Raw genomic sequence first — 54,576 nt, 5'->3', positions numbered from 1 at the left:
AGGCAAATGAAGTTAGAAGAGCATCAGATTTTAAATTATCAACCAAGCACTGTCACTGTGTAAGTGCCCATGTTTTCATAAACAGGAAATTGGAGCACAATCTCATCAGTCCTGGTGTTATCAACCGACATGAATTTCCCCTTGCAGTGCATCTTACCACTTCCTATAAACATAACAAAAATGGAACACACTTTTGAGTCTCTGTTTTCAGCAAAGCCAGCAAGAAATACTTTTTCCAATTCATGTTGACTGATGCATGTACAATGATGATTGTTTTTCCAAGGTGTTTGTGCCAGCTCTAGCAATTCCCCAACAGAATGGTTCAGACAAGGCTGCATATACAGAGGTTTCAGTGGTTTAGTTCTTAGAATAAACTGTACTGTCTTCTGTTGAAGTGAAAAAAATCCACTGTTTCCAAATCACTGTTGAAGTGAAAATCCAGTAAGTTTTAGTCCATGTTGAAGACCCACAATTTTTAAATTAAATTGGTGAGTGAATAAAGGAAAAAAAGTCAAAATCTCTGCCTGATAATTTCAAATAAATATGATAATTAGGTACCTGACTGTAGTCTGGATGGCTTTCTAAAAAAATACATAAATACAGGAATAGAAAGACTAAGAAATAAGCATTAATTTGTGACTGAAATCCTCCAATTTTTTCCATTTCTATGAGATATCCAGCCCCATCTCTTCTCAGAAGTCCAAAGGCCACAGTCCATTCCTCAGCAGGTAGCCCTGACCTTCTGCAAAAGGAAGTCTGGAGATGTTAAAGGAAGTCTGAAGATGTGCTTCATGACTCAGATGCTTGATGGAGTCCTTCACCCTCCAAACCTGAAGCTAGGCATTAATACAACTCCAGTGAGTTGAGAAGAAGAAAAGCTGTCAAGGAATAAAAAATGGTAAGTGGAGGGACTGTAAGGCCAACACAGAGGGAGCAAGCTGGTGGCATTGCTAATGTTCAGTGTTTGCTTTTGAACTTGAGTGTGTTTGTCTAGCAAATATGCAAGCCAGGCTGGCAGGTTTGCTGGCATATGTGAAAACATCTTAGCTGCAGAAAGCCAAAAACATCAATACTTCTCTCTAAACAAGGGCAAAGTGAAAAGATGTATAGGAAATAATTTCCACTTACTAAGTTTCACTTGCATTCCACCATCTGATGATAAAATCTTGAAATCCCAAGACTGAGAAAACCTCACTGAGAATGGAGGTCAGTGAGAGCTTTGACTGTGATTCTAGTAGCTGGGCTTTTATCTGCTACTAACATTGTTCAATCAGCATTCAAGAAGGCAAAGCAGAAATTAATAGAAAATCCTTGCTGTTCTCTCAGGCAGCCACTCACTTTTGATTTGTGGCTCCACAAAGTATAAACCACTGCTGCTACCAGGTGAACAGACGCATTACTGAGTTCAGGAAACAGAACTTGAGGTACCATAAAATGAAGCTGTCTTCTCCCAAGTGCTGCAGGGATCTGGGCCTAAGAGATCAGCAAAATGATTAAATGAAAACCACTGACCACAAGAAAAAAAATAGTGGATAAGACATTTCCCACTCCCACTACTGAATCACAAAGTATTTTATTAATTCTAACATCAGTTTCATCAGTCTAGCCCACAGAGACAAAATTTCAAAGGTGCTCACAGAAACCTTCTATCTACATGGGTAAGAAAGACCTTGGAAGAACATGTAAACATGTATCTCCTACCCTCCCCCCACATCCCAATCATATAAATAGGTATGCCAAAATGGCATGAGCTTGTGGGGATTCAAAGGAAAAGCTGTACATTTTTTTATAGAAAACATGAGCAAAAGCAAATCCCAAAACACAAACTAATCAAAACAGATGCCCAGAGTTCTGGGGGAAAAAAGGTTGACATTTTCATCCTTCTACACATAAGCAATCCTTCATCTGACAGGGAAAGAAACTCTTCTTATGAGCTTAAACCCTTCTAATCAACATGGCAATGCTGATGGTTGATGGCCAGACACATTGCTATACACACACTCCTTGTCTGATTGGGCAAGGCAGATCCCACACACCAGGGCACAAGCCATCCTGTACTGCTGCAGATTACACTCCCCGTTTTCAACAGGACCACATGAAAGGTCAACTCATCTAAAAGGACCTCCCGGACAAAATGCAAGTTATACCTCAAAGACAATAATTTTTGTATTAATATTAGCTGAATTTCACAGAAATCAGTTGCAAAACCATTTTAAAAATACAATTGTTTTTACATGAATCATTTAAAACTTAAATGTTAAGATTCATTTTCTCTAACTGTAATGTTGAAATTTTTAACAAAAGAATTATTGATAGGTCTTATCTTGAAAGTTTTATGCACACTGAAAATCCACATAACATTAAAGCTGGTTGTGGATTCCAGGACACAGCCACATAGCTGGGCCCATATGAATCTAAATAGCTTTTCCCAAAGCATCACCTTTAAATATTGTTGCCTTCTGCCTTTAAGAAAGATGAGAAAATCCCCATTTTACTTCCAAACCAATCTTAAGCTTGATTAGAAATTTGTCAAGTGCCATGAACATCTAAAATTGCCAGACTATTTAAGGTATAGTATTGTCAAGCATGTGCAATTTGTATGCAACTAGATTGTGCAAAAACATGCAGACATACTCTGCCTTTACATGTAAATCCACACTGTCTTCAGTGAGGGCTTTGTGGTAGTCACTTGGGGCAGAATATGGCCTACATTTACTTTCTTGGTATTTAAAAGACAAGAATAATTATTAACTACTATCTGTTAAAAGACCCAACTGCAGAATGTTTTAGTAGAAAAATAAACATTTTAAGTTATTGGCAGATTAACATTAGTGCAATTTTTTTTTGACTGCCTTGCTTCCACACAGTAGATTAAAAAAATGTCACTTGTGAAAAGAACCTAAGACACTTCAGAAGCAGTTATGTAGCTGCCAAATAAAAAGGAGCAGATTCTGTGGCACTTTATGAAGCTCTCAATACTTAGTGCCTTCTAAAGCTCCAGGAAACAAGATCCAAGGCTTGTCAACTAATTACAGTCCTTTCCATACAAAAATATATCACTTATGAGCTTTTCAAAAGGCTGACTAACTGCTGACTAGAAAGAGCACATTCTTTTAGCATTCAGCTATATCCTAGACAACATCTGGATCAACTTCTTTCTTTGAAGAACCATTTTTGGTAGTCCGAGTTGGTACAAGGTCGTAACAATGGTGCTGCGTTCCCATCGTAAGCGTTTGCCTCAGCTTGTACGCACTTCTGGGTTTGGGGGTGAAACAAAGTACCGTCCTACAAAAGAGAGAAATAAAGTTAGCTTTTCAGGTCTCAAAAATTGCAGACATATCACTGTGGTTTAAAGTAACAGAAAACATTTGCAACAAATAAATATCCCACATATCCTTCCAATGGGGTTGTGCAGTAAAGCCTAACTTGAGGATGTCTGAAACTTCATCATAAGATCCTGCTTTTAAACTTACATACACTGACATCAGTATTGCTTTAGAGTGACTCATGAAGTGGCATCTCAGCCTGTAAAGGATGGGCTAACATTTGCTTTCATTGTCTTTTGTTACTGGACCAGAATATGGCAGAAAATAACTAAGCCAAGCAGAAGCATTAGCCAAATGTATAAATTCATTGCACGTCTTGTAAATAAAAGGTAAATATTGTTCATTAAGCATAAATGTTGGAAATATTTTAGCAAGAAATTTTCCTGTCTCTTTGTAGGGTATATTTTTGGTGGAAAAGTAAAAATATCTAAGTGTGCCCCTTGCCTGCAGATGTGTGTGGAGTTCACTTGCTTTGCTGAAAGGCAGTACAGCTGCCTCAGAGGTGTAAGGTCTGACAGGCCTTCACAGTCAAATTCCCTAAAGAACACATTTTGAGACCTCAGGCCATTTTTTCTTGTTTATCTCCATTTCAAGTCTCTCATTCCAATCCAGGAGCACTGTCAGCTAGGATAGTGAGCTGCAAAAGGGCAGCATAGCCAGCTGTGGAGGACTGCCCTGCTCTGAGGCCATCCCCTTGGCCTGGGTGCCACTCCTACATGCAAGCATTCCCAAGGCCCTTGGCAGCTTTGAAAGAAAAATGCCAAGACCTTGTTTCTTTCCATAGCCCTGACTCCTGCGGAAGTCTGCTCCTTCCCTCATCAGGAATGTTGCACTTAACTGCATCCTGAGCCACAGCTCCTGATGCCCAGCAGCGTGTGCTTGCTCACAGACTTGCTGACAGATTCAGCTGCAGAATTACTTTCTTGCTTCCGTCACGATAATTCAAATTTTAGAGCGGGTTAATCAGTATCCATCTCACTCATTTTTGACTCAGTGTCCGCAAGAACTCGATTCTTGCCAAGCTGCTGGGAAGGCTGTTCAAATCTTTGATTATGCTCCATCCATAAGGACAAATGTCTGATACTACTATGCACAAAGCAAAAGAAATGTGGTGCTGACACCTCACCCATCACTCGCTTTGAAAGGTGGAGACCGGTGGTTTTGATTTAGTGCAGCAGCAGAAAAGGAATTGGAGCAGAGCAGTACACTCAAATCACACACAGGCACAGTGATCATGAAAAAGAAAATTTAAAGTAATTCCTAAAGTCTCAGATGATAAAATTAATGGTTAGGAATACAGTGGAAACAGATGCATTCCATAACTTTTTTCAATTTTTCCATTTTCTCAATTTGAAAATTTCAGTTCTCTTGATTACCTCTGGAAGTGACTGAAGATCCTTCAATATGTGTCATCTTAGGGATTTACGTCTATGACTGAGTAATTTTGTTAAAAGACGACATTAAAAATGAAACATCATTTATAAAGTCAACCTTTTAAATATTTTTATTTAGTAAAATCACTATGAGCTTCAGTGTGGACTAGATTTAGGGAACGGACAGTAACTTCCATCTTATTTTTTTAGAGTTTATCCTGCTACCTATCACTGCTGGTAATATCAAAGTGTGACATTTGTCAGCCATGGAGCCCGTAGGGATTAGATGCATTATGCAGACACATTATGTAAATATACCGTTTTGATATATTATGTGACCTTTTCCATTAGCCAAATAACAACACTCCAGAACCTGACCAAGGCCATCATTTTTCATCCAGCTTTTGTTCTCTCAGGCATCCAGGAGCTTCTTTACTGATTCAAAAATACTAAACACAAGCTTTTCTAATATTATGTAGAGGCAGCTGCTTAAAAGCAGGAAAGAGCACAAAGTAATGGTGATGAGTGAAGAACTGGGGATATATAGTAATATAAATATTGGGCAATATGTCAATGAAAAGAGAGCAGAAGTAGGTCAGCTATATGACTGGCTGGGGAAGGGTTATATTGAAGCACCTCAATCTCAGGACAAGACAGTAGGGGCGACGTGCAAGAGAGAATCTTCCTAACCTCCTTGATGTTAACAAGGGTGCTTTCCTTCCTCTAATCTCCCTGTTCTTTATGACTGGAATACTCTTTGCCTGCTACCCTGTTTCTGTGTTCAGATGTTAGAAGCCAAGATAGCCTATTTCTCCCAGAGACCTGTTGTGGCCTGCACGATATGTATGCAGTAAGATAAAAATTTTAAAAATTCAAAAAATCTCCTTCCACCCACTCCCCAAAAAAAAACCAAACCCAAACCCAAGCAGACACACTTACCTCTCTGAAAATAAACTTCTGGTTTTCAGGAACACTGTGGGCATTTTCTTGACACAAGTACATTGTCAAGTAGTCAGTCCCTGAATCGACCGCTGCGCAGACTTCCGGTTGTCGCGTGTTGTAACGTATTTCATTATGGGATGTGTACTCAAAAAACTACAAACCCAAGAGAAGAAACAAAGGACAGCAGTCATTTCATATGTAATCAGAGAGTGTTTATAAAGAAGTGTATACTAAGAGACTATAATTAGGTTCACAAGTAAAAGCTGCTGCTGTGAAGAGAAATTCTGCCAGAAATATTCAAGTGTCCTTAACTTCTACTGCTTACTATTTTACAGAAAATCAATCTCATCACAGCACTGCTTTACTCTTGTAGCACTTAAATGTCCTGGAAAACAGGCATTCCAGCATTAAAGAATTTCCAAAATTCAACTGCAATATTTAACTTTCACATTCTAGGCCCCCCTTAAAAATAGGATGGAAAACAGTTTCTGGCCTGACATTATGCCTTCTTAATTCAGTCATCACAAAGTAATATTACTTTTAACTAAGGAGTTGCTCACTGCATAGTTCAAATGCAGTTTTGTCCAGGTTAATTTCCAGTTATAATGGTCATTTCCAGTACTAAGGATGCATGGTGATAAGCATTTTGTTTTATAAAGTTGTAAGGTATTATTTGAAGCAAAACAGGTACAGCTGCTTTTAAATACGAAAAAAACTTCCTTAAAGACAATTTACTATCTTTGCTTGTTGCACGATATTCTGCAGAAATGTTATAAACATGCTCTGAAACTCCTGGCTTCTGTAGCAGCTATGGTTGAAGACTTCCTTAAAATTTTATTCTTATCATGGATACTTGCCAACTTTTGGACTTCATTAAAGAGTGGCAGAGTTGGAGAGTTGTTTGTATTTAGCAAGCTCATAAATAATTTAGATGACTATAGTGCACGGATGTGTGTTTAGATCTGATTTAGATTATACTCAGTAAAGTAGAGGATAGTTTTATAAACATCAGAAAATTGCTTATTACCCATAGTACAGCTGCATTAGCAGAGACCAATAAAAGGATGAAGGAGAGAAGGAATTCTCTTTTGTTTTGTTTCCCCCCCTGGAGACTGTAAGGCTTTGTGAAGGGGGCTGTACCAATTCAGAAATGTACATACTTGAACTTACCACAAAAACATCCTTAACAACCACCAGGGCTAATAACCTTGATGAGGAGTTGGAAATGGAGTTTCAGTGTAAACAGGACTCTGCTATTACAAAATCTTCAGCCATCCATTTCCAAGTGTAAGAGCTCTGATCTGGACTACACTGATAATTGTTTCATGAAATCTGCCCCTCCTATTATCACAATCAGGAATTTCTCTGTCAAGGTGGCTGTCACAGCCATACACCAACAAATGCTGCCCACTGCATCACCCTGGGGAGCCTCATGGCTTTTTTTTTCCAGCAATGATGCAAGTGACTGACCCCTGCCCCCTCACCCCAGAATTCACCTGTTTGCCACCATTCATTTGTGGTAAGCCACAAAGGGAAATGAGTGTTTTGTGAAAGCAACATCAAGTTTGAAGTCTCCCTGCTGACATAAGACCCCAGAGACCATGATTTTGCCTTGAAACCTATTGCTAAGATCTGTTCCTACAGTGTAGGTTGCACTACTTTTACATTTGCCTTACGCAAAAAAAATCTCAACAACAAAAGTAAATTGCGTGAATATATGGTCCTATTATTATTATTTACCCTAACAGGCAGCAGCTACTCCCTGGCCTTTTGGCTTTATTCCCAGGTTCAGTATCTGATTGACAGATGGAAAACCCACTACTTTGGGCACCACAGTGAGCTACAGGGACATGCATTTTAATCCTATGGCTTGTGAATAAAGAAAAAGCCTCAGTTCTGCTCAGCTGTGTGTGGATGGACACTTTTTACAGCTGCCACTTTCACAAAGCCATATTTAGAGCCTTGCTCGTTAGGGGATTTATTAGATATAATAACTCTTTAGCAATTTGTATTGTAAGTGAAAGCCTGCAAGCTGCTGACTGTACCAGATGCATCAAGAATAAATGGAGCAGCTACTAGATCAGAGCACTTCTTACTACTGATATCTTTCCTGAATGATCTCTCAAGGACTTGCACCAGATTCCAAAGAAGAGCAAGCAAAAGGATTAATTTCTGGATAGCTTTAAGGAATGGGGTTATAATACTAACAACCAAGCGCTCCTGCCTTGTTGCCCAATGAACATAACCAGTGCATTACCCTACACTGCTTCAAACTGAATAAATATTTCAGGCTTTGGGCTTTTCCAAGCTCTAGTAATGAAATAAAAATCTTCCTGCTCAAGAGATAAAGTGTTTTTTTGTTCTCTCTTCTTGCATTCTGTCAGCAGAAAGGAAGCGCTTTCAAACTAATCCATGGCCCAATAACTAGTAGCCTTACTGCATTTCTTTCCTTCTGAGAATCAGTGGATTCCCTTAAGTGCTATTGGCAAACTTGATGAGGCCTTTCTCCCAGTGTCTCTGGCTTCTGGACAATCTACAGGATATGCCTCAGCTGCATCAGTTTGTCTCTGGTACTGGGGCCAGCAGGAGATTTTGGCTACCTCACTGGACCCTGAAACACACTGTCATCCTTCTCTGTGCCTGGCTACTGCTGTTTTGCATGCAGGAAGAAGTTTTCACTTGATGGGTAGAACCAGCAGAGAGGTTAACAGGTCTGATATTCTTTTCTGCTGAAAACCCAATGGCTTTGCTAACTTCTTTGTTTCCCTCTCGCTATTTACGTCAAATGTATCAGCTCCAAATGGGAATTCTGGGAAAAACACTGTCAGGCAGTGTGTTCCCATCCTCTTATTACATCAGGTTGATTTCTTGCCATCACACATTGGTGCCTTCTGTACTGCTTCCCAGCCATACCCAGAAGGCAAAGGGCTTCATTGGTGCACAATTTCAAAGCCTTTAATTCTCCTCTGTGGGGCAGATACTCCCAAAAAACATAAGCAGCCTGAGGTACAATCAGTAGCCAGTGACTTACACTCACACAAAAGGAGTAAAAGAAACCCTCTCAATTAGACCATGGATTCAAGAAAGAACAGCAACAAACTACCAGTTTTCTGAGAGTGGTTTTATTCACTGAGATGTAAAAGAGGAGCAGCTGCTGGACCTTATAAATAACCAAAAGCACAGTGCTCTCTCCTCTCAGCACAGTGCACACAGATATTCAGAGGTCACCAAGTGGAGACTTGTTGCCAGTGAAAAGTTTTGAAGTTGTCCCCTACACAAACAGCCACCTGCCTGTGGTGTGAGACAGGCCGGGAACGGGAGCAAAGCTTGCTAAGGGCTTGCTGGTAAAACTCTATATAGGTAATGAGTGGAGTGATGAGAACAAACTCGCAGAAAAAAGGCAGGAGTAGTTTGGGATTAGGATGGTAGATTCCCTTCCAAGGGGCCAAAGAGAAGTTAAGGGCTGCCTGCTGTCAATAAACATCTCTGAGACTCTGTGGTTGTTGATACTAGAGGATGACCAAACCTTGCCAGTATCATTTCATCAGCAGATAGCGATGGACATAAATGTGGAAGACTTGACTTTTGATCCTGACATTGTCACCTGCCAAAGGATTCACAGCACAAGGAACAGCCTGCTACCTTTTCAGACTGACTGTCAAGAAGGCGGTAGGATGGGAAAGAAATGGAGAGAAATGTCCTGCTGATAGGTTTCACAGCTATTTGTGAGCCAGAAAAGGGAGCTGCAAGTCCAGTAACCCTAACTTCATTTCCCACCTCACTTGTGTTCCTCCATCTTGTCTTTTAGTCTTCCTCTGTTCCTCCACCCACAACTCTTCCTGCTGTCCACTTGTTCTCTTGCAACTACCCATCACCCCTACCCATGCCCCACTTTGCCAGCCGGTATCTCAGCTCCCACATTCAGTAACCTTTCCACTAAAATATTCTCCAATGACTCTTTTTAATTCACTCCCTGTCCTACTCTTTCCTCTATTACACATGCCCTGCTCATCACCTGTTGCTCAACCTGTCACAAAATACTTTGTCACCTTGGCCCTTTCTCCCTGGCTCCTGCCAGCCCTCCCATGCCTTTTTGCCCATTTCACTAATCTTGTTTTACCCATTTCCTGTGTTTGGCCTTCCCTCCTCAGGCTCTGCAGTTCTCTTGAGTCATCTCATGTTTTCCTTTATGGGTTTACATTGCAGTCAGGTGGTTTCTCCATTCCTCCTTCCTCCTCCTGCTTGGATGCCAGCAGAGGGAGTGGTTTGCACAGTTCCCAGAGTGTTGCTGCTTTCAGCCCAGCACCTGCTACCGCAGGTACTCGGATGCACCACACCATCAGCAGAGATGGAAGAGCATTAATACCCAGTGATGTGATATCTTGCAGTAAATTCAGTTAGTCTCTTAGTGCTAGCTAAACAAAGGATAACTATAAAAATGTCATCTCTTGACGATTCATCTCTGAATTGTACTTCTCTTTTGCTTTCACCTTTTATCTTATTTCTTTATTCTTTCTTGGGGAAAGGGATAAAATTTAAGCTAACTCTTTTTGCTCAGAGAAATGCAAAAAAAAAAAAAAAGGAAGCCCTTTCCTCTCTGTAAACTGCAATACAAGGAAAAATAAATCTATAAATACCTTTGTCATATTAGCATGTAATCCTATACATTAAATGCTTCTTAATCTACAAAAGCTGTCAATGTTACTTATAAGAAAGTGACTTGACTGGGCTATCTGATTATTAATTTCTCTATAGATCTATAGAAGTATTCCTAACTTCTGCAAGAATTTGAACTGAGGGAGTAAACAAGGTGAGGTGGGGTTTAGCATAACTGGCATACATCTGTCAGTATTGAGATCCTTTGGCTTTTATGGTACAAGATTCTCCTCCTGCCTTCCCCTGCATCTTGGCCTTAAGGACGGAAATATTATGAAACTTAAGACGTAAATCAGACATGAGCTAATAAATAATATCAAATAATAGTTATAATACTTTAGGCAATAAGCTTGCTATCAGCAACAAATCTATTTCCTTTTAAGATCTGAGGTACGTTGCTTTTTCTTTCCCCTTTCTCATGTAAAGTGCAATTCATATTAGACGCTTTCTCCCCAATACAAATTTGTTTTACACTCCTCAAGCTTTTATGTTTTGTTTTTTTTAAAAGCAGAGTTCAGAACGATAGCAGATACACTGCTTAACTGTCACATCTCTAGTTTCTTTCTTTTGTTTTCCCTTTTTTCCTTTTTCCAAACAATCCTAACTGAATGTTTGGATTAATTTCATTAAAAAAGGACCTAAACAGTCAAGCCACCCAAGATGTCACAGGGTTATGTACAAGAGGTCTCATAAGACCTTTGGTACTCAGCACTGATGAGACCGTATCTCAAGTACTGTGTTTACTCTAATCTGGGTTAGAAGCCAAAAATCAAGATAGACAGGCAAGTACGTACCCCACATCAAACATCAAGCTTCAATTCTGGAAGGTGGTCACTCAAAACTATGCAAATTCTAACTTGGCCAGCCATTCTAACTCGACACACAGTGCCCCACAACACTTTTACCATGGCATTATGCAGAGCGGCTTATAGGCATCAAAATTAATGACTGCTGCGCACAGATCAGTCAACATGGAGAAAGAAAACAGCATTTTCAGCTTCAGAAGTTAAAAACAAGGCACCAAGAACAACAGTGTTAAAGAGACCCCCTACTCTCCTGGATTGTGGAGGCCAAGCAAGGAGGACATTTCTGTAGAAGAACAGGAGAAAATGTGGTCTAAAACCTCTTGGGTAGTTAGACAAGCACCACGAGGAAGGACATGATGACAGACCCAGGTGGAACTAGGTGAGGTTTCCAATGTTACTAAGGGCTTTAGAGGCATGGACAGACAAAAGGTCAGAGGGGTTTTGGAGATGAGTGAGCACTGGCCTGTGAGCACTATAGCTGCACCAATGTGCTGTTAACCCCCGCTAATGAGCTCTGTGGAAAGGCATATTAAAGGTATGCATGAGTTCCCTGGGCTGGGTAGACAGCCTCAGAATGAAGAAAATCTGACCTGAAGATACATCAGAATAAAAAGCATTTAGTACAAGAATCAAAACTTGAACTAAGATCACCTTACTGTGGCAACACATTCTCTCAGCCCTATTGCAATGACTTTACCATACTTCCTTACATTACAACCATAAGTGTTAGTCAAAATGAAAATAAAACATCATTCTTACCTGATTTTGTCCCATGCCATGGCAGGGGTAGAGTATGACCCTCTGTCCAGTTACTTGATGTTCATTTGTAGGGTTATAATCAAAGCAGAAGTTTTCCATTCCTCTATTCTTCAGCTAATCAAAACAAAAGAATATTTTAAAATATTAGTCTAAAGTAAGGAACATATTCTCTTCATCCATCCTGATGGGCTCTGAGATTCATCCCAAAGCTAGTAGAATAAAAGCAAAGCAACTGGAATAGATCAAAGGGATGCAATGGTAACATCTCTCAGACTAATATGAAATAAAACTGGACCATCTTGACTCTGAGCACTGAAGCAGCCAGACACGATGGCTTCCCCTAGGAATGACACTGTGTTCCAACGTATTTGCAAAGGAAGTGGGTAGAAATTATGAAAAAGTGTGTTGAAACCCAACAAGCCAGCAACTCATGCAGAACAAAAGAGTCTGCCATGCCTTTTTCCCCCAGGATCTACTTGTTCAATTTTCTTATGAAAAGATGACTACATACTTTACTCAGTTTGTCAAATGGGAAATGTTAGGAGGATTTGTTCTCAAAAGGACTCCAGTACCCTCTTGAGGCAGAACAAGCAGACAGATTTTAGGATCAGAAATCTTGAATGTGGGCAAAAATGTACCTTTGGAAAGAGACACTAGGTGTGATATTAAATGCTCTTTACTCATGTTGCTGATCTCTGATAGAAGAGGTGCATGACTTCCAGACAAAATTTTAAAATATTAAGTTAGCTAATTTTAAAAACAGGCTAGTTAACAAGAATTTGCATTTAAGTATTCAGGAGGCAAAAGTAACTGAAAATAAGTTAAACAATCACATTGATTCGTGGTATTAGCCACATAACCAAATTTGAAAACACACAGAGCAGAATAGGCTTGGTAAACAAGAAGCTGAATGCCCCTGTTACTGAGTGTAATTATATCACAGATGAAAAGCATAGGCAGAGTAAATCTCAGAAGAGTTAATTCAGCAAGGTGTAATTTCACTGCTCTTCCCTAGTTATGATAATCGTATCCTGAGTTCTTAATGTGGAAAATGAGCAGACACATAGGGATTGCAGGCGGCTAGAACTAAACAAACAAGACAAACCCTGCGGGGCCTAAACCCACCACAGAGCAAACCACACAAGCTGGAAAATTAAATACTGGTGTTCTGTATATGTTTGCTTTGCCAACTTCTACTTTTAGTGCTCCCCAACATCTTCTTTCCACTGCCTTGTGCTCACTCCCATATTAGACCACTGCAACCCTCCTTGGACAGTCAAAAGAAAACATTTTGTTTACTTTCCTAATGGGAGACAAGAATTACACTTAGAAAAACAGGAAAGAGAAATGTCTTACATAGACTATTTTTAACATTGCCATGGAACTACATAAACCAAACAATAAGCTTCTCATATTTCTACATTCTCCATCAGGAAACATCAACCTAAAAGTCATAACCACTTAAAATGGTAATTTTATCTCTACAGTTGTTGTTGTCAGCAGCTGTCTTCAGGACTAGAGGGTCTCCCATTAATAGTTTTAATAACATATGACTCTGCCTGACTGTCTACTGGCTCCAATGGCAGCAAAGCCCTTATCCAGGCAACCCAATGACTTCACTAGTGCTCTTTGCCATTGGCCCCCGGCACATGCTCAAGCATGAGCTCCCTTTTGGGAAATTTTAAATAATCTGCTTGAAAATGCCCTGCACCACCAGAACTACAGTAACTCTCGTATGAATGTTACTCAATGCCCAAATACACACAGCAAAAAGATAAATAAAAGCTTACTAAACTTAAGCTTCACTTCATATGATTTGAAAATGAGGTTGTGCTCCAGGATACTACCATGTATGTTCTCTCCTTTTTCTCTTTCATGCACAAATGCTTGTGATACATGCCAACATCTTCCTACATGTACAGAGTCTATGTGGTTCACCTGGTTCTCTTTTGTCAGACATTGATAGATATGCCCACACTTCATCAGGAAGCCCAACAGGTATTCAAGACCTAATTAGTGGGAATAGTATATTCTAAGCTTTTAAATTATCTGACCTGAAATGACACAAAAATTTGAAAATCTGACTGCAGCACCATTTATTAAAAAAACTCAAAAAAAAAAAAAAAAAAAAAAAAAAATTTAAAAAAAAACAAAAAAAAAAAAAAAAAAAAAAAAAAAAAAAAACCAAAAAACCAAAAAAAACACCATACACATCTGCCCTCTGTTCCAAGGAATTAAAAAAAAGTATGAGAGAATTTGTGAAATATTTTTCTCTTGTTAAATGAAAATATACAGTTTAAGTATCTTTTATGTGCAAGAGCTCTATCAAAACAGTGATCATCCACTCATTTCTGAAGTTATGTTTATTCCCACATCCACCATAAACAAGTCATGCAACAAGAACAAAATTTTCTCTGTGACTTACCTTAGTTCTTTTGCAGAATGCTGCATTAGAGAAACAGAAGCAAGAAAAAATGTTGATCACCTTGCCATTAAAACACATTGTTCAGATCCAAAACAATGTACCCATGCAGGACTATCGGCTGTCAGCATTTTTTACAGCTATTTTTACAGCATTTGCCTCCTATTGAAACATTGCTATTGAAACTAAAGGTGTCACTCTACATGCCATTTAGTTACCACTGTTTGGAGGTTGAGATAGGTAATAAACACCAGCTACCAAGATATTCAGCAGACCTTAACCTTTACTGCTAGGAGATATTTAAATCTATTGTTTCCTAATATCTGGACACTTGCATATAACTACACAATACAGATGGCATTCTATGAATAATTCTTAGTTTGATAAAGTCCATTGTAAACAAACTATCAACAACAGATTTTTGACATTAAAACTTCATTGCATTAGTTGATAAGTATGGCCAATGGAGTCCTGCTAACCTTTCTCTATATCCACAAAATAGATCAGAATCCTCTTTATTCTGCCAGTGACAGTGGTGCTGATCTGTTAGTGCTATGGACAGATGATACTGTGGGATGCAGTAAGATATGAATTTACAGCAAGATAAACAGCTTCACTAGTACTGATCAAACATCAGCTTTTACCTCAAAGGTAATCCAAGCAGTCACAGGGAATGATTCTACTGAGTGAATGCTATTTTTGTATCACTTGTTAACTTCTTAAGGGCAATGCTGAAAAGGGCATACAACACTGATGACTAAAACCCTCTGAAGGCAGGTGATACACTGCTGTTGGATTCATTGGCTCACCCCAACAGGCCCAAATCTCCCTGGGAAGCTCAAAAAAGTATAAGCATGTGGTTCAGGCAATGGTGTGTTCACTACCTGAATTTCTTCCAAAAATTTCTTTTACAAAGCCTCGGCCTAGCTTTCAGAGGCTGTACAGCCAACCAAGTGGTGCATATTTTCCTGTGATGGGCGTAAGGTCTCCAGGTCTAGTCAATCCTAATCTTGGCTACCAATCCAATCTCAAGTGGCAGCTCTACAAATTGGATTATAATGCAGTTTTAGAGGTATACCCTAGAGAAGGGACCCTGATACCTCTGAGTACTTGAAGCACCAGTCATGCAATATCTTTGATTACATAATTTAAACCACATAGCTTTCTTCTTCTGCAAGCCTGTCCATATATGTCATGTGTTCTTTAGATAATTTAAATAATGGTCCCTCTCACGTTGCAGCAAAACAAAATTCTTTGTAGTTTAAAATCTTCCTTCCCATTTTTTTTAATATTATACCTAGTCTAAATTGAAAGAAAATTATGACTGAGCACTTGAAAATGAAGACGAGATAATCTTGGAGGGAAACAGGGAAGGAAGCTGTCAAAAGAAAAATTCAGGTTTTTGATTTCTCAACTGACTCAGTCAGTGACAGATGCCTTTACCGATAGAAGGCAGAGAGACCAGACAGAAAGTCCCAGCACAAGACATCTATCAGCTTAGTGACTTTACATTCAGCTGAAAGAAATATCAGCTAGAAACTGAGAAAAACAAAGAAAAACTTATCATGTCAGAACATAGTATGGTCTCACTGCCAAGTGATCAAACTTAGAGAAAATTAGAGTAAATTCCTGATTTTTGTGTCACCATTGTTTTTTAAAAGCAATCTTGATGCCAAACTTAAAGCCAAATTCACTGACTGACCATAATCTTTATCCTTGGATATGCACCTCAATGTCAGCCATACTTAAGACATACCTCAGAAGAGAGAAGAGCCCTGACTGCTTCCTTGCTTTGCAGCCGTGCCCTTCCACAGTCACCGATAACGAGAAAAGACCACAGAGCTGCCTAGCTCCTCTATCTTCATCCAGCTGCACAATGCAGAGATTTCACCACACTAATACTGAACACACCAGCTGGCTCAGAGCTCTTCCTACAGATGCCCACACCATCCCTTCCCAGGGTAGTTAGGATTTGTAAGCTGAGTCTCTGCTGTCTAGGTGGGCAATCTGTGCAGAGCTGGGGCTAAAGTCTTGTTACAATTTCACACCTACCTACTGTAGGTAGGTACTCTGCCGTAAGTGCATGCTCAAGGATGGCCAAATCAGAGGCTGTGCCAGAAAAAGACACATCAGTGTGCTATGCCAGAGCCTAAAAGGTATTATCAGCCTTTCCAGAAGTGCTGACATCTTATTATTGAAACCTGCTGAGTGCCTACCAGCTTCACCTCCTCCTGCTCCCCCAAAGAAATTATTCAAGGCAGAAGGTTCATGTCCCACAAAGTTCCAAAGCTGCATGAAGCCCAAGGAGCAGCAAGAAAATATTTCTCTTTTTTATAGGTCTCAGGCAGTTTGCAGGAATGCAATCGTATCTCAGGCAAAAAGGTTCATAATTCAGTATGTTTAAGTAAAGTCTGAGGCAGCTAACTTTTTAGGTAACCAAGGGTAGTATGGATATTTTTATCTATGTATCAAGATAAAAAATGTAGCTTATTCAGTGATGTGCACTGACTGCTGCTCAATAATTCTTGACTCCATTTGAATAACACATGGCTGACTTAAAGGTAATCTTAGAAATATTTTCAACTTCAGTACAAAAGTAAAAAGATTTTTAAGGGAGGTAAAAATCTTCATATTCCCTTGTACTGTCTTTGAACAATTAAATAATCTCACACTAAACTGAGCTGTTATCAAAGCTGACACTTTTAAATACAGTATTTTTGTGAACCAGAAAAGCCCTACACAGCTAAGGCGGGAGTGAAGAACACCATCAGTGATTCATTGAAGCTAGCAGATGGGACTCAATATCCACAAATCAGCTGAATCAGTAGGTGTCGTTTCTGCACTCTCAATTTCTCAGAGTACAACCATATTTCCATCACATTTTAAATTCTTCCTCCCCCCCAAAAATGGTGTATTCTCATTATGCTCACAACTAGATGACAGCATTTATGAATTGTTTTTAGAGAAATATATAGAGCACACCTAAATTACACTGTAGATACCTCAAGCAGCGCTGAACAAGAGTTATTATTTCTGGGTACTGCCAACTCCTTGCCTGAAGATGACAATTAAATCATAAAAGAAACTGCACAAATCCCTTCTCTTTGCACCAGTCTAACCCTTTCTTTTGGAGGGAGAAGGATGGAGGTGGAGAGAAGGATAAAATTCCTGAAATGCTCCTGGAAGGTAAGTCTTATAATACCTTACTGCTTCAACTGTCTTAGAATTTACCAGTGGCAATCCAGCACAAAAGAGCAAAAACAGAACCAGTCTTGTACCAGAGTTTGTTCAAGGTACTGAATGATGTTGGGTAACACCTTTGACACCAGTGATCACACAGAGATACCACCCTCTCCTGCAAGCTCCAAGACAAATGGAGGAGGGTGGCAATTCTCCCAGAGGCTCCTAAGGGCTTTTCTGACAATTGCTGCCCTCCCCATGGGAACTCCCACAGCTCTCCAGGGGAAACCACAGCATTTCCACATTAGTATCTTTTTAATTCAACAAGTTATGAAGCTATTAGGGCAGACTGTGGGGAGACTTGGTTCCTGAATGTTTTGTATGTCCACAGAGATCAGATTTTTTTTCCCTTTCCTGAAGGAGATTCAGCAGAGGCTGAGTAACTTGGGGAAGGGTAGATGGCAGCAAGACAAGGGCTGGATGTGATGATGCACTGTGGGAATGCAGCTTAGCTAGATCTGCAGAGGAATTCAGTTACCAGCAAAAGTACTTTTCAATCAATGTGGCGTTTGGTAATTAGAAAGGTATTTGATACATCTTTGCCTGGTGGAAAGGTGCAGTTTTGTGTTCCTAACATGCAGCAGGTATCTGGTGATTTTTCAGAGGAAACAGCTATTTGCTGCATCATCTCTGCCTTCATCCCTTCCAGATGAGATTACAGTAATGTAATATACACAGAGCTATAGTTTATATTTATTTATAAGCTGCAAAAAGCATAAAGAGCTGTCAACTCTTAAAAGAGAAGAGGTTTCTGATACTGAACTCATTGCCTGTGCCTTTGCTGCTCTACAGTGACCTCCAGATTAAAAATTAATATGTTGGTTTAATATACAGAATCCCCTATGATCTGGAAGCACTTAGCACCAACTCTCTTTCCCATCACCAGAGCACCATAGTTTTCATCAGATAAAATGTATGAACATATGTTTCAGAGCACACTCCTTTTCAATTCAACAAGTAAAATAAAACACTTTACTGTTCTCTTTTTTTGTTACACAACATTTCAAGAAATAAAAATCACATCCTTTCCTGCCTTTAACAGTCCCAAGATGTCACTTATAAGGAGTAATTCATGACATTACCTGTTCTCCAACTCTGTCACAGAACTCCTTCATAAACAGCATTCCCTTAAATAAAGATTCTGATAGATACCACATTTTAAAACCCACCAGTTTTAACTGAATTCTACCAAAATCCCAAACCGATTTAGGCACAAAAATACCTTCACACTGACTTAGGTAGGAGAGCTCAGAGAATTGCAAGTAGGCTCCCTTCTCAGCAGCCACGTACCATTCCAAAGAAGCCTGGTCTGTCCTCGGGTACGTGAAGTTCTGGATACACATTCTCCAAAAACCATTTGAAGTCCTTACATTTCAGCTTCTCTCGTAGAAGTCTCCTTTCTGTCACATCTCCATATGGTTCCTGGGGAAAAAAAAAAAAAAAAAAAATCCAGAACAGATGCTCTCTTTTAAATTATCTGTATACATTATTAGGAACCGTATGCTACAGTGATGAGTAGGACTTGTAGCCAGGAAAAATCACCATGTTTGGGTGCTGGATTTGATTTCATTATCCTTACATTTGTTAAATGCTGACAAAAAAGAATTTGAACTGTGTAAGTAGTACTTTAAAATATTCTAGAAGACAGTTTGTCTAAGAAAACTCCCTGAATCTGCAAGTGAGGAAGCCCTTGAATACAGATTGCTGGAGACTGAGAAGGCGTATTGGAAAATGAGACTTCCTTTAGATAGATAATTGAAAATCTCCAAAGCAGTGAATGAATCTTTAGGATGTTAAATTATACCACTACCCATTTGCAAATTACCTGTACAGTTTTACACTTAAGTGATGAAATTTGTAAAATGTGCGAATGCATCCTTTGAACTTCACCATTTTGGGGGGTGGGGAATATGAAATCTTAAACTTCCAGAGAAAAGCTTTCATTGCAGACATTTCCCTGTCTATGGATTGGAGCAGAGTCCACATCTTTTTATGTCTGTCTTCAAAAACCTGTCTTCATATTGACTAGGGATTTCAGATAGTCAGGCATGAGAGAGTGTTTGCAGCCCCAGATTTTTTCAGGTCACTTGACGCAGTCTTTCATCAAACCACAAATGTATTTGCATTTCTCAAAGCTGTAGAAATACCACTGAAAACACAAAGCAGATGTAAAACAGAGATGCCTGTTTGAATAAACAAACAGCGTGACATATTAGCTCTGAGGTCTGAACATTAATCTTGAAGTGAAACTTCATGGAACCAATTTTTGCAGCCATAACATCAATCATTTTCCTATTATGCTACAGAACTGAATATTTGGGTTTGATGAAGTAAAAAGGTCTGAACTCAACTGCTGCAACAAGTGGTGCACAGAGCATTATGGAAACCAAAGTTCATTGGCAGCAGCTTTGATATGGGGAAAAATAACCTGCATGAGTTTCAGCTTATATCCACCGTGTTACAATAAGCCAATACATGAAACTTTCAGTACTAACACACAAGTATCCTTTGAAGTTAAAGCTCTGTCATTACAGACATAAGATGCCCAGCACTTTACAAGACAAATTGTCAGCATTTATTGCTCTTTTTGTGTATGACAAGCTGAAATCAGCCTGGCATTGCCTATGGGCGAATCCCATATTTCTCTCCAAGTCAAGACTCCGATAATAAAACCTAAATGGCTTTTATGACATTAAAGTAAACGAATTATTACAAATGTGTGGACTATAATGACCTAATTACCCAATTTCATCCAAACAAACACAAGAGGAAAGCTAACCAAATTCATCTTCTCCAGCATCCTCCAGTGTATCTTTTAAAAGCCTCATGTTTTCAAGGGCAGTTTTCCCCTGCTGCGTCTATTGGGGTTGGCCACTAAAAAAAGTGGGGGGCTCCCTGTGCCCCACACTGGTCCCTCAGGTCTGATCCAGTGCAGCTGGAGGCTGATGCCCAGCAGCCCATCCCAGGCACAAAACCAAAAAGGCAGTGTTTAGAAAACTTTTCATGCAAATAGATCATGCTGGGGAGATCAGGCACCTCCAGAAACAAGCAACAGCAGACAATGATTTCTTTGGGGCCTGAATTTCAGACCTTGTGACAGAGGTTCATTTAATTAATTTCTAGACACTGTGAGAATCTTTCAGTGTTACTGTTTTCCAGCCTTCAGGCCCCTAACAATAAATACATCCAAGTTATGAATTTGCACACTCCTTCACTGTAAAAACTAAGTTTTGACATACTTAGTTTTTACAGTAATAATCTCCTGAAAAATTCTGCGACCAATGATCTTGTATTTTCATTTTGAAGTGAAAATCAGTCCATCAGTCCAAAGTTTTACAAGTATCACAAGCTGGGTAATTTTGCTACATATTATTACCATGCTGTTTACCTGAAGGTCTACTGTCTACTGAAACTTGTTGATTTTCATTCATTAATTGTGTAATTCTTATTGAGACTCCTGTATCAGCCATCTCACAGAAGTGCACATTTTAGGCTAAACAACTCCTCCTTGCTTTGATGACCCCACTTCATATTATTCTTTAATTTATTCACTCATTATTGACATAGGTTGGGCCACCTTGTACTCTTACAGAATTTTAAATTTTTTCCAAAGAATTAAAAATTATACACTTATTCTATGTCTGGGAAAAAATTCAGAAGGAATAAGAAATAAACATAGAAAGCTTCATGTTAAATATTAGCTTAGTTGTACCCTTACAGAATTTTAATTTTTTTCCAAAGAATTAAAAATTATACACTTATTCTATGTCTGGGAAAAAATTCAGTTAGTAGTAGATATATACTACTAGTATAGTAGTATATATACAATAGTTAGTACAATATACAATATTATACAATATATATACAATAGTAGTAGTATACAATAGTTAGTAGGTTGAAAACAAATTCTGAAATTCCAGGAACAATGGAGTTGAACTCACCAGGCGAGCGTGTGGGTTTCGGTGGTAATAAAGTTGTTTATATTCATCCATCCACACTTCAGCTGCACGCACACTGTTTGCCAGAGCTTTGGCCCGTGAGTATGGAGCTTGTTTGGGGAAAACATGACCTACATGGGAGCAAGGATGGATCTCAAGACTTCCTCCACACTGCCATATCTGAGCAAAGAATTGACAGTGTATATCATTAATTTTGTCTTTTGCAAGCTCAAGGATATAGTAACAATAAGCCTGTGTAAGAATAACACCATCTCAAGAATACCACACCATACTACAAGTAACACATACAATAATTTTGTGTCTCATTTGATGACTAAACTGGATAAAATTACATTCTTGTTGCTCTTAGTAATTTGCTCTGAGTTCACAAGGAGATAATCACTCTCTGGTTTTATCTGGAGTGAAATATTCCTTTCTTAGTTTTATTTTCTCATGATAAGACGTGGTCTACCATATAAGTTATGCATATAAGTTATGCAGGCATTGTTTAAAAAAAAAAAAAAAAGCATGTTTATTTTCCAAATTAACCATGTAAATAACTGCCTCAGAAAGAAACCATTAACTAATTATTACCAGAAATCTATAGATCTATATACCATCTATATATTCTAATGGAAAGCTGACTTGACAACACAGGTAAGCTTCCCATTTGTACATTTACCAATCTAGAAGGGAGGCATAGGTGCCTGGTGACAAAATCCCACTAGCTTTTTCCATTGGAAAGCTGGGAAAGTACCCCAGACCCAACACATTAAAAGAAAAAACAAAGTAATTCTATAACTTATGGTGGTCCAACCAACAACAATGAAACAACCTCCCCTATCTAAACCAATATTCCTGCTTGGTGCCAAGGAAGTACTTGCACCTAATTGTGGAGTTGGCAGATCCCTGCAAACCATCACTCTGTCCTTGCGCTCATGCTCCTGCCTCTCTGGCTCCCCAGGTTGGGAAATGTATAGCCCATGAGATACAGTCCAGAAACAACCATCAAGTGGATCCATTAGCCTCAGCACTCAGTACACATGTTTGTAATTACATTCTTCTCCTCTGAAAACCAAGGACTTTTGGCAGTTCATCTACACAGCCACTTTCCCATCACTCATTCTGATCTCAAGTTTGATTACTTGAAAGGAAAGCACAGCTAGGCATTTCCTATCCAATATTGTGTGTGACCACACCATGGCAGATGCCCTGTTTCTGAAGGGTGTCTAAAACAAGGTTTCTGAAATTATGCCAGCTGAGAGGAAGGCCGGATATGTTCCTGTACTTGAGCTAACTTGAGGCTGTTATCAATGGCTCTGATAGACTTTCCATAAAAGATTTAGAATTCTCCTCATGTATTCAACCATGTATAAGTGGCAGCTCATCATTCCTTTGTAAATGGAAGACAAAGGAAATTAGCTGGGATAGGCTTAAGGGGTAGAGGTTTGCTCCCTGACAACCTTCTCGTATAAGACATACATTTTTAATTACATGCTATTCAAATGAATACAGCAGGACTGAAAGATATGAGGTAGCAAATAAAAGCTCTGCTTCTAACAGTGTCAAAAAGATCAGTGGTGGCACTTTTCCCACCTCTCTCTCTGGGAGTTTTAGGGATCTAAAAAGATAAAGGCTTTCAGCTCATACAAGTTAGGACTTGGGTTTAGACTGCTAACTTTTAGGGTTTTTTTTAAAGTTACTTAGAATTTCTCTAAAATTTCTAAATTTGGAAATCAATGAGTGTCATCTCCATTGATTTAGTTTTGGATAACAACATCAGACTTTCTGCATGGCACAATACTGTATTTAATTATCAAAGTGTAAGCACTGTAACACTTGTGTTTACTTTTAAAACAGAGAGTTTCTTTAAAGATATAGGTAATTCATTAATCAGCTATAGGGAGTACTGGATAATTATTACTTCCTGGATTTAAAATTGTAATTTCTTGTTTTCCATGTGAGGTTTATCTCCTCTTTTTTGCTGCTTTTCAGGGAAGGAGAATATTTGTCATTTGAACAAAGATGATTAAAGGAATTATACAAGAAATCTAGAATTCTGTACAAATCTTGTAAACGATTTGCATATTTTCTTAGGTAAATTACTTCACTGCCATTTTGAAAGCTGCTATGAAACCAACTATCCACTTTCACTTTACAACCTCCTTTTTTGAGATTTATTTCAAAACAACATTTTTCATAATTATTATTTCTATGTTCAAGATTATTTTTTTAAAGCTACAGTTTACCATTCAAGATTTGTCAGCAAATATTAAGAGCCATAAGTTTATTAGTTTAATAATTTCCAATTATATATTCCACATAAGAATTATTAATTATCTACTTTTAAAAAAGATATTAGGAACAGATGATAAAGACTACTGAAATAAAAATGTAGATAAGAAGGAAGCACATGCTTCAGCTCTTCCATGATAAAATTTGATTTCAAAGGAATGAAACAAACTGACCATATCGCTGTTAAATTGATGACAAAAAGAGAACTCCATAACAGCTGAATTTTTAATAATTAAAGCTCTCTAAAAAATAACTGTAGGTTGCTAAGCAATGCTCATTAAATTCTAAGTATTTCATAAAAACAGTACAAAAATTATCTTGTCATCCTTTTACAAAAGAAAATTGAATATACCTCAGCTAAACAATTCCTCAAAAGGTTTATTCACTTTCATTTTAATGGAAAAATTATGACCTCTATATAAAATCAGGTACAAATGAACAGCCATAAAATAAAGCGAGGAATTTAATAGAGAAACTAAAGTTGATTACTAAATGCTAAGTAAGTGGCTCTGCAGAAGATTTTCCATAAAACTAGTTCAATGTTCTGTAACAGAAAAGCACATAAGGTTTCATGCATATTTTGCAAGCTCACGTACATTTAGATCTGTTTCTTTACTAGGTCTGGGTAACTCAGAGCTCTCATTATAAAAGCACACATTTTTCCTCCACTTCAATAAGAAAACAAGGTGACATTCCTTTTTTCACTTTCACTTTCATCTCTATGCATGCAGACTATCGGCATATTTTCTTTTGTTATCAGAGACAGATGGTGGCATTATGAAAACTTACAGAAAATGTTCAAAATCTCACCTTGGGATTGCTGTCTCTGCCAGGGTCTCTGGACAATTGACCTTGTGCTGGGTCAATGAATACTAAAGAATAAAAGCTCTACCAGCTCATTCTAACGTTTTAAGACTATCTGGAAGAAATAAAAAGTATAGAAAGGACGCTACATCCTAAAAAAGGGCAAAATGTGGAAAACCCTACGTTTCTACTGCTCTCTCTCTGCTGCCATTTTTTCTTGACAACTTGTGGCTAAGCCCCCACCGTGGTGCTCATGCACAATCGGCCAGAAGCTGGGTGGGTGGAGAGGCACCCCAGACACACAGACTCACTCTGGCTGCTCTCAACACAAGACAGAGTTCCAGATCCAGACAAAAAGAAACCATACAAAAAATACTGAAAAAGAGAAGACCCCAGGTGTTCTGAGGCATATCACCCAGGCTCATGGGCAGTAACATTTCTGAGAAGAAAGGTCTTTTTGCACACGGTAGGCTCAAGGACAGCCCACAGACATATTAAGCCTTGGTCCAGAAACAAACTTACACTGCAGCACCACTTGCAGGACCAAGAGTAGAGAGGGGACAGAAGCTGCAACCAGGTTCCCTTTCCTCTGAGTACAAAAGGGAGAAGATGAAAGAGCATGTTTTGAATCCCTCAGAAAGAGGAGTTTCAATGCCCATTATGCCCATGAAGTGAAATTTTATCCAGCCAAATAGCATTAAGCAATCCAAAATCAAGGTACATTGACTCAATTCTGCATTCAGCACGCAGCCTCCATCTCTCTTAGTCATCATGCTTTTAGTGAAAGCATTGTCCTTGTTGCACCTCTCAAAACCACAGAGAATTTCTTCAGCTCAGAATAATCAAAGTGCAAGAAAGAGGAGGCTTAAGAACAAGTCTTTTCATGTCATTGGGAGAGAGTGGTGTTTTCGAGACGAGAGCAACAATAAATTAATTTACAGTGGTTTTGAGTAGTTCTGCTCCTAATTTTCAGGTCTGACAGGTTTAGAAAACATGAGGACAACAACACTAACAATGATTTATCCTTTTCGACCTCTTGGAACACTGCAGGCAGCCAAAAGAACAGTTAAACAACATCGTAGCACTCTGCTGTGTTCCACAAAAATCCTCTCCACACGGAGCACAAGTACAAGGGCTCCAAATCAAACAGAGCAAAACATGTTACGTACAAACACCCAGATGCTGCTGGCAATCTGCACTAGGAAAACTGGCATGGCCAGGCATATTTGTTGGCCACTGCACAGCCTGGCCTGTTAAATCATTTGTCTCTCAGGAGTTGCTTGAACCACCTGCTGGCTTTGACCCTTGCAGAGTGTTTGTGCACTCTCTTCTGGGGACTCTGCTGCTCCCTTTGTGCATCTCCTGTGTGCTAGGCCACCTCTGATGCTTCCTCTGTCCCATGAGGAGACCACAGTCCTGCATGCTGAAGGAGTAAAGGCACTGCTCACACATCCTGTTGCACCCCACCGAGTCCCGGCTCAGGGGAACCAGTGACGTGAAAAATGAGACTGGCTGCCAGAGCTTCATAGAGGTCGATGGCAATGGAAGGGGAGCAACAGCTGGTACTGGGGCACTCTGAGTCAGAAGGAACTGACTGTCAGGCTGTCTGCAAGCCTTGGTCTCCCCAGAAGCAAGACACAAAGAGCAGAAAGCCAAGAACAGCATGTCAAATGTGCCATATTGGAGGTTTTCTTCAAGGAGTTGAAGTTCTGGATACACCAGAACAGGAGACTCCTGCTTCAGAGGGTCACAGGGCTGATGGAGGTGGGTCAACTGCTTCCCACTTCAGGTGGAGGCCTGCTGAACTAGACCAAGACTACTGAGTAGGCTGTGTTTGGGTTTACATGCCAAAAACTGTTCCCTAGGTGAAAAAGGAGGTGGTCGTGAACTCAGATCAAACAGTTTCTGCTCCAGAAAGAAACCACACCAACTCTAGGCCTGTGCTTGTTATCATTTCTAATAATTTTTTTCCTTATACCTTCTTTTCTATGATTTCTGCACTGTGTGCAGCAGGAGATTGTAACAGCAGCCAGGAAGACTCCACGCTTCTCTGGTTAACACAGAGACATCCAGAGACACAGCCTGCTCATGTCTCCTTTCTCAAGAAAGTGGTTTTGTAACATTAAAATGCTATTTAACCTTGAAATCTGTTGTCACCTGGTAAAAAAATCCAAAACCCTCCTGTACCATGAGTCAATTACTCACAGAAATGCAAACATGACCAAAAATAACAGGTGATGGGCACAACAAACAAGGGTAATCCAGGATAATAAGCGTGAACCCCCTGAAAGCCAAAAGAGGTCCTACAACACCCATCTTACATCACCCCTGGATGGCTTCAATGAGCTAAGTGTGATTTGGGGTAAAGCACAGGCAGCCAGTGCTCAGTGGGAATCAGCACTGGTAACAGCAGAGCAGAGGAGAACACTGCTTTGCTGATCAGTCTGGACTGTCCTGTGTCTCCTCCTGTTTTCTTGCTGTAAATCCTTTCCATTACAGCTATCTGACTCACACCTGAGCACTTGGTCACGCCTCCTGTGGGCACAACTCTGCAGTTACTGGAGACCTTCCCTCCCACCCTTTATAACCTTTGTACAAACTTTTTCTGAGGTGAAACAGAATAAAGCCTTAAAATTAGTACAGGGCCTGCCTTCTCCTGCCCCACTGGGAACGGCTCGCTCCATCAGCCACAGCAAGAACTCTGAGTCACATCAAAGCACTACAAATCTTCTTCCCAATGACCTCCTTCAAGCTGCAGGATGTAAACTTCACCCACTAGTACCACACCCCTTTTTACATTTTATACTAGAGCTCAAAACAAAGACATGCATTTAAAAATTGCTTTAAAATGGCTATTTGGAAGAAAAGTACAGCTATCCTGAAGTGCAAGAACAAGATACTTCCTAAATACTCCCTTCTTAGCACTTGCTTACATTACAGCTACCTCATTAAGTAAAAGGGCATGAAGAAAGAAACAGGAACTTGTTGTATACTGAGGAAAAGAAACTGTCAATTAAGCCACCTACCCTAAATGAGAATTCAAGGTTTTCTCCTCCCCAGACTTCCATTCCTGTGTCATAGGAACCAAGGTAATCAAAATACTTCTTGCTCACAGAAAATAATCCACCTGCCATGGTTGGAGACCTATAAAAGAGAAGAGTAACTCTGAACTGAATAAAAAGTATTAAACCAATGCAACAGATTAAAAAAATATATTGTATTTTTATTTTCTATTTTCTCAGTCTTTTCTGGATACAAAGTAACAGTAAGAAATGTATCAATTATTATGAAGCCATTTGAATTTAATTTTGTAATTAAAAAATGCCTCTGAAACAACACTGGAATATAAATATATTGTGTTATAATAAATTTTTCCAATTGCAGTGTCTGTGAGTAAATGAAGAGCTTCTTCACATAACAGAACATTACCTTCTTTGTGGCAGAACTGTATTAGTTGGCTCTGAAATCCTAAGTGCTGTATCCTTATCTATTTCACTTAAGCAATAATTAAAGAAATACTTGTGCTTCAGTAATTAACACCAACATTCTTGATCCCACTAATATCAACTGAAAAAACTCTCAGACTTCAATTATTAAGTAAATATAGCCCCTAAAGAGATTTTTTTTCTTTCTAAGAAAATCTGCCTATCTGTATGTTCTTAAATTTTTTACTAAGTTTGGGAAAAAAAAAAAATCAGGAGTCATGGCTGGGTCCTCATTGAAGATCACAAGGCCCAGAATGACAGCACACTTAAGGGATGTACTTCCATTATGGTAGAATGTGCACATATACATAAATTAGTATTTGTTCAGTATCATTCCCTATTGTTTACAGTCTTAGGATTACTTTCTTTAAAGTGCCAAGTATATAATGCTGATTAGACCTAAGTTCAGTTGACATTATGTGAATTTTACTAAATTGTTGTTGAGGTAAATATCAACAAAAGTGAGATGCATGATCAACTACTCTTAATCTGTCAAAACTTATTTTACCAGCTATCTTTTTGAAGCAACACTGTCTCACACTGTCATATGTTGTTTCAAAGAATGGAATGAGATGAGACAAGACAGAAGGAAAAATAACAAACTCCATAACCAGTCAAGTCCTTCTGTTTCCCTCCAGATCTCTCCAAACCAAGCTGTTGGTGACACCACTTCCAGCACTGCTGCTTTCTCCAGACACTTGTTGAGCTCAGTCCTCAGGCTACCATGAAACTTTATCCCTCCTCATTTTCCTCTTGGCATGTCAAAGACAACTCTTTTTATTATGAAGAAAAAAATGCATCATATTTGAACTAAATGTTTTAAAAAACATTTACTCTATTTGGATTATTTTTTTAAGGAGGACATGGATAAATACATGCTGAGAAAGACTCAATTACTACCTCACTTTTCCCATTTTAAAAAAAGTTCATTCTGTTGAGGATAAGTACTTTAATATTTGTGAAATACTGGGTATTAATATCATGATAAGCAACTTACAAAAATCAAGAAAAAATAATAATTCCATTTTTTGGTGGTCTATACAATAACAGATAAAAGTACTGACAAAATGATGGTGTTAAAAATGCCAAACAGGTTAATTTACTTCAATAAACTGCTGAAATACAGAAACTTCAATAGCAGATGGGGCTAGGTTGAACACGGCAGATCCTATCTACCATTCCCATTTTCCAGATGCCTTGTTTGTTCTATTTTCTTACCTCTCCTAAAAATACCATGTTGAGTGACAAATTATACCAACTGATGGCATTTTGTTTTAAAATAAAACAAAATTAAAACCCATGATGAAGACATCAGCCTGAGCTCTGCAAGTTAGCCCTTCACAGAAACCACTGTGGACAGAGCCTTATTGTTTCACCCCAGCAAATAACTGGCAAAATGGTTCAACTTTGAAAATAGCACAGCGAACTACAACAATCATTACAGCACAGAAAAAAAATCTTCAAAACTACTTTTACCTTCTTACTGGTTGGTGATTTTTTTCCCCTTTTGATCATTGTCCATGATACATTTTTTTTACAACACAGAGCTCTTTGCTTTGCACAGAGGACATCCTCCAGTATTAATCAGTTACACTCTTTCCATGTGCTGGTAAGCATCTGTAAGAGTTTGTCTAGAGGAGTCAAGAGACTACTTTGCAATAAGCTTTCCATATGAAAGATGAAACAGGATTTTCAACTTTTAGAGCACTGTTTTTACCAGGAACACAGGAAACAGGAGCTATTTTGGAAAAAAATGGGGAACTAAACAAAATACATACTTTTTAGTAATATGTTAATTTCCCAAATATCTTTCAGCACCTGGCATTTTCAGGTGAAATCAAAAACACATTCACAGTTTCTAGGATGCATAAAAATTAACCTGATCACATCAGTCTTGGACTTCCTCCGTTTTTGTTCTCTTTCAGGGGTACTGTGCCAAGTGAAGACCAGGCGCCAATCAAATCCACCGATCTGTGGCTCACCAGCATTTCCCAAGTACTCAAATGTGTTCCAGTCAATAACATCAATAACAGGGCAGACAACAGCTGTTTCTTCTTCAGCAATCCTGATAAGGTTTTAAAACAAAAGGGTCACTTCCATTAGATACATCTCTAAAAATAAATTAAAAAAACACTACAACTGACAAGAACAAAGAATGCTTACAATATCAAACATGAAGTTTTGCTCCTTTTCAATTCATGCTGCAATAAGAAGGAAATGATGGTCCAATAAATACAAGAATAACCCCCATTTTCCTACATCAGGAGGATGTATCAGGATGGACTCCGCTGGCAAGCATCAACCTTCCTGGATGATGGAAGCAAGATATGCCAGATGGCTTGAGATAACACATTCAGCATCTGGCTTGGCTGCCATAGCCAGCACCACTTCATCAAGAAAAAAATGTTCATTTTCTTTCATACAGGTAGCTGTTTAAGAGAGCAGTCTGATTGCATACTTTTGCAGTGATGAATAATAAATCAGCCAGACTCTTGGCCCTTGTAGTCATGGCTGTTCTTGTAACCGGGATCATCTGCAAATGTTGTAGTGAGTACTGTAACAGGAACTCAAAAAGAAGCCCTGAGCTTAGAAGAAACGACACCTGCAACATGGGAATTAGACCTCCAACAATGAAATATAATTGAAGGAGGCCACAAGAAACCCTGGTAACACAGGAGATGAAAAGGACAAACAAGATAGCACTGCAGAATGACATTCCTAATACCAAGGGTGATCTAAAGATAGTCAAGATCTTTATCATACTAAGAATACATCAGAGCTGATGACATTTCTTCCAGGTCTACTTCTACATGGAGATAAACCACTTCCTCCCATTTCTCAATATCATGCAGGGTTTTTGGGATTCCTCTCCAAAAGAATTTGTCCTTACAGAAGGTAGTGGAATAATTAGCCTTCTCCTCACCTTCTAGAATGGCCTCCTTCAGTACTAAGAGCAATGTCAAGCACACATCAAGCCAAGGTCTTTCTCCTAAATCTTCCTGTTTAGCATCTTCCCTGTTCTAGTGTTAGATATTCCCTGATAGTTCAGTGAAATAAAGTAACTTGTTTGACTTAGAGATGCAGATATGCACTTTAGCCCTGCATCTTGTATTTACATATTTCAGAGGTGAAGGAAAACTGATCACATTGTATTGTCAAACAAGTAAGAGATGCAGTGAATGTGTCATTCAAAAGAAACTCATTCCTCATGGGATTGTTAGGTTAAAAATCTGTAGACTGACCAAGGGCTCATACTGTGAAATTAGAGTAGCTTGTGATGGTTAAATGCAGCAGAAAACAGCAGCAATTCCAAAGTAGTATTGTCTGAGCTGAGAAAGACTGCCCAAAGTGTGAAATGGCCTCTTGTTGCTGGAGGGGAATATGTGAAACAGCTGTTTTCTTCTTTATGATCTCCCGTTGAGACCTTGTTTGGCAGAGCATGCAAAAGGGCTTATACAAATATTGTTATCTTCTGTCTCACTTGCATAAAACTTTGTACAAATCCTCACTGTACAAAGCAATGAAAATGATACCCACACGTAGAGGAAAAGGAAAAAAAACCAATAAAAAGTAAAAATATTTTCCTCCTCCTCCTGTAACAAGTAGGAAAATAAGTAAAAAGTAGGTACCTAGCATATGATTTCAATTATGAAAGGAATGAAGTAATTGAAAAGCCATCACCTTTTCTGTAAGTTAAGAATTAACTAGATGGTATAATGCACAGGCAGCTTACAAACACAACTATGTTTGCACTGCAAAATGCTAACACTGTTGTATTGCTGCCATGCATTTGCATCAGATATGTTGCAGGAAAAACCCTTAGAGATGTATGTCTGCATCTGCAGCAAGAACGGCAGGAATTCCAAGAGAGGGATAACTTTCTAAGGTGGTGACTCCTGCGTTTAAAATAAATCCCAATCCTTCCTCAAGATTGCCATCTAGTGGTGCTAAATAAGCGAGAAAATTACAGACTTCCCCCCATCATATACTTTTTTAGGCAACAGTTGTAAACCTGTGCTCATGATTTGATGTTTATCCCTTTTCCTTTCTTCACACTATTATAGCTACCCCACAGTTATCTGGCATACACTCGGTGTGAAATTTAGAAACAAGGTAAGTATGACAATTTTAAGAAAACAAAAGACTGAAATTGTATTCTAAATACAATTTCAAAGGGACATGGGGAATTTGGGAACATAAGTCCCACTAGGAATCAGAAAGACTCGCATGCATCAAGACACTTTGTGCTTTTGGAAGTCTCTCTCCAGTTTGTATTTGGGCTGTATTTTCTGGTCATTTTCTGTACTCTACAGTAGCTGGTGGGAATCTTAACAGGATCCAAATCAAAACACTGGCCTTGAGGAAAGATTTTTTTTTTCTTATAATTATATTTTAAAGAAAGTTGGTTTTCTACATACAATATTTTGGAGGTCTGATTCAGGTCCTGTATCTATCAGTATCTGCCAATGGCATCCAAGGGGGTAATGCCATGAGCTGTTAGCAAAAGGGACAAAACCAACAGAGCCCTGTAATGTGATGCAGGAGCAGCAGGTGCTGTGGTGAGGTGCTGAACCCACAGCAGGAAAAGTGCATGTATGGCTGCTGGCTACACATGGGTGAGGCTTCAAGAATATAATAAATATTCTCAGCTGAAACAGAAGGCTAGTGTTCTGGTTTCTAGGGGTTTTTGTTAGAGTTTTGGGAAGGTTCCTTGGTTTTTTTGTTGTTTGTTTGCTTGCTTTTAATTAACAAAAGTTTTCTGAACAGCCTGACGATCTGCAGAATTAACAAGAGACCACACAGGCATAAAGTACAGTGTCCCAGGACAGATGGTTTCCAAGTAAGAGTCAGTGTTGACATAACATTTACTCCTCCCTATCCCACACCAGGATGCTTTATGTCAGAACCAGTCTGAAAAGGTGGATTTGCTCAGGACTAAGAAGATAGAGTCTATTGACTTGTACTATGCAAACATTGCCCTGCAGGGCACACATCTTTCCAGCAGACCTTCTGCTCACCTAGGCTGACCGAAATAGCCTCCTTTACCAATGTAGTTCCAAAGCTGGAGGTGAGGACTTGTCTTCTTGAAAACCAAAACTTTCCATTGCCTTAAGAGGCAGCTTGGTCTTCAGGCAAAAAAAAAATTAAAATAAACAAAAAACAAAAACAAACAAGCAAAAAAAGCGCCAAAGCACAATGTCATGATCTTTCAAACTTCCATTTGCATTTGCTCCCCCACAGCCAGGAGACAAACACCAAACACTAGCAGTGCCTCAGGGACCAGACTGCAGTAACCTTTGGTGAACCATGAGTCATTTTTCCACTGCACAAGTGGGCCAAACTGTCTCACCCCTTCTTCTCCAACGGGAGAGAAAACCAGCCCAGAGCATAAGCTCACCTTGCCAGCAGTGGCTCCAGCCAGCCCTCGTGGCATTCACAGTGGCAGTCCAAGAACGTTAGGATGTCTCCTTTCGCCACAGACGCCCCCAGCAGCCGGGCTCGAACCAGCCCCTCCCTCTTATTTGCACGGATAAGACGCACCTTGCGTAGGCCAGCCACGTAGTTTTCCAAAGTCTCCTTTAAATGTTCTGTAACAAGCCAAAAAAAGAGGGAATAATATAGTCTGAAATGATTTGTTTATGTCTTGCTATAAGAAGCTCTCTCCTCGCTAGCATATTACTTATAGTAGGGCTCTAAAGATTGTGGTACTTTGAACTCAGATTTGGCTACATATGTTTAGAAAGGACATGAAAAAACCACAAAACTTGGATTTGGACACAAATCACAGTTACTTTTAAGAAACTGAACGCTTCACATTTACCTCTGTAATACATTCCCAGATCGATAAGAGCTTCTCAAATGTTACTCAAGACTTTCTGTATAAAAGTGTTATTCTTAACACAGTTCATGTGTGGTGGAAAATGCCAGCATTGCCTTTATATCCTGTTGTTCAAACAAGACCAAAGAACTAGATCACTGTCATTATATGAGACACCAGGGGAGCATTGGTGCAATCGAAACTTGCTCAATTCAGGAAACCTAAAGTGCTCTGATCAGACTGTAGTCTTTCTATACACAAAAGCACTCATATTACAACACAACAAATGTGCTTCCCCATTCCAAACTAAATTTGGTATATAAGCCAAATTTTTGACTGGCACACTTCAAGAAAAACTATTTTTCAGGGAGAGGCCTTTGTTGTACAGTTTTCTGGTATGTGACCTGAACAGCGTAACTCTTTCTCCTATGAACTAGCTGACCAAAAAACCCCATCAACAATCAATACTATTTAGACTGATTCTTCCTACCTTTGTCACTGTAATCATCTACAAGGATAATTTCTTCCAAAAGTATATCCGGAGATGTCTCAAGAACACTGTGAACAGTTCGCAGAAGCGTTGACCAAGCCTCGTTATAAAAAGCTATCACAACAGAGGATTTTGGCAGGTTATAATAATCATATTTCTTCTCTCTGCATCTGTAAAGGGGGAATAGCATTCAGTAGAAGTGCAAAACCATTTATTAATTTTCAGGAAACAATTCTCAAAACCATTTGCATGCTAGTTACTAACTGCAAGCAAGAACACAGAATGGATCTTAAAAGAACTGCATGTGTGTGGAAAATTGTATGAGAAGACAATAGGAAGTTGCTCTTACAGAGGTTCCATTTCCACAGAAGCATTATGAAAAAAATTCTGCAAATTATCAAAATGTCTAAAAAGAAAAATAAAAGGAGGTGTTCTGGGCTGGTGTAGCTGTCTTCGCACAATTTCAAATAGAAGAACAAGCAATGGCCAAAATGTGCCTCAGATTAAAGGAAAAACAAAAAGAAATGTAAAACCTAAGAGCGGTAAAAACAGTAACATAAACTAGCGATAACTGTTGCTTGGGAAAATAGAACAAGTGCTAGACAGTAAAAATATGACTGTGAAGGAACAGCAACAGATAAAGAGAAAAAAAACCCCAAACCAAACAACCAGCAACAAAACTGAAATGTATGTACACTGAAGCAGAATTTGGAAAGACCACACAACTGGCAAAATCTAATCGTGAAATCCACAGAAACGTAAAACATACATAGAAATGCATGGTTTTGGCTCTATGGAGAGCCAGAAAGTTTGCAAACCTTTGGATTAAGCTCCAGAATGTATTTCCTATAAATATATATATGAACTTCCCTAAATGAACATAAGGATGCCAAGAAAGTTACAGCTGAGCCAAATGTATAAATTCTTAAACGAATCCCCTGGTTTAGAAGAATTTTAAAATAACGATGGCATCTTCTACAATTTCTCCTCTTTGCTTAGAGCATTCTGTATTGGCAATTTTTATTGCCTGCAGTCAACGAGGCTTGTAAGGGGCAGAAGGACAGACTTCAACTTCTGCAGACTGCTAAATCACAACAGATACCAAGGCAGGTAGGACATCTCTCCTACCAAAGCAGAACAGTAGCAAGTCCTCCAGAACATATGCCATGGGGAGCTGAAAAGGAAAATTAAAACTGATCAGTAGAAAATGCAACAGGAAAATACCTTAGGTCAATTTAGGGGCACAAAAATTCCCCAAAACACTAAGAAAATTATATTAGAAGCAAACTGCTTACCTATAGCACATTGAAAATATTTTAACAAAATATTTAAGTCTTCTGTGTCTGCAATTAAAAAAGGCTTATAGGTTTCTTTGGAGATTAGGCAGTATCTACTAAGATCTGTTGTACAGAAGGAAAAAAAATCTGAATCTGTTATGCCTAAAATTAAAACTCTTATGAAGGAAACAAGAAGTTTGTAGAGTAGTTCTGTAATAAATATGTGAAAATGAGGAAGCAACAAGGACAAATGACACTTGGGCAAAGGAGGCACCCAAAGACTGCTTCTCAAACATGACAGGAACACCATGTACAGGTGACAACACCAGTGCATACAGACTTATATGGGTAGGTACACACAGACACACAAATTGATGTAGTGAAGTACAAGAATGCCTCTCCCTCCAGGCTGTAACTTGTCCTGAGGGGCTTTCACAGAAGGAACTGTCTCACACCACCACCTGGTGACAGAATTGATTTATTTAGCCAGAAATTCATGTATTGACACATAAAAAGGAGTGACAAGTGACATTTTAATTAACTTCTTTATTTTCAATGCAGAAAAACCCGCTCTATGAATCCAATTTTAGAAATACATGTTTAATTTAGCCTATTGAAAAACATTTCTGCTCAGTACTGCCAGGAAAAAAAAATATCCATATGTATCAGTCACTTGTACCAGGTAATTTTGAGTTCATTTCTTGATGGAAAGAGAATCTCTACATATCATTTTAGAAAACTGAAGGAAAATATAAATAAATTTTAAAAAACACCAGGAAAGCATTCTTTGAAAAATATGTCAGGAAGATTCATGGAAAAATAATGCTGCATTCCATTTAAAGAAAGGAAACCCAAAAGGTCTAAAGAAGCTTATAAGTCTAATTGTAGATTAAAAACTTCAACGGATTTGCCTGAAATTACATGCAGGAGATGGAAAACATAATTTGGCACAGAGCAAGGCAATCCCCACACAGTTTGTGATTCACTGTGCATTGCTGACTCCTTCCTTGAGTACACCCCACACTGCAGGAAAAGGTCAGCCTACCAGAGCACACGTTTCTTAGGTTTCCAAAGTCAAGAAAGAGGCCAGCACTAAAAAATGGGTTTAATTTACCAGCTCCGTGGTGGAAGGCAGCACAGGAGTGCAGAGAAGAAGTGACCCACCACGGTAGCAGGGCAGGCTGCTGGCCAGCATGACCACACTGACTTGAGCAGTACCTGGATGCCCTTATTAAAAAAACAAACAAAACAAAACAAAACAAAACAAAAAAATAAAGCCACATTATTCAACTTCTGTGTAGATTTGCATGTTTATCTCAGATATTATTTCCAAGACATATTTCTTGCTAAATTGCTAGAAGATCTCAACTGTTAGCAGTCTCAAATAGTGTCGCTAAAGTGAAGCACACTTTTCCTTATCTTCTGTAATGAAAGACTTTCACTAAGCCTTAAAAATTAATCCCATTCGGGAGATTACAAACCAAAAGCATTTAAACCCTCGAAAAATTATAGCATAAGAAAATCTTTAAAAAGCTAATGAATCCCTGAAATGGAAATTATTGGCAGTGTAGCTGAACAACAATTAAGTGGCATGCATATGGACACTAAACATTACCACTTCACAAGATACAAAAATTTCAAAAAACCCACTATGAGTACAAAACCTGATTTAAAGCCTAGTGGTCATAACACATCTTTTCCATTTCTAAACTCCTGTTTACCACACAAGTGCCTCAGCAGCCCATCTTCTGTATTCAGACTTGCAAACTTCAAGATGTACTTTTATTATCCATGTGTCAGCCAAGTATCCCAGCTCCTACTTTCCAAGTGAATCATTTCACTCCTACTTTTGAATTATTCAGAAAAACAAATGCATATCAATTACAGTATGCCATTAAAATGACAGCAACTGGTGACAGCAATCCCAAAATAACTTTTTGCAGACACTAGGAATGTATATTTAAGCATACTATACTGCAACCTGCTTTCAGCTTCTGAGTAGGGCACTCTTTAGTGCCACCCTCACAACTATAAAACTGTTCTTTCCAATAGAGAGGATCATGTTAAGACAGGGTTAATTGCATCTCACATTATTCATTCTAAAAACTACCTTTGAGCTGATTGTCTGGGTTCTGCAGGTCCATAAAGACAGATCCAGAAGGATCTCACCCCACCCTCCTTAAGCCATTGATCCAGCACAGCCCAAGAGACCTCAGTGTGTCCCCCTTATCTACAGAGGTTTGATTATAGAACAGTCGCTTAACTTCTCCATGAGTAAAGTTAAATGCGGTCCCTAGCACTGGCTGTGATACATCACTTTGAACCTAGTTATCATAACTACCAAATGGTTGGTAAAAACATAACACAGACATAAGGAAATTAGTTGCCTGTAAGCAAGACATTTCCAAACCTGGAAAAAAATGCAGATGCATTTGAAGTCCAACATTCTTTCACTATTCTCCTTATCTTATTCAATCACAGGAACTTTACTGTTTTGTAATAATTAAATGTATTTTAAATTAAACAATTTCCTAGATTAAAAACGGAATATTGTGCACATTGAATTGGTTAATTTTCTTCAGAGAAGTACACATATCTCTAGTCAACCTGATTTTGGTAACAGTTATCAGATACCAGGATCAGTCACTGAGGAAAAACCTGTTGCCAACATATCCAAGAGGCTTTCCTAGAGGCAACAAAATAAACACATATAGTTTTAAACAGGACTCAGATTGCAATGACAAACACTGGTATATAATGAATAATAACCACAACAGGTATGGCAATGCAAAGGAGTGACACCTGCCTAGTGTCTGCCCCTCTGGTCACTCCTGCTCTCTGCAGATTCACTAGAAAATGCACAAGTAGAAGCTTTGTGCACAGTAGAGTGACACTCAGAGAAAACATGGCCAGGACTGTCCCAACCATCTTCCAAGGAGCAGAGGGGGACACCCCAATGCTCCAGCAGCATCCTGCTTCTGCATCATCCTTCATTTCCCTCCGGCACTTTCTGACACACTGGGTGGGTGTTCCAGGGATCCTCTTACTTGATCACTGTGGCATAAGACAGGCATAAAACAAACAAAAGCTTTGTCTTTTGGCATTTCTTATCAATTTACACTAAGACAACACCCATATTTTAGAATTCTAAACGTGTTCATCCATAAATCTTTAAATCTTTCGATGGGAAGAAAGAGAAAATAATGCTGCTATGTACCTGAACACAGAACAATGTTCACTATGTACCACCCTTCCTCTGTGGTTCACTACAGCTTCTACCCAAACAACTAAGTTCACAAAATGCAAACTGAAGCCAAACACGTAAAAGTGCATCATCACACTTCCAAATTCCTGTGGGTTTTTTGGTTTTGCCTTTTTTACACTGCATTTTTAAATCACAGTCTAACTGAGAGCAAACAGCTGACAAGTTAAATAAATTAACCTTGGAATCTACTACACTACACAGTCTTCTGTTAACAAGTTTTACAATAGGTTATTTATTAGAAACTAAGGACACATCACTCAGGAAATGCCTAAACAAAATTAAATGGGTTGTTTTCAAGAACATTTGTGTCAATTAATGTAATCACTCAATTTATTTCTTTGTAAAGAGCTGTTTCTCTAAGAGATGTGTATCTATACACAGAGAGAGAGCATGAATGTGTGCACACTGGGCACACTGCCATGAGTTAATTAGGAATGGTTGCTGACATGCTCTTACTTGAGACTTTCACCACAACTGTGACAATGATACAGAAAGGGAAAACAGACTTTCAATCTCCAAATTTGATCTTCTATATGCACTGTTACTTACATTTTAAGAAAAAAAAATTGAAATGTTCTCTGAGTTTTCAAAGATTTGTTAAGAACACAAACTGCTCATAAATTATTTAATGCTTTCAGAAGGTATACTGCCTAAGTTTTGTTTTTTTAAGTTTCAATCTGAATGCCCTAGGCAAGTTCAGGATTGCGCAGCTTCTCTCAAGAAGTGCAAAACAGCACATGTCACTGCTGAAGCTGATTTAACTTGATTTATGTGACTACAGTATGTGACATATACACCCCATCCCAGTGTCACCTGGAAAATACTGCCAGGGTTCTACTTCAGGCTGGCTTTCACATGCTGGGCTAGGAACCAGGTTGGCTGGGCTTGTTGTGATGGGCCATAGACATGCTAACCTACCACACATGTTCCTTTCCTCTTTCTAATTTGAACAGCTAAAACACCGACTTAAACTGCTCTTTCAGTAAGAGGTATAGTCAAAAGTGGCATTTTGTAGGCTGTAAGAAAATGAGGCTGATGGGGATGAATGGCAGCATCCATGGGCATCTCAGTCTAGTTTCACCATCTTCATTCCCACTCCATAAACTGCAGAGGCAGCAATGTGGGCATTGGAATCTGCCAAATACCTTCACCCAAGAGAAAGCACCTCCTTTCACTTTCCCAAAGCCATAGCAGAGTACACGGAAATACTGGGATCTTCTATCCCCTTTTCTACTTTTGCCCAAGCCGCAGCTTAGGGTTCTGCACATCCATCCATAAGCATCCCAAGTCCTGCAGCATGACACAGGTGGCAGCACTGGTTTCTAAGCCACCCCACAGTTACCAAGGCCGTGTCCCTTACTCCAGGCTGAATATATAGTTGAACATCCACTGCTCACCCCTCTGTGTGGAGAGTAACCTATGGAGAAAACGCAGCACACGAGTCAAAAACAACACCACCCAAGGCCTGGGATAGAAAAGTGCCACATCTCCATTGGAATTAAATGATATGATAAACATTATTCTTATCTCCTCCAAACACTACCCAACTTTTCATGCCAAAATTATTTTCTCACATAAGACTACCTTGATCCAACTGCCAATTCAGGGATTTTCCTCTTTTTTTTTTTTTTTTTTTTCCAATTAAAAATATTTTAAAAGTTTATCTGGCATGGAGAGGCTCCACCTGGCTTTACACACCTACACAAGCCACGTGTTCAACTATTGCAGAAAAAGGCATTGAGAGTTTACAGAAGGTGTGTCTTGGTGTGAGTAGCAAAGCACACAGCAGCAAGGTGCTGATAACTGCCAGAATGGCCAGATTATTGGGGCAAGGCTGGAACAGTTAAGCAGGTGAGTTCAGGATGGTGACCTACACTTCCCCATCATCTGTCCCAGCCCACCAGGCTGGTAAAAAGTCTCTAAATTATATCTGCTGAAACAAACCATGTTAGAGAAAGCATCCCTGTACAGGCCACAATACTGTGATATGATCAAGTCTCTGGAAACCGAAGCTGGTTTGATGGTGAAACAGTTTTTCAGGTTATATAATGTTCTGTGGAATGGTTCTCCTGATGACAAGAAGGTACTGACAAGACAGACTGCCAAAAGCGGTCTTAAGAGTTCAGATAATAATGGGCTGCACTGCCTGTTATACAAACATTGTGAGAAACAAGAAAGAAAGATGCAAAGTCTGAAACAGAAGAAAATATTTGTTAAGAAGTTGGGGGTGGGAAGGAGATGGCACAGAAAGCAGATCTCTTTAAGACAGATTAAAAATACATTAAGAAAAAAATGTCTAGAAAGACCAAGTAAGAGAATTTACTAAGTCTGTATCCTAAAATCCAAAAATTTAGGAAATCCATAGATCCTCCTAATTCCAAATTGTTAGAGAAATGATACAGAAGTTCCTAACTGACCCAGATTCTAGATGTGCAGATGAGAAGGAACTTCTGCATGTGACAGTGGGGAAACCTACTTGATTTTTATTTTGTTTTGCTGAGCTGAAACAGTGGTTACATTTTGCTCAAATGTTTGCACTTTTCTTCCACTCAGTGAGATACACTTAACCTTGCCACAGAGACTTACTATTTCCTACACGTACATTCAAAAACTTACTTTACTGTGAGTAATTTGATTCAAGACAAGAAAAAATATTTTGCAAAGCCATAACTGAAATAAGCTATTGTATTCATCACTAAAAATAAGGTGTGGATGCACTTGATCCTTATAGACAATTGTTTAAATAAAAGCAGTTTTTGAAGTTTTTAAAAAAGATCTATTTTTGCTCACTATCAATCACAGATCTTGGAACTTTTTCAATTTAAAAATGAAATCAGCTGAAACCAAGCAATAATCTAGATGACAAAGGAAGCTGAGGAAGTCTACCAGAAGCTGGAAAGAAAAATGGTGAAAAATAATCATGTGAGCTCTTCTGGAAAATATTTGCTGGGGGTTGTTAAAAGCATAATGACAACGAAAAGTGACACATTTTTACAGATGACAGGAAACAAAAGTAGCAAAATATTCTGAATATCAATGCAATAGTGGAAGCATTGCTTCATTTTGTACTGCTATAAAATGAAGCCTTCTTATTAAAAAAAAAAAATTAAAAAAAAAACCAACTATAGTGAAGAATTATTTTTACTCCACTTACTGTCTGAGGAAAGAATGAAATGTCCTATAGAAACCTACCTTTGAAGGTCTAAAGCCTGTTTATATATGAAAGAAATCCTGCCAACTAACACTTAAGTAATGAATAAAAGGTATTATAAACAGTATAGTTACTAATAACCAATTAAATATTTCTGAAAAGCTCAGAAATTGAACAAAAAAATCCTAACACCAAACAAGTGATCATAGTGTTCCAAAACTACTATAGCAAACACACTCCTAAGAGTTTAATGCAAAGCCTTAGCTTGTAAGAAGTGTGCTGTGTGTCCTGATCAGATACAAAGCATGGGAACATCCATGCCAAAGCCAGCCCTGGGCACAAGGGGCACCATCAGGGGATGGTTTAGAGGGAAGGGATGTGCCAGAAACGTCAAGCTGCTGCAGCTCACCTCTTCAAAGGGCTCTATTTCCTACACACACTGCAAAAAAAAAAAAAAAAGAAAAAAAAAAGAAAAAAGAAAAAGAAAAAAGTCACTGCAGTTGTTTCGCCTTTAGGTAAAGAGATGAAAGAGAAGCTCCTGGGTGAAGTCAGACACTCACTGTGGACTGAGGAGGGATACAGCTGCTACGCCTTTTCCCGGGACTGAGTCAAGTTAAAACTCCTGGCAGGAGTAGCTGTGATTTTTGGAGTAGAAAACGAACCAAAACCTAGTATCAAGGCTTATTCTTGGAACTTGATAGCAAGATACTATCAGACAAACAGCCTGGTATAATTTAGTATTTACAGCCCAGAAAACAAAACAAACTACAGAAGAAAGAGAGACTCTGAGAGAATCAAATTCAAATATGTGAACAAACAGGAAAAACAGTATTGAAAGAAAAAACAATCTTAGCACAAGATTGTTATGCTAAAGTCAAACATAATGTTCCCCCCAAATAAACAAAATTATAGGCATAAATGATGGTGACAGAGAAATTTGAGCATTTGTGTATATCTAGCTATCTGTACAAAGCCACTTAAAGATATATGCACAGACACTTAAAGATATACATAAAATCACACATATACAAAAAATTTATATAAAGAATCTCTCCTAAACAGAGCAGATTACCTAGAATTAAAGAACAAACCTCTAAAACTTTTTTTAATAGCTGAAAAATACTATGCAGACCACATTCAATATTTTGGGGGCTTTTGTGGCTACTTAGGAAAGACAGGAAAGAATTAAAAATCCATTTCCTTATGATCACAAGTAAAATGAGCCCCAAGGGCTGCATCAGGCTTCAACCATGAAAGAGACAACATGAAATGCTGAGTCAGCACAAAATTGCCTGGTCCTGACTTATTCCTTTTGCACCAAGAGTCAGCTGAAAGGCAACTTGTGTGCTTTTACAAAAACTATCCCCAAAGTAAGTGAGCAATGCATCCCTACTGTAATACAGAAAGAAAAAGTAGAATGCCTAAAATCTGAAACAATGCTTGAAAACAGCCCTTAATCTGAAAGAACCCAAGTAGAAAAACTGGAAATGTAGTTCTTAAACATTGTAATAAGCTGTAAAAGGCTAAGAGAACATACCGGTTGTCTGCCCAGCCCTACAGTCCTGTAAAACAAGCACGCAAGGAGAATCCCCATGGGACACAATGCTGACATGTTGTTGCAGGGGCAGGAAGGCAGAGCAGCAGCAGCAGCCAAACTCCACAGTCCCAAGCTCATCACACCCACTTACAGGGCATCACCCCAACAGGGCCCTCAGTAAGTCAAAGTCTGACCGAAGACACTTGCTGGTTTTAAGACTCCTATAATTGTTGCTCCCTTTATGAGTACAAACTTAAGAAATGAAGGGTAGATGTTGGGAAGACAAGCTGAGCCATCCGGACAGCCTTACGTTCAGGGGACAAAAATAAAAATAAATCACTATGGCAGTGCTGTTGCATTTAAAGACGTGTTCAAATGTTCAATCTCCATCCTTGAAGGCTTCAACATTGGAGCAGACACCCTAAAGTTTCCTTCCAACCTCCATCCTTCTCTGACCCTATGGCTTATTTCACTTCTAGCCATGTATTGCAGGAATCCTGCAGGAGATACACTTCCAGCAGGCCACCTGTCTTTCAGGCTGAAGACCTGTAAATTAGTCACTTCTTTCTGAAAGCCATGATGTAAGTTGAACTGTATTGAGTCCAGCACAGATTTCTGTGGGGCTTTCTCTTCACTCCTTAAAAGAAACAAAAAACAAAACTAACAAAAAAAAAAAAAAAAAAAAAAAAAAAAAAACACACAAAAAAACCAAAAACACAAAAAAACCCCAAACCAAAACAGAAAAACCCCAACTGCTTCACAGTTTCTACTCACTTATTTATATATGCAAGTAATGTCCACATTATTTCACAGTCGTTTAAGGAACTCATTAAGTAACACACTTTTTCATCCATGTAATTATGACCTTCAAAGAACTCATATAGATTTGTGAGACACGTCATCCTTGACAAAAGCCTTGCTGACTTTCTCAGTAGACCACACCCTGCCATGTGTTACTAATTCTTTCCCTTACCACAGTTTGTAGATAACATGCCTGGAAAAGGTCCAAGGCTTGCCAGCACACAGTTCTCTGGTTCTCTTCTGAGAACCACTAGAAAAATGGTGCATTTGTCACCTTCTGGTCTTCTGGCACCAAAACTGTCTCACTGATTACATCTAATGTAATCTAAAATTTAGCCTTTGCATGATTTTGGTGGATCACCAGAATCTAGTTGCCATCTACCATTACTACTTATTTCCCATCATTGTAGCCTCACCTATCAACATAATGTTCATTAAAGGTCATAAATTGCCAAGCATTACCCACCTTAAAATAAAAAATTTCCCTAGACTTGAGATTTTGAACTGTATAACCTCTAATCTTGGAACAAAGTGCAATGCATTTTCTATGGCTGTGGGCTTGGTGATAAGTTCTTCAGTTTTTTTATTATTATGGGGTTTCTTACTTCAGTATTTTACATGGTCTTCCTTCTTGAGAGAAGGAGTTAACACTTCATTGCAAAATTGCCTTTGTGAAAGTTTTTTACATTTGCTGTGTGAGTTGGAGAGATGCTCTGTGACATTTTTGCCATAATTTAGATTTAACTGCACACAAAGGCATGAAGCACCTGCCAACAGTACAACAGAGCACCAGCTTCAGAAGGCAGTTATCTCTGAGATTATGTCACTGATGCTTCTGTGATTCTTTTGGTTTGGAACATATTTTGTCATTTCAGCACCCATAGATTCAAATCAAAAAGGGTCTGCTGTTGTAGCAAAATCTATTTAAATTATTTTCATTTCTAGAACAGTCACCCACACCCATCTATAATGTCTCCTATACAACAACTGTGACTTTCTATTTCTTCTAACACCCTGTCACAGAGAAATGGCAGAAGTCCAAAATAACTCATTGAAATAATTTAATTCTTCCCATGGAAATGAAACTAAAATGGCCCTTTTTGACCTATGGTCTACAGACTGCTGATAAGAGGGGAATAATAACTAAGTAAAACAAGCCTAGTGTCAGGCTGAAACTTACGATGAAAAGGCCTTGCATTTGCACTGCAACTTTTTGAAAGTCATCATAAGATTCTTGTTTTAGATTCAGCACTTACAATTAGAGTTGGTGAAACATTGGGCAGGACACACAGGCGTGAAGTGAACGTATGGGAGAGCCAGAGCCCTGCTTTTTCCAGAGCTTTTTGCTACCATATTGTACAAACCTGTTGCAACGAAACAAACCAGCTGAAGCCAAGCTCAAGTGAAACAGAAGTGAGGAGCCAGTAGCAGCAGTGGCTCCATCCCAAGCCCTGTGATGGCTAGCATATCCCCTGAATTGGCTAGCCCCTGAATCCTCTCAGCAGCCGGCAGCTCACTCACAGGAAAGCCCAAGAGGGTGCCACCCTGAGTATTTGTGCAAGGACACAATAGTCAGACCTGTTGTGCCACGCTGGCTTCACAGCTGCACTGAGCCATTGCCTGTAAACTTGAGCCACCTCATCGAACATTATCTAATCCTTTGTTTACAATTGCCTGGTGTCATAACTATGCATGTAATTTGTAAATGCACCTTGTTCCAGCAACCATGTGTCCCGGATCAAGCACAGTCCCGCTTCAGGATACCATTACCCAACTTTGTGAGCACCATTTCTAGCTCACCCTTGGACAAACTGCTGATAAATCAATCTCCTTTAAACTGTGTGTCTTAAGACATTTGAATACAATGCACAGTTGAAATCTGGGAAGCGTAACATTTGTAAAGCTGGGAGTGACCGAAAAATATGCCGCTGCCCATGGTGACTTACCCAAGGGACAGCAACAGCAGGAGGGGACAGCAGCAGCAGAAACACGGCAGAGCAGCGTAGCTTGAGGACTGAAAACACACTACCAGGGCTACGTGGGAAAACAACCTGTACAGGCACCACCAACACGCGGCTTCGAACAGCCTTGTGGAGGCGCGGCAGCCTGGCAAAGTCACCAATGACTTAATTCTGAGAGCGAACGCTGTGATCCAAGAGCGTTTGTGAAGGGAAAGTTTCCAAAAGCCTCCACGCTCCTGAGCGAGAGGTACTCGAGAGAGACGCCCACCCCGCGCCGAGCGCTGCCAGCAGACGCTGCAGTTTGCCGGAGCGGCTCTGTGAGCCACAGCAGCGGCAGGCACGGCTCCTCTGCCCCGGCCCCACCTGCCCTCGGCGCTACTCACAGCGGGTGCCAGCGCTCGGGCAGGCGGCGGTGCAGCGAGATGCGGTCGCTCAGGTAGATGTTGATCTGGTGCCGGCGGATGCTCTCCTCCTGGCGGCGCTTCTCGGCCGGGTTCAGCTCCAACCTCACCGCCCGGCCCAGCTCCCCCAGCGCCCCCGGGTCCAGGGCCGGCTTGGCGTACACCGGCCGCCGCAGCAGCTCGGAGTCGGGGGACGGCGGCTGCGGCGGGGCGCGGCGGGCGGCGTGGAGGGGCGGCGGGCCGTGCCGCCACACGAGGAAGCCGAGGGCGGCCAGCAGCCCCAGGGCGAGCAGCGCGGCATCGCCCCGGCAGCCCCGGCCCCGCTTGCCCCAGCACATCCCGCGGCCGAGGCGGCCGGCCATGCCGAGCGGGCGGCGGCTGCCGTCTCACGGACACGGGCGCGCCTCCGCCCCGGGTAGACTCGGCGAAGTTCTCACGGACCTGCCCACGCCGCGACACCGCCCGCCGCCAGCGCTGCCCCGCCAGGAAACCCGCACGGCTCCTCCGCCGCCGGCTCCTCCCTCCTCCCCGCCCCGCCGCCGGCCAGCCCGGAGGGGCGCGGCGCGGAAGAGCCGGGCACGGGCGCTGCCGCGGGGCGGGGAGCGGCACCCCTGGGCAAGGAACCCGCCCCGCTTGTCCCCAGGAGTGCTGCGCCCCTGCCGCCCGCCAGCCACCTCCCGGGGATCGATGTTCCTCGGTTTCCTGGTGGTCCGAAGGCTGCTTGGCCCCCGAGGGTTGCAGCACCCCAGGGAAGGCACACGGCTCCAGCCTGCTCCGCGTTCACCCTGGGGACACAACCGGTGGAACCAGTGCTGGTCCTGACCCATCCCGGGGCAAGGAAGGAGAGGAAGCCATCCCGGTTCTGCCGGACCGCAGAGAGCTGGGATGTGGGGAGAGAGGCATGTTCCTTTTGCTGTCACCCTTCAAGGGAAGGACCATCTGGTCGCCTTGAAGTTTGAGGAACCTTCATAAGCGTTGGTAGCTGCATGGTGGATATGCCATTTCCCGAGCAAGGGAAAGCTCTGCTGGCACTGAGCTGCCAGGGCCACAGCAAGCTGCTTTGGTCTCTGGGAGTGTTTGAGACAGCCCCAAGGCTTGCTGTCTATGGACAGAAATTTTCAGAGCTGCAGGACAAAGGAGGTTATTTCCCACAGAGGGACTAAGAAGAGCTTAGGGGTCGAAGGGACCAAACTGATAGGAAACCATCCATTCCGCTGCTTGTAGAATAGCATGTGCTTCAGAAGCAGAGCAGAACACGGGCTAAGAAGCTATAGGCATTAATGACAAGCTTTTTTTATTGTTGAAGAAAGAAGTGTTCTTGGTTGAAAAAAGAAGTCAACCAATGTGGCCTCATTGAAAGGAATCCAAAATGCTAGTGAAAATCCTAAGTTTATTGTACACATAATAGGCAGTCCATTCTATGTCTTGACAGAATCATGGAGGAAAAAACAACAGTAGCACTAGTTAGAACTTTCAGATTTGCTTCATGCTCAACAACATAACCATACTGCTTGTTTTACTTCAGCCCCTAACAGTGTGAAGCTCCATCTGCCTAAACTTGTGATCTGGAGGTCATGAGATTACACGAGAGTTCCTGATTTTGCGTTTGAAATACTTTAACATAAATATAACATAACTGGATACAGATTCTCTCTCACTTGCAGTAGGGAGATGGAACTGGTTTTGAGGCATCATTTGCTATTTGCTCCATGCATTTTCCAAAGAGAGTGTTCACTGCAACATCCTCTGCTGTTGGAGGCCTGTCAAGATCAACCTAGCAGAGGAGTTCGCTCATGCCCAGAGAGAGAAATTCAGAACAGTACACAGCACTGGGTGGTGCTCACCAGCACTACTGAGGAGTGAATAAAACTAAGGAAGGGAAAAAATGTCATCGCTATCAGAGTCAGGGCATACAGCTATGAGCTCTTTCTGATTTTACATGATAATAAATACTGTATGTGACAACAAATGCAGACTCAGCTACTGTGGAGGCCATGCTCTGGACAGAAGGGTGCTGAAAACCAGTGGCTGATGGTGATTCTGGCAAGCTAGTGTAAATCAAGTAATTTAGGCGGATTTGCAATGAGTGTGTGTATAGACAGATTATTTCTTATTTAGCTATACAGCTAGCTATCACAGAAAGTTATACAGGCATAAATCTAGTTTCAATATGCTTTGTAGACAACTACTAAATATTAGTATGTTGGACATGAGAATTTACATTGCATATAAAGGATGTCATGTCTAGCAAACTTTGGATCTGAAGAGTCAGGTGGCACCAGCATGCTCAGTGTTTGCTTTGCCTCCTTGCTTGCCATCTTTCTGAATGAAGGAAGCCTGTCCTGGGAATGAATCAAAGGAGAAGAAATCCTCCTGGACTCCCAAAAGAAGTTTGGGAAGGAGGAGATTGGGAAGAGGTAAGGAGCAAAGTGTAGGACTAAGAGTTAATTAAGAATTTTAAGTATTACAGCAATATGGGAGAAGAACAAGAACATGATCACATGACTAAAACAAGTTCTGAAACAAAAAAATGGGAAACAGAGAACCAAAAATTACAGAACTGCTCTCAGCAGTAATAATGCTCTTATGGCAAAGGAATCACTTTCTGTGATGACCATTGCAGTGGGGATTGAAGTATTGCTAGTAAACAGTAGTTCCCTGGGGATGATGTCCAAACACATAAACCCAAGGAAATTTGTGAAGAGAAAGTACAGTAATGAGGTTAATGTAAAAATCATAAAGAAGCAATTATTTGCATTCACAAATAAGTCTGTACAAGATGTAAAGAATACGAAGGTAAAAACATGTTTTGTCAAACCTTTTCAAACATTTTTGGGATGTAAATGTTATGGGAACACTGAACATTCTGAGCTGAAATAGTTAAGGTGTAAAGAATTCTCTCTGAACATAAGTCCTAGCGGGGGGAAAAAAAAAATCTACAATCAACAAGGCAAATGAATGAGTTTACTGCTAGCCATAAAACTTGTAGCAAAATTTTCATGGAGGAGTTCCTTTTAAGCAGTTCTCTTGTTTCTTCCAGGTTGAATAACAATGGAAGTTAAAATAACTTTTTAATGATTTTTTAGTGTTTAGTGAATTATAATTTCGGTTGCTTCAGGAGTTGCAACCAAAGATAAGTAGAGTAACCAAACAAGTCATATAAAAACCCTAATTACTTATCTAGAAATATCTATTGCACCCTTAGTTGTCCAAATTAAAACAGAAGATTAGTAGAATAATCAATGGCTTTGAAAAATTTATTTTTAAAAACAGAAAATTTTTTCTTCACCTCAAAAAGTATCCAAAATATTAACTAAACCTTTCAAAAAACACTAAGAGAAAAAGACTAACCATAACAATATGCAATTGTCCACAAGAATTCACATAATAGTGAATGTAATAGCTGAAATTAAGGGTGTATCTCTTGCTCCCTGAAATATGTTTGAAATGCAGGCAATATTTAGTTCACCTAAAATACATGAGCTTATTGAAGAACCAGGTTTACATATAGGGTAAGATATCTCATAGATAAGATAAGATGAACTATTTGACACCTGTATAGTTATTAATAGGTATTCTTATTTTTAGTGATGACATGTACATTACAGAAAAAACAGAGCTATTAAATTTTGCATAATATTTAAAATTCACCTCATAGAAACTTCTCCTTTTTTTTCTTTTGTGTGTAAAAAGCTAAAATCTAAAATGGAAATAGAGTGGGAAGACTGCATTTTCAATAAGTTAAACAGCCTCCTAAATTCACACTTCCAGAGTAAAAATAAAGAATCAAATAATGTATAGAAGAATAAAGTTCCTAGTTCTAGAAAAACCCAATGCTTACATATTCTATAGAAAAAAAAAAATCAGAAGAATATGATGTAGGAATACTTTGGACATAGATAGAAAATTTGCTTAAGGAGAGGAGGAATCATCCAAGTTGTAAAGCATACCCACTGGAGGTAGCATTGGACTGACGGGCTTGTTGTTCACCATTGTTTTAACTGTGCATAAAAACTGTGCACTGCTCTGCAAAACCCCTCCAGTTCTCATCTTGGCTGCTCTTTCTCTCCTTTATTAGCACAAATGTTTTTAAAATATCATTATTCAGCCTATTGTAATACCAGTGCCAACGATTTTTTGATATATATAAATGTGTTTGGATTGAAAGCCTCTGTATTTGAGACAGCTGCATAGTGCATGCAAAACACGATATGAGCCACACCCTGCTTCCCCAGTGCCAAAAGGTCCTCGGTGCTTCAGCAGGAACCCTGTTTTACAGGGTGGGCTTTGGGGAAAGAGGGAAGCTGGGTGTATAGTGCAGAGGCAGAGAGATCGAGGAGCTGAGATGAGAGGAAGAACCCTAAAAATAAAACAGAATAAAAAGACAGACTTGATGACTGACATAGAAAACTGTCGCCTATTTCAGGGATCTTCTATCAAGCTGATGAATGCTGTGAAATTCTTCTAGTGACAGGTCAATAAGATGAGGCAGCATTCAGTGGATTACTTGGGCAGGACCTCAGCTGCACCTGTCTGCAGATCTCTGTAGAACATGTATGTGCACATGTACGTGTGTATGTGTACACATATATAATATACACACACAAAGTGCAGTGCTCGAAAGGTCACATACAAGCCAGGACAGACAGACAGACAGAACATGCATGTCAAAGGCATGTCAATCAATATATTTGCGTGTTGTAGATATGTATTACTTGCATATAATTTTTCTCTTAAGCCAAATAGCAAGCATGAACTGCAGGCAGTGGAAGAGATAACATACATAAAGGAAACCTAGGCCAGGAAGCTTAGCTGTCAGAAAGTGTTGGAACAGAACTGCAGTTCTGCTCACAAAGTATGGTATGATGTGACACGTTAATGAAGATATGTTTTGCTGGAGACCTGACTGATTTTTCACAGAGTTTCATGCAGACACAATTAATTAAAATACTGAGTTGCAAATACTTTTTGAAACTTTGTCAAAATTATGGCATATTCTGAAACAAATAAATTAAGTAAATTCCTCATAAAGGTATAGCAGCTGGTCATAGTAGACAAAGAGAAGACTATGATTAAAATTCTGAACCAAGAAGTCAAGCAGATATTACATTGTGAAATTAATCTATGTCACCCTACACTGTAGCTACTTACTACCATTTGGTTTTTAGTAATTTTTTCAAGGTTGTTTCTGTTTCTATGTCTGAAAGGACCAGAGTTAACATACGGAAGTCCAGTGATACTGGGGAAGCATTTCCTTTTCTGTGATGGGACTTCTAATACATGTGTCTTCTTTTTCATTAAGGCATAGATAAGTGTCTTCACACAAAAGACACACTAAATGTTTCAGTTTTCTTTTTCTCAAAAGTATGACTTTCTTGTGATTCACATCAGTAAGATTTTACAGTAAAAAATATGTCTTTTACCTCTTAAATTGACATGACTAAATGCTATCATACTTGGGGATTTGAGATGCCACCATCATCAGACTTTGATAATGCAGATTATGAGTGAGTCAGCTGTTTCTAGTTTTATGGATTTCTTTGGAACAGATTACTTGACTACTTGCATTTTTATATTTCTGTGAGGCTTTTGATTATGCTGGCAATTTTACAGTTTTCCATATTACATGATCCTGAATTACATATGAGGTAGAGACTTGCTCATGTGTTGTGGTATTCAAATATATTACATCCTATTACTACTGTACGAGTAATGGATTTTTTTGTCACATTACCTGGCCTATTTGTAGTTCTACACCATTGCACATTTGCCATATTATACTTTACTAGTTCCACAGGTATATTACATGCTCTAATGATTTCCTAGGCTTTGTTTGGCAAATGCTTAGTTCTGAGTCTTGAAGAACAATGACCCTAAGTAATTTATCTCTTTTATATCACATAACATGATGAGTAGCATCAATAAAGCTTGTGTGTCCTTGCTGGTGTTTTGAGATCATCAGCAGTGAAGATTTTGTTAGGAAAGTTTTACAGATGTTGATTCCTGACATGGAATTCCTGACATTCCTGACTCCTGCCTTATCTGTTCTGCACTTTTTGGTGGGCCTGTTCTGTTCCTTGCACTTTTCTCATCTTTATTTGACAGTAATTTCTTCATTTATTAGGGTTTTTTCTATCATTTGAAATTATTTTAACCTTGGAGCAATATAACATTGACCTATAAAAATTAGCACAGAACTGATGTTCTGATTGCTTTTGACATTTCTTGTAAAAAGCAATGCATTTTCACTGACTGGACAAAGATGATTTGAAATTATTTTAACCTTGGAGCAATATAACATTGACCTATAGAAATTAGCACAGAACTGATGTAAATGAATTTCTTGTCAAAAGCAATGCATTTTTCACTGACTGGACAAAGATACAGTTTGGACAGATCTTCTAAACCACTAACACACAGTCTGCACTTGAGAATCTTGGTTTTATTTTGTCCCATCTTATTTTACAACCTAAGTTTTCTCCACTATCTTATCCTAATGAACTGTGTGAAAGGCTGAGGTTGTTCTTTCATTGGTGAAGAAATCAAGTCCTGTATTTTCCAAAGAGCTTGGTAGTGCATCATCCAGGAGAATATTCCATAGCAGTTTATTAATTTCAGAAGAAATTTTATTATTTTTCCTTGCCTTGATCATCAGTCAGTGACAGAAATCCCTGAGTGATCATACCAGTATAAATGCCTAGGATGCCAGCTGAAGATGATAATGATCATCAGATGACAACAGCAGAATTCAGGACAAATAATTTTCCCTCTCATTTTTTAAACCTCATCAAATATTTCCTATGTCTTACAAACTTCTTAAAATAAGTGTTGCATCTTTTATTGATAGGTTTCTAATTCCATTCATGATACCTTTGTTTGGAGTTTCAAACCATTAGTAGAAATTGATAGCATAACCGTCAGCTACATAACATAAATTTGTAGGATCAATGTGTTGAGTAGCTTATCTCAAAGATAAACTGGAGTGATCCTGTCACTAATTTGACTATATCCGAGCATGCACTTTGATATGGTATGTATGACCCAATTTTCTTCAATCATGAATAATGTATTGCTTTAATCACTCTTGGCATTCCCTTCTTCCAGGCTCTGAAATCTTACAAAGAGTGAATTGCACCATCCAGCTTTATTAACAATAGCAAGCTTCTTACACTGTTATAATGTAAAGATGGCTGTAGGCTGTTTTGGCTGGACCAAAACTCTCCCTAGCTATCCATTTTCACTCTGCTAATGGCCACTGTAAGCTTCTTTACGCTTACGAAAATTATTTAACATAAATGTAGGCGACACATACTTAAATATTCTACATGAATTAACACATGCTATCTATAATGAAAAAAGTATCCTTGGATACATGCCCTGTCTAGGAAATTGTTGTATTATTTGTTGGTTGTATTATTTGTTGTACAAGTGTCCATAAGTGCAGCCAAGACTTCTGTTTGCTCTAGACTTTCTCCAAGTGTAGTTTGTTTGGCCCTTTGCCATGATGATCTGGTAATCTGGATTTGCCAGTGTATCAGAGCCAAAAAGCTGTATAACTTGGAAGATAAGGATACCACTGCCTAAAACCAGGGGATTACTACATTTTAGTGGCATTTGGTAGTTTTATTATACTCCTTTCAAGTTTTCCTAGTCTTCTCATCCCCAAATCCTCCATACTGTAACAAGTGCCTTGTCCTGCCATTGAAGTTACTGGTTTTCATAGAAAATTACCTATCTGAATTTACAGATAGGGACGCAACATCCTTGAGTGATGAAGTTCAGGATTTTTCTTTTCTTTTTTACCTTGCTTTAGATGTTGTAAAATCAGT

The 54,576-nt window shown here is 39.4% G+C and overlaps 1 protein-coding gene across 1 annotated transcript; it reads right to left on the bottom strand.

The window, feature by feature from the left end:
• Window positions 1-1,623: 1,623 nt before the first annotated feature.
• GALNT12 (polypeptide N-acetylgalactosaminyltransferase 12) lies at window positions 1,624-47,204 on the bottom strand. The gene is made up of 10 exons (XM_041408105.1): window positions 46,730-47,204; window positions 34,355-34,524; window positions 33,445-33,634; window positions 29,926-30,111; window positions 27,588-27,705; window positions 21,466-21,642; window positions 18,815-18,946; window positions 11,863-11,976; window positions 5,639-5,794; window positions 1,624-3,285 (listed from the first exon to the last, which is right to left on the bottom strand). The coding sequence occupies exons 1-10, from the start codon at window positions 47,107-47,109 to the stop codon at window positions 3,148-3,150; spliced, it is 1,761 nt and encodes a 586-aa protein (XP_041264039.1). The 5' UTR covers window positions 47,110-47,204; the 3' UTR covers window positions 1,624-3,147.
• Window positions 47,205-54,576: the final 7,372 nt, after the last annotated feature.

The sequence above is a fragment of the Onychostruthus taczanowskii genome, unplaced genomic scaffold, assembly GCF_017590055.1.
Source record: "Onychostruthus taczanowskii isolate IOZ18803 unplaced genomic scaffold, ASM1759005v1 scaffold29, whole genome shotgun sequence".
NCBI lineage: Eukaryota > Metazoa > Chordata > Aves > Passeriformes > Passeridae > Onychostruthus > Onychostruthus taczanowskii.
This window is presented reverse-complemented; position numbering and strand designations above follow the sequence as displayed.

Coding starts and splice junctions, on each gene's coding strand:
- GALNT12 (XM_041408105.1), bottom strand. CDS start 47,109: ATGGCCGGCCGCCTCGGCCGCGGGATGTGCTGGGGCAAGCGGGGCCGG. Junction 30,112..33,444: donor CTGGAGCCACTGCTGGCAAG/GTGAGCTTATGC, acceptor AAACCTTATCAG/GATTGCTGAAGAAGAAACAG. Junction 18,947..21,465: donor GAAACCCACACGCTCGCCTG/GTGAGTTCAACT, acceptor TTTTTTCCCCAG/GAACCATATGGAGATGTGAC.